Consider the following 72089-nt stretch of genomic DNA (forward strand, 5'->3'; position numbering starts at 1 on the left):
CTCTAGAGCTTCAAATGAGGTCAATAACAACGTTATGATGGCCATTCTCAGGTTTGATACAAACTTTTTCTCTACTTGATAATTCAATATTTTGATTTAATCTAATAAGCTAATAAGCTAATATTCATTTATTTTGATTAAATCTAATAAGCTAATATTCATTTATTTGTTGGTGCAGTATAGTTATCTCACGATTTGGTAGAGTCGTACAAAATCGTGCGTATATGTTGGATTCCCTCCTTTCTCCTATACTTAGCGATAGCAGAAAGACAATAGCCGATGTTTGTAAATTATTACAGCCTTTACATTTACATGGCGTGCGAGTCCTATTTATGGCATATCATGAGATGTAAGTATCATGGCAACCTTTATTTTCATCTTATACTGGCAACATTGTGTTAAATAATAATGGTTCTTAATTATTCGTGTAGGGAACATTGGAGTCTGGTGGTTTGGAACCTTGAAGACAACTATTGTTGGTTTGTTAACTCGATTGCAGGCTTTCATGGCTCAGTGCAAACGTAAGTATTCTATTAATCTGTTGTTACTTCTATATTATGTACCTTATGTGATAGATACACTAAGTTTTTTTAATATGTCACGATGAGCAGGTCGATTGAGAAGTTGGTATCTGCTATCAGAGAAACAGGACAGTAAAAAGACTCGGTAGACTTCCAAAAGCGTTTAGTAGTAGAGCAGGAAGATGGGCATAGTTGTGGGTGGAGAGTTGCCTACAACTGCATGTTGATTTTCAAAGAAATTTTCTCACTCAAGCCACAGATGTCATCGGAAGACTCTTTGGAGCTCAAATATTCAGAGGAGGATATACAATTATTTAGGGCTGAAATCATTCGAGACCTAATTGCTGCCATTAGAATACAATGTGCAACTGAAGCAATACCAGAGCTTCCCTTTAAGGAAGAGGAGACTGAGTCTACTATGAAAGCACTGCATACTACAGAAGAAGTAGAGACCCAATGTACACCTACAGCACCACAGCCTCCACTGGAAGCATCAGAAGAGTTGCCACCGCCTCCGCTTGCATTTTAAGGAAGAGGATACTGAGTCTACTCCGAAAGCACTACATACTACAAAAGAAGTAGAGACCGAGTGTACATCTACAGCACCACAGCCTCCATTGGAAGCATCCGAAGAGTTGCCAGAGTCTCCACTAGAAGCATCACAAGAGTTGTGATGCATGTATGATGTTGTGTTTGTAGTTTTTGTTGATTATACACCAATTTGTGACTTATTACTTAAGTGGCATAATCATGATATTTATATAATTTCTTTATGCACACAATTTTATGATATGAATGTGTGATGATGTGATTATTTGGAAATAAATCCTTGTGTGATGAGAATTTTGATATGAATATGTGATGATGTAATATTTGTAATATATTTATTTCATGCACACAATTTTATGATATGATTGTGTGATGATGTGATTATTTGAAAATAAATCCTTGTGTGATGAGAATTTTGATATGAATATGTGATGATGTAATATTTGTAATATATTTCTTCATGCACACAATTTTATGATATGAATGTGTGATGATGTGATTATTTGGAAATAAATCCTTGTGTGATGAGAATTTTATTCAGTTGGACAGTCTCCACTCACTTAAAGTAGAGCATTCGCAATGCTTCTCTCACTTTATTCCAACCCTTATCCTTATCATCTCCACTCACTTAAAGTAGAGCATTCAATCTCCACTCGCTTTATTCCAACCCTTATCATAGTGAACACATCGTGCCACTCACTTTATTCCAACCCTTATCCTTATCGTAGTGAACACATCGTGCCTTAGTGCACTTGTATTCTTCCATCCTAGTCCTTCCACAAACACTCTCTTATTTCTTACATCCTAGTCCTTCTGAGTAACTTGTATTCTTCTATCCTAGTCCTTCCGCAAACACTCTCAGAGTCTTCTTTCATCCATCTTGATAACCAAGTATTCTTCTATCCTAGTTCTTCCACAAACACTCTCTTCTTTCATCCATCCTAGTGCTTCTCATTAACTTGTATTCTTCTTGTATTCTTCTATTCTAGTCCTTCCGCAAACACTCTCAGAGTCTTCTTTCATCCATCCTGATAACCAAGTATTCTTCTATCCTAGTTCTTCCGCAGACACTCTCTTCTTTCTTGCATCCTAGTGCTTCTCATTAACTTGTATTCTTCTTGTATTCTTCTATCCTAGTCCTTCCGCAAACACTCTCAGAGTCTTCTTTCATCCATCTTGATAACCAAGTATTCTTCTATCCTAGTTCTTCCGCAGACACTCTCTTCTTTCTTGCATCGTAGTCCATCTCCCTTTCTTTATCATCTCCCCACCCATGGATGTCCTTGGCATTGTCGAAGACGTGGAGTTCGGAATTAACAATCTCAAAGAATGGATTGCTGACCAAGGAGCAAAGAGAGAGGCCAGAATTCGACAAGGTTCTCCTTTGACACACATGGAGAGAGAGGAATTTGCTGCACAAAGGCACGCAGAGAGGGAGGAGACTCTCAAGATAGCAGACAGTGAAAGACTTCTAAGACGTATGATAAAAGCACGACAAGATCTATTAGACTTCTTAAGTAACCTGCGTTATCGCAGCTCTCGTCATGGGCGATTTGATGCGGATGCTGAGAGAACAATAAGAGCCTCTCAGAGAAATTATAAAGAAACAATTTGTGATTGCTTAAACTTCTTCTTCACATGTAATTATGTTGAGGATACAACTGTGGGGGCAGTGAAGGATTGGGTTGTTGAGAAGATAAGAGAGACCAATGATGAGATCTTCTAGACTTAGATAAGAGAGACTGTATTAAGGTGTTTTTTGACACCATATGGCTTTGTATTAAGGTGTATTAAGGTGTTTTTTGACACCATATGGCTTTGAGTAATATGATCTACTTTGTACAAATGTGATGTTAAGATGATGTTAAGAGAGACTGTATTAAGGTATTTTTTGACACCATATGGCTTTGAGTAATATGATCTACTTCTTTACAAATGTGATGTGCTCTTTTTGAAATGTACTCTAGTTTTCATAACATGTCACTCCATTTTTTCTAATTTGATTTTTTAAAATCTTACTTTTTTGTCTCTTTTAACAATGTGATGTACTCTATTTTTAACATCTCACGTCATTTTTTCTAATTTGATTTTTTTAAATCTTCCTTTTTGACTCAATGTTTTGTTTTATAACAGCCTCTTTTTTTGAAATGTTTTATCCAGAATTATCTCACAAAATGAATTTGGACAGTGCAAGAGTCCAAAATTAATGAAATAGGTGTTAAGAAGTCAAGTGTGAGTGGCAACGACAGGCAAGCAGGTCAGGTCGGAGACTCAGATAGAAACTACTACCCGGGAAATGTCAATGATGTAGAGTAAGATCACACCATAGCGAAGAAGGCGAAGAGTGTAGCTAGTGGTCATGCGACACATGAGCAACAAAGGGACACCAGGTCTTGATAGGCACCGATGTACTATGGGTCTAGAGAAAAGGTTGCTTGGAAAGACAAATTCATAAGTTGTTTGAATATTCATCACATGCTAAACTCTAAGTATCCTATCCTAAATATTTATTTATTGATTTAGGCACACATTACCGGTTGGTGGCTGACCTGAGAGATAATGAAGTATCGGGAGTCCCACACGAAGTACAAAATATGAATGTGGCTCCTCGAAAATCATAACATATAAACTCAAGAGGAGTTCGACAGGACAATTAGAACTCTTCAACTATTAAATAACAAATTTGATTAGAAGTTTAATAAATTTTATTTAATGATCAAATAATTACTAATATGCTATTTGTTTTTGCAGAGCCAGAGAGGTGAAGGTGGCGACGGTTGGTAGCGATGATGAGGAGGATAATGATTAGCGTCATGTGCTTATTTGTAACTCTCCCTATGCATATAAGCCCACCTTTATTTTTGGGATTCTTTTGTAAACCTCTTCATGAATAATGAAATTGAAATTGGTGTCTATAATGTGCTTTTATTAAACTTAAAATGTAATATTATTAATAAATTAAAAGAGGGATGACCATCTGGATGGATCCTTCTAGGACCCAATCCAGATGATCATCCATTTCTTTAAAAAAAGCCGTGTAGATGGTAATAGTAGCGGGTATAATCGTAGTAATAGATGCGGGTATATATGTGATAATACAGGCGTGTTATGTCCATGACTATTACCGTGCATATTCTTCTCAATCGAGTACCACACCTATTATTGCATAAGCGCCTCATGCCCAGTCCCAAATTCCTGTGTACTTGGGCATCTATATTCGTGGTAAATGAGGCCTTCTACTATACTATTGTCTCGTGGATCCTCCCATAAGCCCCAGTCTTCCACATGTGCCACATACACGGGTCAAAAATGTGCGATGCCTCTTTTGCACCTCGTGCAAGGGCAAGGCAAGCGATTGCCCAACCATCAGTTGTGTTTTGGACGTTGCATTCTAGGCCCGCCCACGGTGCCTCATCGTCCCATTCATTTTGCATGCATGAACAAGGGTCAAAATAATTTCTGAAATAAATGTGATGAAAAAAGCATTGATACCTTGATTTTACAAAGAAAATGGTCATCTCAATATTTAGTTTATAATTAATATTTGATTTCTAAAAATATATAGAGATCTTCAAAGAATCTCCTAGTGTACATAGAATATTAGAATTATGTCTTATGTACACTTTGTAAGCAAGAATCATGTATGCCATACCAAAAGTAGATTTGTCAAGAGCAAAATATGGGTACGTGCATAGAATGGGTATATGTGTAATAATATCCACGATAATTTGTGCGGTAATACTCACCATAATACCCACGATAAAATGAATTTTAAATTCTTTTATATAAGAAGAGGGGCAAAGGTGGATGACCACCTTTTGTCCCTCTTCTTTTAAGTTTTGGCATAGCAGCAGCCTACGAAGAAGGAGATTCATCATCCTCCATAGCCACACTCCCCTCTCCTTTCTCTCTCTCTCTCTCTCTCTCTCTCTCTCTCTCTCTCTCTCTCTCTCCTTGTCTCTCTCTCTTTCTCTCTCTCTCTCGCTTTCTCCTCCCTTCACACTCTCATCATAAAGCATCATCTCCAAGCTCCAAGAAGCAATGTAAGTGCTCGATCCGCCTTTTATGCACACACACACACACATACACATACACACATGCATGCACACACAAATACACATGCACATGTACACACATGCACACACAAACACACATGCATATGCACACACACATGCATCATATACACACATACACACACCTAATGTGCATTTTGCATGCACACACACATACACACACTTGATGTGCATATTGCATGCACACACACATGCATTGCACACACACACACACACATATGCACACATGGATTGCACATTCAAATGCATCACACATTCCAATGTGCACTTAATAGTGCACGTTGGAATGCTTGAAGCATTCCAATGTGCACATGCATACACCTAATGTGCATCTTGCATGCACACATATGCATTGCACACACACATACACACTCATTAATGTGCATCTTACAGTGCACATTGGAATGCTTAATGCATTCCAATGTGCACTCCAAGATGCAGATTACACTCCAATGTGCACTCCAAGATGCAGATTACACATTGAAATGCATGATGCATTCCAATGTGCACTCCAAGATGCAGATTACACATTGAAATGCATGACGCATTCCAATGTGCACTTAATGTGCACATTGGAATGCATACACATTGGAATGCATCAAGCATTCCAATGTGCAATATGCATTACAATAATTTCTCTCTTCCTCTCTTTCTCTACCTCAATGTGCACTCCAATGTGCATATTGGGTGTGCATGTGCACATTGGAGTGCACATACACACCCAATGTGCCCATTGAGTGTGTTTAACGCTCTTTCCCTCCCAATCAATGTGCTCATTGGGCACATTGATCCCTGTCCCCTTTCCTCTCCACCCCTCAATGTGCACTCCAATGTGCACATTGAGTGTGTATGTGCACATACACATTCAATGTGCCCATTGGCTGGTGTGCACATTGTGCCTTTGACCCCTTTTCCACTCTCTCTTCTTTCCTTTCTCTCTCAGTGTGCACTCCAATGTGTGCATTGAGTGTGTATGTGCACATACACACCAAATGTACCCATTGAGTGTGTTTAACAGTCTCTCTCTGTCAATTAATGTGCATATTGGGCACATTAATCCTCTCCCCCTTCCTCTACTCCTCTCAACCCTCTCTCAATGTGCACTCCAATGGACACATTGAGTGTATATGTGCAAATTAACGTGTACATACACACTCAATGTGCACATTGGGTGTGCACATTGAGCTATTGACCCCTCTTTCTCTTTCTCTCATACTAAGAAGTGTGAGAGCACTTACCTCCATATGTGAGACCAAGTAGAAAGGAGTTGAAGACGCCTCTAAAAGACTTCACTTAGGCTCCAATAGATGATTGCAACAATGATGCCGATTGAGAATTAGTGGGAGATTAGAAAGCTTTGATGAGAAAAATAGAGAGATTAGTAAAGATTAGTGAGAGATTAGAGAGCTTAGGTGAGAGATATAGAGAGCTTAAGTAAAATTATGCCTCTCTTTTATAGAAGAGAGACACCCGTGCATAAGATCCCCTTTAGACATAGGATTCTCCTCCTCTTAGGATTCTCTCACATAGGATTTCTCTTTGACATAGGATTCCCTCCTCACATAGAATTTCACACACCGAAGGTTTACACACATATACACTAGGCTCCATATTTAAAAAATAGGTTCACTAATGAAAAGTTAAGATAGACTTTTCAAATTTACAAAAATAAAATAAACTCTTCATATTGAAATAGGCTCCTCCAATGTGCTTCCCTCTTTCCCTCTCTCTTCCTCTCTTCAATGTGCACTCCAAAGTACACATTGAAATGCACAATGATCCCTTCCAATGTGCACTCCAATGTGCACTTTGGAGTGCTCATTGAAATGCTTAGTGCATTTCAATGTGCTTCTTTCCTTTCCCCCCTCTATCTTTCTCTCTTATATGTGCACTCCAAAGTGTACATTCATCCCTCTCAATGTACACTCCAATGTGCACTTTGGAATGCTTAGTGCATTCTAATGTGCTTCTTTCCTCCCCCCTCTCTCTTCCTCTTTTCAATGTGCACTCCAAAGTGCACATTGAAATGCACATTGATCCCTCTCAATGTGCACTTTGGAGTGCACATTGGAATACTTAGTGCATTCCAATAGGCTTTTTCCTTTAACCCCTCTTTTTTCTCTCTTCAACGTGCATTCCAAAGTGCACATTGAAATGCTAGTTAGGCCCTCTCAATGTGCACTCCAATGTGCATCTTGGAGTGCACATTAGAATGTTTAGTGCATTCCAATGTGCTCTCCAAAGTGTACATTGTACATTGCATCATCTACTTGTTCTTCTCTTCCTCTCACTCTCCATCTTCAATGTGCATTTCAATCTGCACATTGGAGTACTAGTTAAGCTCTTGTTTTAGAAATTAGATTGATATTTCAGATTATGTCTTCATCTTCTTTGAATCGTTTTCATAGTATTATTTATTTTGTAGCCGATGGGTTATCATATGGGGGGGCTCAGGCCACATATATGCCTAGTTCTCCTAGTCGAGATTGAGCTACTAAGCATGGCCAGTTCAGTTGATATCCAGGCTGCTTTGCGTGTACGGGTTGAGTTCGAGTGGCTTACGGCCTTCCCATTTGGGCGATATATGCCCGAATAGCTCAGTGGCTATAGAATTTATTCCACACCTCCATATACCTCTCTATATGGGGGAACACCATTGGTTCAGAGTGTGTCGCCTACGGCACCGCCTTCTACAGTCCCCTCCTACCCACTCTCTCCGTTGCCGATACATGGTTCCTCTTCGTTTCTTTTGTATCGGATCTCTCTGTTGCCCTTACAGGCTCCCTCTCCACTTTCCTCGCATCGACCTTCTCATGCACGTGGAAACTCTTCAGAGGGTCGCTGTCGATCTTCAGGCAGTGGTAGACAGTTGCGCAGCTCTAGTGGATATTGCTGCTTTGGTGGAGGGGATATTGCCTCTCCTCTTGTTTCACCACTTCTCACTCTTGCAGAGGATGAGGACACAGATAGATTGATGCCTGACGGGTAGGGTCTATATTATCATACCCACCGAGGTGTGGAGGTGGATCTCAGTACTGCTGCTGGTAGCAGATTTCGCACACACTTAAATAATCTGATACATTTGATGTATCAAAATTATTTTATAAAATTTCACGATTAAGATGTAAGCCTCATTATGAATTACATCGAAACTTGCTTGCACATCCGGTATCCAAATCCATCGGATCATCAATTTTCACGGCAATGGCTTGAAGAGCATGTAAAGATCCTTCTAAAAAATGAGAAGTCCAGTATGCAACGACAGACTACAAGCAAGCAGGTCGAAGACTCAGATAGAAATTACCATCCGAAAAACGTGCATGATATAGAGTGGGATCACGCTATAGCGAAAAAGGTGGAGAGTGCAGCCGGTGGTCGTGCAATACCGCGATACATGAGCAGCAAAGGGATCCCAAATCTTGACAGGTGCCGATGCACTATGGATTTGCAAGAAAGGCCGCTTAGAAAGACAAATTCGTATATTCATCAAATGCTAAACTCTAAGTATCCTAGCCTAAACACTTTTTTATTGATTTAGGTACACATTACCGGTTGGTGATTGACCCGAGAGATGATGAAGTATCGAGAGACCCACACGAAGCACGAAACATGGTTATGGCTCCTTGAAAATCATAATATAACTCAAGAGGAGTTCGACATAGCAATTGGAATTCTTCAGTAGATACGTAACAAATTTGATTAGAAGTTTAATATTTTTTATTTAACAATCAAATAATTACTAATATACTATTTGTTTTTTGCAAAGCCGGAGAGGTGAAGGTGGTGACTATTGGCATCTGGTTGGTAGCGATGATGAAAAGGATGATCATTAGGACCATGTGCGTATTTTTTTGTAACTCCTTTCACACTCTCCCCTCTCTCTCTCTCTCTCTCTCCACACCCTCATCATCAAGCACCATCCCTCCTCTCCAATAAGGAATGTAAGTGCTCTCCCTCCCTTCTATGCACACACACACATATGCATTTGCACACACACATATACACACACAAATACACATGCACACAGTATAGTAGAAGGCCTCATTTATCGTGAATATAGACACCCAGGGATACAGGAGTGTGGGATTGGGCATTAGGTACCTATGCAGTAATAGGCACGGTACTCGACTAGCTGAAGCAATATGCGCGGTAATAGTGGAAAAAGATGTGTTCTCCTCCTTTGCGGGTTACTGCTTTGCCAAAACTTTCAAGAAGAGGGACAAAATGTGGTCACCCGCTTCTGCTCCTCTTCTTATATAAAAAATTTTGAATTTGATGTTATCGCAAAAATTATCGCATATTTACTATGGATATTGCTGCGTATATTGCCGCTCTATACATTGCTCATTGTGTGCCCGGATTTTGCTCTTTGCATATCTAGTTTTAGCATGTGTGGACATGCCATGCATTATTCATGCTTACAAAATGTACATAAAACATAGAATTGTAATATTCTATGTACACTTTGTAAGCATAAACTTAGGGTGATGAGATTCTTTGAAGTTTTTCACTTATTTTTAGGAATCAAATAATAATTATAAATTAAAAATTGAGATGACCATTTTTTTGTAAAATTAAGGTGTTAGTGTTATTTTTTGTCACATGTATTTCAAAAATTATTCTAACCCTTGTTCATAAGTGCTCTCCCTCCCTTCTATGCACACACATAGACACATATACACACACAAATACACATGCACACAGTATAGTAGAAGGCCTCATTTATCGTGAATATAGACACCCAGGGATACAGGAGTGTGGGATTGGGCATTAGGTACCTATGCGGTAATAGGCACGGTACTCGACTAGCTGAAGCAATATGCACGGTAATAGTGGAAAAAGATGTGTTCTCCTCCTTTGCGAGTTACTGCTTTGCCAAAACTTTCAAGAAGAGGGACAAAATGTGGTCACCCGCTTCTGCTCCTCTTCTTATATAAAAAATTTTGAATTTGATGTTATCGCAAAAATTATCGCATATTTACTATGGATATTGCCGCGTATATTGCCGCTCTATACATTGCTCATTGTGTGCCCAGATTTTGCTCTTTGCATATCTAGTTTTAGCATGTGTGGACATGCCATGCATTATTCATGCTTACAAAATGTACATAAAACATAGAATTGTAATATTCTATGTACACTTTGTAAGCATAAACTTAGGGTGATGAGATTCTTTGAAGTTTTTCACTTATTTTTAGGAATCAAATAATAATTATAAATTAAAAATTGAGATGACCATTTTTTTGTAAAATTAAGGTGTTAGTGTTATTTTTTGTCACATGTATTTCAAAAATTATTCTAACCCTTGTTCATATGTGTAGAATGAATGGGACGATAAGGAGCCGTGGGTGGGCCCAAAATGCCACTGATGGTCACTTGCCAATCTCTTGCACAAAGTGTAAAAGGGGCATCACACGTCTTCGATGTGTGTGTCTGAAGATTGGGGCTTATGGGAGGATTCATGGAAGCATGCACGAGAAGAGACGATGGACCTACAGACGTTGGCGGAGATTGACATTGCTCCACACTGGAGCATCATTGGTGGTGGAGCATAGAGAAGAAGGAAGGAGTGGCTATGGCAAGAGGCCGTCACAGGGGTTTCAACCCCCCAAGATCGGCACATCAAAAGGGGTTCATGATGGAGGTGCATCCATCGATGTTCTACCCCATGTGAGGGTTGAGGACACCATTTTGCATGAAATGATAGAGAATTTACTCCTTAATAATGCCAATAATGATTGTGAGGATGATTGCACGTGCGAGGAGACTAGACACTCTTCAGAAGAGTCCCTGCTTAAACCAATGTATGAGGGAAGTACTTACTCTATTTTGCAAGCCTTCCTCGAGATCTTGAATCTTCAGGCAATGTTTGGGTGGAGTAGTGTAAGTGTTGATGCAATTCTTAGGTAAGTATGCATATATATTTTAATGTCGTTAACACTACGTATTATACTTATTTTCTAATATTACTTTTTAATGATTTTTTGGTGTTTTAGATTGCTAGGAAAGTTGCTACCGGTAGATAATCAACTATCCGTCGATAGCCATCGAAGTGCTTGAGGTATTGTGACAAGTTTGAGGATTGACTATGCATACATGCATGCATGTGTCAATGATTGTGTGGTCTTTTGAGTGGGTGATGAGCATGCCTATGCAAATACATGTCCCAAATGTGGTGAGAACAGGTATAAAGATGGCATGCAAACCATCATAGTGCCTCGAAAGATTTTGAGACATTTTTCACTTATCCCTCATATCTAGCGTATGTTTACTAGCATATGTTTAAGAAAAAAAGGAGCAACACGCTAGTCGCATGGCATGCATCAAACCATAGTACGGATGGAGTCATGAGAGTACCAACCGATACACCGGCATGGGGTCACATTGAAGATACATGGTCGGAGTTTAGGGTGAAGCCTCGATACTTGAGGCTTGGCTTGGCTCTACTGATGGAGTGAATGCTAGTTAGGCCCTCTCAATGTGCACTCCAATGTGCATCTTGGAGTGCACATTAGAATGTTTAGTGCATTCCAATGTGCTCTCCAAAGTGTACATTGTACATTGCATCATCTACTTGTTCTTCTCTTCCTCTCACTCTCCATCTTCAATGTGCATTTCAATCTGCACATTGGAGTACTAGTTAAGCTCTTGTTTTAGAAATTAGATTGATATTTCAGATTATGTCTTCATCTTCTTTGAATCATTTTCATAGTATTATTTATTTTGTAGCCGATGGGTTATCATATGGGGGGGCTCAGGCCACATATATGCCTAGTTCTCCTAGTCGAGATTGAGCTACTAAGCATGGCCAGTTCAGTTGATATCCAGGCTGCTTTGCGTGTACGGGTTGAGTTCGAGTGGCTTACGGCCTTCCTATTTGGGCGATATATGCCCGAATAGCTCAGTGGCTATAGAATTTATTCCACACCTCCATATACCTCTCTATATGGGGGAACGCCATTGGTTCAGAGTGTGTCGCCTACGGCACCGCCTTCTACTGTCCCCTCCTACCCACTCTCTCCGTTGCCGATACATGGTTCCTCTTCGTTTCTTTTTTATCGGATCTCTCTGTTGCCCTTACAGGCTCCCTCTCCACTTTCCTCGCATCGACCTTCTCGTGCACGTGGAAACTCTTCAGAGGGTCGCTGTCGATCTTCAGGCAGTGGTAGACGGTTGCGCAGCTCTAGTGGATATTGCTGCTTTGGTGGAGGGGATATTGCCTCTCCTCTTGTTTCACCACTTCTCACTCTTGCAGAGGATGAGGACACAAATAGATTGATGCCTGACGGGTAGGGTCTATATTATCATACCCACCGAGGTGTGGAGGTGGATCTCAGTACTGTTGCTGGTAGGAGATTTCACACACACTTAAATAATCTGATACATTTGATGTATCAGAATTATTTTATAAAATTTCACGATTAAGATGTAAGCCTCATTATGAATTACATCGAAACTTGCTTGCACATCCGGTATCCAAATCCATCGGATCATCAATTTTCACGGCAATGGCTTGAAGAGCATGTAAAGATCCTTCTAAAAAATGAGAAGTCCAGTATGCAACGACAGACTACAAGCAAGCAGGTCGAAGACTCATATAGAAATTATCGTCCGAAAAACGTGCATGATATAGAGTGGGATCACGCTATAGCGAAAAAGGTGGAGAGTGCAGCCGGTGGTCGTGCGATACCGCGATACATGAGCAGCAAAGGGATCCCAAATCTTGACAGGTGCCGATGCACTATGGATTTGCAAGGAAGGCTGCTTAGAAAGACAAATTCGTATATTCATCAAATGCTAAACTCTAAGTATCCTAGCCTAAACACTTTTTTATTGATTTAGGTACACATTACCGGTTGGTGATTGACCCGAGAGATGATGAAGTATCGAGAGACCCACACGAAGCACGAAACATGGTTATGGCTCCTTGAAAATCATAATATAACTCAAGAGGAGTTCGACATAGCAATTGGAATTCTTCAGTAGATACGTAACAAATTTGATTAGAAGTTTAATATTTTTTATTTAACAATCAAATAATTACTAATATACTATTTGTTTTTTGCAAAGCCAGAGAGGTGAAGGTGGTGACTATTGGCATCTGGTTGGTAGCGATGATGAAAAGGATGATCATTAGGATCATGTGCGTATTTTTTTGTAACTCCTTTCACACTCTCCCCTCTCTCTCTCTCTCTCTCTCCACACCCTCATCATCAAGCACCATCCCTCCTCTCCAATAAGGAATGTAAGTGCTCTCCCTCCCTTCTATGCACACACATAGACACATATACACACACAAATACACATGCACACAGTATAGTAGAAGGCCTCATTTATCGTGAATATAGACACCCAGGGATACAGGAGTGTGGGATTGGGCATTAGGTACCTATGCGGTAATAGGCACGGTACTCGACTAGCTGAAGCAATATGCACGGTAATAGTGGAAAAAGATGTGTTCTCCTCCTTTGCGAGTTACTGCTTTGCCAAAACTTTCAAGAAGAGGGACAAAATGTGGTCACCCGCTTCTGCTCCTCTTCTTATATAAAAAATTTTGAATTTGATGTTATCGCAAAAATTATCGCATATTTACTATGGATATTGCCGCGTATATTGCCGCTCTATACATTGCTCATTGTGTGCCCAGATTTTGCTCTTTGCATATCTAGTTTTAGCATGTGTGGACATGCCATGCATTATTCATGCTTACAAAATGTACATAAAACATAGAATTGTAATATTCTATGTACACTTTGTAAGCATAAACTTAGGGTGATGAGATTCTTTGAAGTTTTTCACTTATTTTTAGGAATCAAATAATAATTATAAATTAAAAATTGAGATGACCATTTTTTTGTAAAATTAAGGTGTTAGTGTTATTTTTTGTCACATGTATTTCAAAAATTATTCTAACCCTTGTTCATATGTGTAGAATGAATGGGACGATAAGGAGCCGTGGGTGGGCCCAAAATGCCACTGATGGTCACTTGCCAATCTCTTGCACAAAGTGTAAAAGGGGCATCACACGTCTTCGATGTGTGTGTCTGAAGATTGGGGCTTATGGGAGGATTCATGGAAGCATGCACGAGAAGAGACGATGGACCTACAGACGTTGGCGGAGATTGACATTGCTCCACACTGGAGCATCATTGGTGGTGGAGCATAGAGAAGAAGGAAGGAGTGGCTATGGCAAGAGGCCGTCACAGGGGTTTCAACCCCCCAAGATCGGCACATCAAAAGGGGTTCATGATGGAGGTGCATCCATCGATGTTCTACCCCATGTGAGGGTTGAGGACACCATATTGCATGAAATGATAGAGAATTTACTCCTTAATAATGCCAATAATGATTGTGAGGATGATTGCACGTGCGAGGACACTAGACACTCTTCAGAAGAGTCCTTGCTTAAACCAATGTATGAGGGAAGTACTTACTCTATTTTGCAAGCCTTCCTCGAGATCTTGAATCTTCAGGCAATGTTTGGGTGGAGTAGTGTAAGTGTTGATGCAATTCTTAGGTAAGTATGCATATATATTTTAATGTCGTTAACACTACGTATTATACTTATTTTCTAATATTACTTTTTAATGATTTTTTGGTGTTTTAGATTGCTAGGAAAGTTGCTACCGGTAGATAATCAACTATCCATCGATAGCCATCGAAGTGCTTGAGGTATTGTGACAAGTTTGAGGATTGACTATGCATACATACATGCATGTGTCAATGATTGTGTGCTCTTTTAAGTGGGTGATGAGCATGCTTATGCAAATACATGTCCCAAATGTGGTGAGAACAGGTATAAAGATGGCATGCAAAGATGGCATGCAAACCACCATAGTGCCTCACAAGATTTTGAGACATTTTTCACTTATCCCTCATATCCAGCATATGTTTAAGAAAAAAAGGAGCAACACGCTAGTCGCATGGCATGCATCAAACCATAGTACGGATGGAGTCATGAGAGTACCAACCGATACACCGGCATGGGGTCACATTGAAGATACATGGCCGGAGTTTAGGGTGAAGCCTCGATACTTGAGGCTTGGCTTGGCTCTACTGATGGACTGAATCTCTTCGACGAACGCTCCACTACTTGGAATACTTGGTCGGTTGTGCTTGCAAAAAAACTACAACATTCCACCATGGGAGACAACCAAAAAAGGCAACATCTTTCTCTCTCTTCTCATCCTAGGCAAGCATAAGGTTAAAAACATCGATGTTTACCTAGAGCCTCTTATTGAGGATCTCCAGGAGTTGTGGAGAGGCATCAAGGTGATGGATGTTTCTAGGCCCTCTCGAGATTGACATGTTTTGGTGAAGGGCATCCTCCACAATTTTTGGTGAAGGGCATCCTCTTGTGGAGGATGCATGACTTTTCAAGATTTAGAGAGATTTCTGGTATGCCCATATCCTATCTTTGAGTGTTATGTATATATCAAAGTGTATTGAAAAATGTGATCACCCTTCTTATTTGTACCTATGCTTTAGGTTTATCCACCTCCAAATAGTGCATGTCCAATTTGTGGTCCCCATCATTGGTGACAGAGAGGCCCGTGCTCCTAAACAAGGTGATATATCCTAATAACCATCGGTTCTTACCTACATCGCATCCCAAGCATGTACCTTCTACCAATGCGATGGTGACATTCCAATGGAACGTGCAAGATTGGGAGGAGCATCATGTGGAATCCCCTCCTCCTACTAATGGACAATTGAGAGGTATGTCATGACATTCGATCTTGTTTAGCCTCCCCTATTGGTCAAAATTGAAGATCCAACATCTTTTGGATCCCATGAACATGTTCAAAAATGTGGAACAAGCCATATGGGATCATGTAACGGGTAAGAGGGATTCACTTGGTGCTAGGGAAGACATGCAAGCCCTTCGGTGTCTCCCTACCTCGACTGCACCTTGCATAGGATCTCGTGGAAAGATTATCCTTCTCAAGGCACGTTGGATTATGTCCAAAGTAGAGCAAGAGAAAATGAGGCAAGTCATTACCTCCATCCGCACTCCCACTGGCTAGATGTAGTCCCTCAAGGGTACATTCATAAAAAGCAAGAAGGGAGGCTCTGCTCAACTCTGTGGACTCAAGAGTTATAATTGGCATAGGATGCTTCAGATTAAACACTAATATTTATGTCTTTATTTACATGTACTTATGTCCTTAATGCAATAATCACACGTATGCTCTTGTTTTATAGTTTGTCATTCCAAAAGGCATAAGTGGATATGGAGACGCAAAGGTGAAAAGAGCAATCTTCAAGGTTGAAGAGGTGGTGAGGTAATGTACAATAACTCTTCTTCCATTATTAGATTCTCTCTCTCTCTCAATCACGTGGCTAAATACTTCTAGTACTTGTAGATTTGTCAGCTTTAAAGAGATAGAAATCTCATCCATCCCTGTAGCTTGCCTTCTTGCAATGGAGGCCGTTTGTGCTCTCAAGGATGCTTTTTCATGATCCATTCTTATTAGTCAAGTGCACATACTACTCCATTTAGTTGATGAGATTGCCATTTGTGGTGTTATGTACTCTAGGTGGAAAGTATGGCAAAAGGATGGATAGTACAAGAGTCTTTTGTCTATGTCTCTCAATATCTCTCCACCATTGATACATCCCACCATTGATCCATCATTGTCTTCATCTATGGATCAAACAGGAGGACCCGAAGATGCACTCCAACATTCCTAGTGGAAAAGGGACCTTTCTCATTATGGATAGAGATTTTTTAGCTATGGTTAATAATTACACTCTACTCAATGCTCCCGTGATGACAAAATGCGTAAATATGTTCGTGGAGGCACGTGCAACAAGTCATAGAGAGAGAGATGCATGGAAGAGGGCACATGGAGAAAGGAGAGCATCTCCATTTCCTAAAGAGCTTGCGAAATTTGTCGCTCTCATTGATGTGGAATGGATACATGCTATGATGACCAAAGCTAAGGCACAAGGAGAGCAAATCAGCCCTAGGGAATGGGAGTATGCAAGATGTTGCATGCCAAAGGTAATGAAAAAATAGTCCATATGTGGATTTGTTTGTGTATATATCTTTCTGTATATGTGTTTGAGTATATGCAATTAAAATCTATTGATTTTGCAGAGCCTTACTTTCAACTCTATGTGGTCTCAAGGGCATCATTTTCGTACCCGAAGGGTGGATAGGAGCAAAACCACTAGCAATAATGGAGTCATGGGCAACTTCGATATTACAAGCAAAGATATGAGGTATTGTGGAACCATAGAAAGAATAATCAAAGTAGATTTCAGAACATTTCACTCCTTTCTCTTTGAGTGTCGATGGTTTGCGAGTGCAGTGATGAAACATGAGAGTGGTCTACATATGATGGATTCCGCCAAGTTTCATCATGGAAAACCTATATCTTGGTGTGGTGCACCCTACTAGTTGTGAGCATGTAAAGACATGCAAGAACTTATAATTAAATATATAGAATTCAAGTGGTCATTGCTTAACCTACTTTTTTTGAATTTTTTTATTGATAGGTCTTCTATGTGCCTTCCCTACATCAAAAAAGGCTATGGTATGTGATGTTAGTCACATCACGGATCTATGTTTGTAGAGACAGATGTAGAGCATGTTATTGACCCTAATATAGCACGCCATGAAGATGCAGAGGAGGATACTATTGAGGTTGAAGAAATGCAACTTCTCTCCAATACGCACCATAGTGGGAAAGATGGAGATGGAAAAGATGACAACAACTCGATAGAAGATGCTTCAAATGAAGAATAAATGAGTTTATTTATCGATCTAGCCACCATGGGCTTAGATATGTATACTAATGCTTGTAGAGACCTCTTGTAAGACAAAAATTGATATCCATTTGTATTTGTGTTTGTGATTGTCTTATAATTATGCTTCTATTTTTGTTACTTTTTTTATATTTGTCATGTGGTCATTGTCATTGAATCCATAGGAATTCTCTCAATATTGAACATATCTCCTTAGAATTTGATTGTGTGGTATATAATTAGAATATGTCCAATCTCCTTAAGATCTATACATATATACACACATTTACACATACACACATATATATTATAATTGATTAAAAATTTAAATGGTATATAATTAGAATATGTCCAATCTCCTTAAGATCTATACATATATACACACATTTACACATACACACATATATATTATAATTGATTAAAAATTTAAATGTTTATGTGAAAGAGAGAGAGATGATGAGAGATATAGAGAAAGAGAAAACAAACATAATATATAAGTGAGTTAAAATCCATATATTTGTGAAATACATACATATATACATACTTGTCTAATTATAATAGAAGGCATTGTTTACCACCGCGAATATAATCGTGTAAATACAGAGGGTAGTGGGACTTAGCATTAGGCACCAGTTCGGCAATATTACCGGCAATAGGCGTAGCAATGGTCCAGGAGCAATAGGCGCAGTAATACTCGCGGGTATATCGCGCCTCTATTACCGTGCTTGTTGTCGGGACTATTACCGCGATAATATCTGTGCTTATTACCACTAACTGGTTTTTTCAAAAAAAAAGGGATGACCATTTGGATTGGGTCCTAAAAAGACCCATCCAGATGGTCATCCCTTTTTGTTTAATAAATAAATTTTAAATATAATTAAAATCAAACACCTCAAAGATAACAATTTCAAAATTTATTTTTTTATTATTCATGAAGAGTTTTACAAAAGAAGCCCAAAATAAAGACGAGCTTATATACATAGGGGGATTTACAAAATATAATTAAAACTAGTCATTATCTTCTTCATCATCATCGCTAGCGGGACGCCATTCACCACCTTCACCTCTTTGGCTCTGAAAAAACACATAGAATATTAGTAACTATTTGATCATTAAATTAAAAAATATTAAACTTTAAATCAAATATATTACTTACCTGTTGAAGAGTCCCAATTGCCTTATTGAACTCATCTTGAGTTATGTTACGATTTTCAAGGAGCCATAGCCATGTTTCATACTCTGTGTGAGCCTCTCAATACTTCACTATCTCTCGTGTCGGCCGCCAACCAGTAATGTGTGCCTAAATCAATTAAAAGATATTTAGAATACGATACTTAGTGGTAGGGGTTTGATGGTTTATATTTAAAATTATTAAAAAAACTTACAATTTTATCTTTCCAAGCAGCCTTTCCTCTAGACCCGTAGTGTGTAGGCACCTCTGGCGTCTCGCTGCTGCTCAGCCACCAGCTGTGCTCTCCACCTTTTTGGCTATGGCATAATCCCACTCTGCATTCTGCCACTTACTTGCCTGCTGCCCATCGGATACTAGACTTTTTGTTTTTTAGGAAGAGCTTTACATGCTCTTCAAGCCATTCCCATGAAAACTGGTGTTCTGGTGGATTTGGATACCGGATGTGCGTACAAGTTTCTATGTAGTTTAGGAGACTCACATCTTGATCCCAAAATTTTATAAAACAATTCTGATACGTCGAATGTATCAGATTGTTTAAGTGAGTCCGTAAACTCCTACCAGCAGCAGTACCAAGATTCACATCTCCACCTCGGTGGGTATGGTAATATAGGGCGTCGGTCTATCTGTGTCCTCATCCTCTACAGGAGTGGGAAGTGGTGAAACAGGAGGAGAGTCAACATCTCCTCCACCAAAGCAACATGATCCACTGGAGCAACGTGAGCATCTACCGCTACCAGAAGATCGACGACAACCCTCTGAGGAGCCTCCATGTGCAGGAGAAGGTCGATGTGAGGGAAGTGGAGAGGGAGCCTGTGAAGGTAACAGAGAGGGCTGTGAAGGTAATGGAGAGGGCCGATGCGAGGGAAATGGGGAGGGAGCCTATGATGGCAACGGAGAGGGTCGGTAAGAGGGAAGTGTAGAAGATGGTGCCGTAGGTGGCACACTCTGGACTAGTGGCATGCCCCCATATGTAGAAGTATATGGAGGCATAGAGTAAATGCCATAAGCACTGAGCTGTTCGAGCGTACAGCGAGGCCATAAGCTGCTCTTACTCTGCAAGTGCCCGCAAAGTGGCCTGGATATCACTTGGGCTAGCTACGCCTAAGAGACTAGATTCTGACTCTTTGAACTGGGCATCATATGCGGCCTGAGCTTCCGCATATGATAGCCCATCATTTATATAATCGCCTATACTATGAAAGCGGTTCGAGGAAGATGATGCCATAATCTGCAAGAGCAAAATAAATATTTTAATAATATACTCTCTCTCTCTCTCAATATAATTTTTAACTAGCGTCTAATTAGAGCATATTAAAGGGAGTGAGAGAGAGAGAGAGACAGAGAGAGAAAAAGAAGAGAGAAAATATGCACATTAAGAAGGGGGAGAGAGAAAATGTGCACATGGGGGTGCACATTGAAAATGAAAGAAAAAGAGTGTGTATATATATGCACATTAATGTGTACATACACACTCAATGTGCACATCCAAGTGCACATTGAAGGGGGGAAGAGAGAGATCAATGTGCCATCTAAGGCACTGAGATGGGAAGGAGAGAGGGAGAGTGCACATTGAGAAGGGAAGAGAGAGAGTGTGTGTGAAGAATGAAGAGGGAGCAAAGGAGGTAAAACAGAAGAAACATGAGGTGAAAGAAAAGAAGCGAGAAGAAAGCGACATTAAATACTTGTAGAAACTTGATCTCGATAATATTCTGCAAACTTGTATACATCAAAACTTGATCTTGGCTTTTGACCTAGCTTGGGCTTTTGCAATGCTTCCAAACCTCGAGGATACTGAATCGGATGACACCTGTAATGTTTCTACAAGTTTTTAATGTCGCTTTTCTCTCGCTTTTTTTTTGCTACCTCATGTTTCTTCTCTTCTACCTTCATTGCATCGCTCTTTGACCCTATCTAGAACAATCTCCTTCTAATTTCTTCTTTATATGTAAATATCTCCCAACTCTCTTATTCCTCTCTAAATATCTCTCTATATATATCTCTCTTTAACTCTCTAGATCTATCTCTATCTCATCTCTTATTCCTCTCTAAATCTCTCTCTTTATATATATCTCTACACGTTGAGAAGGAGAGAGGGAGAGTGCACATTGAGAAGGGAAGAGAGTGTGTGTGTGTGTGTATATGTGCACATATGGGAAGGAGAGAGGGAGAGTGCACATTGAGAAGGGAAGAGAGTGTGTGTGTGTGTGTATATATGTGCACATTAATGTGCACATACACATTCAATATAAATATCTATTTTTTTTATAAATATAAAAAATTTATTTTTTATAAATATAAACCGTGTATATGTGTGTGAATCTTAGGTGTGTCAAATCCTATGTGAGAAAAAAATCCTAGGTGGGAGAATCCTATGTGAGGTGGAGAATCATATGTGAGGGGGAATCCTATGTGAAGAGGGGAATCCTATGTCTAAAGGGGATCCTATGTGGGTGCCTCTCTTCTATAAAAGAGAGGCATGCCTTCACTTAAGCTCTCTGCATCTCTCATCTAGGCTCTCTATATGTCTCATCTAAGCTCTCAACTTCTCTCATCTAAGCTCTCTAATCTCTCTACTTCTCTCATCTCAACTGGAGCCTAAGTGGAGTGCCTAAGTGGAGTCTATTGGTGCTTCTTCTATTGGTGCCTCTTCTATTCGATCTCACATATGGAGGTAAGCGCTCTCACCCTTCTTGAGAGAGAAGAGAGAGAGGGTGAGTGTGTATGTGCACATTGATGTGCACATATACACTCAATGTGCACAAAGGAGTGCACATTAAAGGGAGGGTACACACTCAATGTGCACATTGGAGTGCACATTGAGGGAGGAGAGAGAGAGGGTGAGTGTGTATGTGCACATTGATGTGCACATACAGACTCAATGTGCACAAAGGAGTGCACATTGAAGGGAGGGTACAAACTCAATGTGCACATTGAGGGGGGAGAGAGAGAGGGTGAGAGTGTATGTGCACATTGATGTGCACATACACACTCAATGTGCACTTTGAAGGGAAGAGAAAGAGGCAATGTGCACATTAGAGTGCACATTGAGGGAGGAGAGAGAGAGGGTGAGTGTGTATGTGCACATTGATGTGCACATACACACTCAATGTACACAAAAGAGTGCACATTGAAGGGTGGAGAGAGGCAATGTGCACATTGGAGTGCACATTGAGGGAGGAGAGAGAGAGAGAGTGTGAGTGTGTATGTGCACATTGATGTGCACATACACACTCAATGTGCACAAAGGAGTGCACATTGAGGGGAGAGAGAGAGATCAATATGCACATTGGAGTGCACATTGAAGGAGGAGAATTCATTCCAATGAGTGTGTATGTGCACATTGATGTGCACATACACACTCAATGTGCACAAAGGAGTGCACATTGAGGGGAGAGAGAGAGATCAATATGCACATTGGAGTGCACATTGAAGGAGGAGAATTCATTCCAATGTTCAATGTGCACATTGGAATGCAATAAGCATTTCAATGTGCACTCTAATGTACACATTGAAAGAGAGAAAAAAAAAAGCACATTGAAATGCAATAAGCATTTCAATGTGCACATCTAATGTGCACATTGGAATGCTTATTGCATTCCAATGTGTTAGATGTGCACATTGGAATGCTTCTTGCATTCCAATGTGCAATGTGCATTTTAGAGTGCACATTGGAATGCTTGAAGCATTCCAATGTGCACTCTAATGTGCACATTAAAAGAGGGAGAAAAAAAAAAGGCACATTGGAATGCAAGAAGCATTCCAATGTGCACATCTAATGTGCACATTGGAATGCTTATTGCATTCCAACGTGTTAGATGTGCACATTGGAATGCTTCTTGCATTCCAATGTGCAATGTGCATTTTAGAGTGCACATTGGAATGCTTGAGGCACTCCAATGTGCACATTAATGTGTGTGTATGTGTGTTTGCAATGTGTGTGTGTGTATATGCAACATGCACATCAACGCATGCACGTGTGTGTGCATGCAAAATGCACATTAGGTGTGTGCATATGTGTGTATGATGCTTGTGTGTGTGTGTGTGTGTGTGTGTGTGTGTGTGTGTGTGTGTGTGCATGTGCATGTGTATGTGTGCATATGTGTGTGTGTGCATGTGTGTGTGTATGTGTGTGCATGTGCAGGTGCATGTGGGTGTGTGGGTGTGTTCCTGTGTGTGTGTGTGCATAGAGGGAGAGAGAGAAGCACTTACATCGCTTCTTGAAGACGGGAAGATGGCGCTTGATGTCGAGGGTGTGGAGGAGAAGAGAGAGTATGAGAGAGAGAGAGAGAGAGAGGGATATGGCTATGGTGAGGAAGCAAGAAGCTCCGCGCTGCTGCTGCAGGTAGACTGTTTTCTTCAAAAAGAGGGACAAACGGGCATCGCCCGCCTCTGCCCCTCTAATTATATAAAAAAATTTAAAATTAATTTTACCGCGGATATTATCGTGTCAGGTACCGCGCTTATTGCCGCTCTGTGCAAAAGCCATGGCGTGCCTGGATTTTCTTCTTGGCATCTATCTTTTTGTCATGTGTGTACATGACATGCTAGATTCTTGCTTACAAAGGTACCTACTAGGTCATAGGAATGTACACTTTGTCAGCATAGAATTAGGATGAGGAGAATCAAATAATTTTTATAAATTCAATATAAGAATGCACATTTACTTTTGTAAAATCATGATTTTTTTTTGTCACAAGTATTTCAAAAATTATCATAAATCCTTGTTCATGTGTGTAGAACGAATGGGACAATGAGGGGCTGCGGGCGCCCGGAACGCACTCGATGGTTGGCCGATCACTTGCCATGCTCTTGCATAAGGTGTAAAAGGGGCATTGCATGTCTTCGATACGTATTCTTGGTGCATGTTGAAGATTGGGGCTTATGGGAGGATCCACGGAAGCATACACGAGAAGAGACGATGGATCCACGAACGACGGCGGAGATTGACATTGCTCCACATTGGAGTGTCATTGGTGGCAGAGCACAAAGGAGAAGGGAGGAGAGGATACGTCAAGAGGCTGTCACAAGAGTTTCAACCCTCCCTCCCCCTGAGGTCGGCACATCAAGAGGAGTTCATGATGAAGGTGCATGTGTATCCGCCAATACACTACCCCATGTGAGAGTTGAGGATACCATTTTACATGAAATGGTGAAAGATTTACTCCTCAATGAAGCTAATAATGATTGTGATGATGATTGCACATGCAAGGAGGTCAGGCAATCTTCAGAGGAGTCCTTACTTGAAGTAGCCCACAAACCGGTGTATGAGGGAAGTACTTACTCTATTTTGCGAGCTTCTCTCGAGATCTTGAATCTTCAGGCGATGTTTGGATGGAGTAGTGCAAGTGTCAATGCACTTCTTAGGTAAGTATCTTTATATTTTTTAATATCGTTAACATCATGTATTATACTTATTTTCTAATATTATTTTTTTTCATGATTTTTTGGTATGTTTTAGATTGCTGGGGAAGTTGTTACCGGTAGGTAATCAATTGCCCAATAGACATCGAAGTGCTCGAGGTATTGTGATGAGCTTAGGGATGGACTATGTGCACATACATGCATGTGTCAATGATTGTATGCTATTTCGTGGTGAGCATGCCTATGCAGATACATGTCCCAAATGTGGAGAGAAGAGGTATAAAGATGGCATGCAAACCACCACAGTGCCTTGCAAGGTGTTGAGGCATTTTCCACTTATCCCTCATGTCCAACATATGTTTAGAAGCAAAGGGAGTAGCACACTAGTCACTTGGCATGCATCAAATCGTAGTACAGATGGAGTCATGACAGTGCCAACGGATACACCGGCATGGAGTCACATTGAAAATACATGGCCAGAGTTTAGGGTGGAGCCTCGACACTTGAGGCTTGGTTTGGCTACTGGTGAAGTGAACCCCTTCAGCGAACGTTCCACTACTTGGAGTACTTGGCCAGTTGTAGTTGTGAACTACAACATTCCACCATGAGAGACAACAAAAAAAGGCAACATCTTTCTCTCTCTTCTCATCCCAGGAAAGCATAAGTTTAAACACATGGATGTTTACCTAAAGCCTCTTGTGAAGGAGCTCCAGGAGTTGTGGAGAGGCATCAAGGTAATGGATGTTTCTAGGCCCCTTTGAGATCGACATGCTTTGGTGAAGGGCATCCTCTTGTGGACGATGCATGACTTTCTAGGCTTTGGAGAGATCTCTGGTATACTCATATCTTTTCTTTGAATGCTATGTATATATCAAAATGTATTGAAAAATGTGCTCATCCTTCTTGTTTGTATGTATGTTGCAGGTTTATCCATATCCGGGCATATAGCATGTCCAATTTGTGGTCCATCATTGGTGACAGAGAGGCCCATGCTCCTAAACAAGGTGATATATCCCAACAACCATAGATTCTTGCCTACATCGTATCCCAAGTATGTACCTTCCACCAATGGGATGGAGCCATTTCAATGGAACATGCAAGATTGGGCAAAGCATTGGGAGGAGCATCATGCACAATCTCCTCCTCCTAATGGATCACCGAGAGGTATGTCACGATATTCGATCTTGTTTAGTCTCCCCTATTGGTCAAAATTGAAGATCCAACACCTTTTGGATCCCATGCACATGTTTAAGAATGTGGGATAAGCCATATGGGATCATTTACGGGTAAAAGGGATTCACTTAGTGCTAGGGAAGACATGCAAGCCCTTCGGCGTCTCCCTCCCTCAACTACACCTCGCATGGGGCCTCACGGGAGGATTATCCTTCCTAAGGCACCTTGGATTATGTCCAAAATAGAGCAATAGTAAATGAAGCAATTCATTACTTCCATCCGCACCCCCACCGACTACATGCGATCTCTCAAGGGTACATTCACAAAAAGCAAGAAGGGAGGTTCGGCTCAACTCTATGGACTCAAGAGGCATGATTGGCATAAGATGCTTCAGGTTAAATACTAATATTTTTTTCTCTCCTTATATGTACTTATATCTTCGATGTAATAATCACATGTATGCTCTTGTTTTATAGTTTGTCATTCCAAAAGGAATAAGTGGATATGGAGATGCAAAGGTGAAGAGAGCAATATTCAAGGTTGGAGAGGTAGTGAGGTAATGTACAATAACTCCTATTCTAATCATGAATCTCTCTCTTTCTCAATCATGTGACTAAATACTTGTATTACTTGTAGGTTTGTGAGCTCCAAAGAGATAGAAATCTCTTCCATTCTTATAGCTCGCCTTCTTGTAGTGGAGGCCGTTTGTGCTCTCGAAGATGCTTTTTCACGATCCGTTCTTGTTAGTCAAGTGCACTTACTACTCCATTTAGTTGATGAGATTGCCATTTGTGGTGTGGTGCACTCTAGGTGGATGTTCTTTTTGGAGAGATTCCTCAAGACACTAAAAGATTTTGTCAAATTATGAGCTCAACCGGAAGCAAGTATGACAGAAGGGTGGATAGTGCAAGAGGCTTTTGTCTATGTTTCTCAATATCTCTCCACCATTGATCCATCATTGCCTTGTCTATGGACCGAAGAGGAGGACCCGAAGATGCATTCCAACATCCCTAGTGAAAAAGGGACCTTGCTCGTTATGGATAGAGATTTGCGGGCTATGGTAAATAACTACTCCCTACTTAATGCTCCCGTGATGACAAAATGGGTGGATATGTTCGTGGAAGCCCGTGCAACAAGAGACAAAGAAAGAGATGCATGGAAGAGGGCACATGGAGGAAGGAGAGCACCTCTTTTTCCTAAAGAGCTTGCAAACTTTTTCGCTCTCATTGATGTGGATTGGATACATGCTACGATGACCAAAGCTAAGGCACAAGGAGAGCGAATTAGCCCTAGAGAATGGGAGTACGCAAGAGGGTGCATGCCAAAGGTAACAAGAAAATAGTTTATATATGAATTTGCTTATGCATATGTCTTTGTGTTTATTTGTTTGAGTATATGCATTTAAAATCTATTGATTTTGCAGGGTCTTACTTTCAACTCTATGTGGTCTCAAGGGCGTCATTTTCGTACCCGCCGAAGGGTGGATGAAAGCAGAACCACAAGCGATAGCGGAGTGATGGGCAACTTTGACACTACAAGTGAAGAGGTGAGGTATTGTGGAACCATAGAAAGAATAATCAAAGTGGATTTCAGAACATTTCACTCATTTCTCTTCGAGTGTCGATGGTTTGCGGGTGCGGTGATGAAACATGAGAGTGGTCTATATATGGTGGATTCCACCAAGTTTCATCATGGAAAAACTGATATCTTGGTACACCCTACTAGTTGCGAGCAGGTAAAGAGATGCAAGAAATGATAATTAAATTTATAAAATTCAAGTGATCATTGCCTAACCTTGTTGTTTTGAATTTTTTTCTTGATAGGTATTTTATGTGCCTTCCCTACATCAAAGAAGACTATGGTATGTGATTCCAGTCACACCACAGAGTAGGTAGATCTTTGCAGAGACAGATGTAGAGCATGTTATCGACCCTCCTATAGCACATCATGAAGATGCGGAGGAGGATGCCACTAAGGTTGATGAAATACAACCTCTCTCCAATGCGCACCATAGTGGGGAAGATGAAGATGGGGAAGATGACAACGACTCAATGGAAGATGCTTCGGATGAAGAAGAAATGAGTTTATTTATTGATCTAGCCACCATGGGCTTAGATATGGATACTAATGCTTGTAGAGATCTCTTGGTAGATGAAAATTGATATCCATGTTCTTGATATTTATATCTTGTATTGTGTTTGTCATTGTCTTATATTTGTGCTTCTATTTTTGTCACTTTTTTTATATTTATCATTGTAATCCTTGCCGTTAAATCCATAGGAATTTTTTCAATATTGAACATATCTCTTCAGAATATATTAGGTGATATGTAAATTAGATGTCCAATCTCCTTATGATCTATACATATATACATATATACACACATTTCCACTTACACACATATATATTATAAATGATTAAAAATTTAAATGTTTATAAGAAAGAGTGGAACAGAGAGAGATGATGAGAGAGAGAGAGAGAGAGAGAGAGAGAGAGAAAATAAAAACAAACATAATATATAAGTGAGTTAAAATCTATATCTTTGTGAAATATATACATACATACTTATCCAAAATACATACATACATACATATATATATATATATATATATATATATATATATATATATACATACATACATACATTTACACATGCATACATATATATTATAATTGATTTAAAAATGTATATATTTATGAGAAAGAGTGAAATAGAGAGAGATAATAGAAAAGAAAAAAAAGAGAAAACAAAAAATAGACAATTAAACATAACATATAATTAAGTGAGTTAAAATTCAAATATTTATGAAGAGAAGGGGAAGAAAAAAGAATGGAAGAGAGATGATGGGAGAGAGAGAGAGAGAGAGACTGGGAGAGGGAGAGAGATGATGGTAGGAGAGAGAGAGAGAGGGAAAGAGATGATGAGAGGGAGGGAGGGAGAGAGAGAGAGAGAGAGAGAGAGAGAGAGAGAGAGAGAGAGAGCCGGCACACTCCAAAAAGACAGGAGTGAGAAATTCGGTTTGTGCTGTAATAGTCACGGTAATAACCACGGTAATACATGCAGTAATAGCGCGCTAGTTACCCGCCCTCCAGCCCCTCCTCACTCTCTCTCTTTTCTTTTCCATTCTCTCTCCAAGGTCACAGTAATAACCTGCTGCAAACACCCTATTCTCCTATAGTGTAAAATATATACATACATATATACACACATTTACACATATACACATATATATTATAATTCATGATTTAAAAATTTATATGTTTATGAGAAAGAGTAAAAGAGAGAGAGATCATGGGAGAGAGAGAGAAATAGAGAAAACGAAAACAAACATAATATATAAGTGAGTTAAAATCCAAATATCTGTGAAAGAGAGTGGAAGAAAAATAGAATGGGAGAGAGATGATAGAGGAGAGAGAGAAAGTGAGAGAGAAAGAGAGATGATAGGGAGAGAGAGAGAGAGAGAGAGAGAGAGAGAGAGAGAGAGAGATGATGATGATGAGAAAGAGAGAGACAAAAAGTGAGAACAAACGAAACAAGCGAGAGTTTGAAAAAAAACTATAGCGATAATAAACATAGTAATAATCGCAATAATATCTGTGGTAATACCCGCGATAATAGCATGCTAGATGTCCTCTCTCCACCCCCACTCTCTCTCTTCTTTTTCTCATTCTCTATCCGGAGCCACAGTAATAACCCATTGCAAACACCTGATTCTCTCATAGTGTGAAAACTAATGATACTTAAAATCTAATGATATACATGAGTATGTGTATATGAGTGTGTGTGCATATGTGTGTATGAGTGTGTGTGCGTATGTGTGTTTATGAGTGTGTGTATGTGAGAGAGTTTGTGTGTGAGACAGACATAGAGAGTGTGTGTGAATGTGTATATGCATGTGTGTGTGTGTGTGTATGTGTGTGTGTGTGTATGAATGTTTGTGTATATGTTTATATATGAAATTTTTTTTTGTGACCAGTGCTCTCTCTCTCTCTCTCTCTCTCTCTATCTATCTATCTATCTATCTTAAAATGGCCGTGAAGCGGTTGGAAAAAGAACAGGACCAACCAGCCGATAGGGCGACCTAGAATGCTAGTAGTACACCAATAGGGCTACCTTTAGACCATTCCAACTCACTGCTTTATGCTATCAGTAAGTTCCTCAAGTCTTCTCCATAATACATCTTTAGACCATTCCAACTCATTACTCAACCCTTTCGTTGTCATCAAAGCTTTAGTAAAACAAATTTTAGTAAAGCGGTGGTCTTTTCCTACAGTCCAATCCTAGTCAGTCCAACATCGATTGTACTTTTCTTTTCTTCGTTTGCTAATAAAGAATTTCTACTCCCTATTGGGGGGAGTTTGGCCCAAAAAAAAAAATTTATGTAATCAAGCTGAAAATGAGGTGTGCACGAATGTGTTTGTGTGCGTGTGTATGAGAGAGAGATACGGAGAGATGGGGTGGAGGGTGAGAGAATATGTGAGAAAAAGAGAGTTTCTTAGTATGTAGGTGGATTTATGTGTGTTTCAAAGCATGTATATATTGTGTGTGTGTCTTGTGTTTAGTGGCCTTTTTTTTAAAAAAGCCATACTCCCCCCAACAGGGAGTATAGATCTTTTCTATTTATCAAAGAAAAAGTACAAATATAAGTACAATGGAGTGGGTGGGATTGGACCGTTGGGCTACAATCGCAGAGCTTAAGGGAGCTGCCCCCCATAGGGTATCTCAAACCTCTCCCTAAAGATCATGGGAATCACCCACCTCTACCGACAAATCAATTTGAGTGGCAAATCCATGTTTCTCATTACAAGTTAATGGCTAAAAGTTCTTATTAGATGTGGATCACTCTCACAGCTTCTCAGAACTGATGCCATGCTTCACTTTGGTCCAGTTTGCTCCGAAGTTCTAGGAAAGAAGTGGCACAGGCGTTCAAGATTTCTTTGAGTGTGGGGGTGGAATTGCCCCCTTGAAACAGCCTCTGGTTCCTCGCCTGCCAAATTCTTTTCAAGAAACATGAGCTAGCTGTTAAAAACATAGTTTCTACTGTTTCATTATTTAGGTTGATATTCCTAAGGGCTAGATGCAGTTTGGAAACTTTGAATCCCCACGTTGAGAACATCCATCTCCTGAATTTGAACACCACTCTTGATATGATAGGGCACTCAAGAAAGAGGTGGGAAAGCGACTCCCACTATAATAGAAGCAGGGTATTACCGCGTATATAGACACCAAAATACATTGGGGAGTGGGATTGCGCAACAGGGCTTGTGCGGCAATATCCGCGGTAATGGTCGCGGTACTCGACCAGAAGCAATAAACACGGTAATAGGTGCGGGTATATGGCGCCCATATACCCGTGAGTATTACCGCGTCTATACCCGCAAATATACCCGCTGACATTACCACTTAACGGTTTTTTAAAAAAAAAGGGATGACCACCTGGATTGGGTCCCTAAAAGACCCATCCAGGTGGTCATCCCTTTTTTTTATCAATAATTAAATTTTAATTATAATTAAAATCAAGTACCACATAAACACCAATTTCAAAAATTGTTTTTTCATTGATCATAAAGAGTTTTACAAAAAAAGCCCAAAACAAAGAGGGGCTTATATACATAGGAGGAGTTACAAAAAAAAAACAAGGCTAATCCTCCTCATCGTCGTCGCTAGCAGGCCGCCACTCATCACCGCCTCTTTGGCTCTGCAAAAACACATAGGATATTAGTAATTATTTGATCATGAAATTTAAAGCATTAAACTTCTAATAAAATCTATTACTTACTTGTTGAAGAGTCCCAACTGCCCTGTCGAACTCATTTTGAGTGATGTCATTATTTTCGAGAAGCCATAGCCATGTTTCGTACTTCGTGTGGGCCTCCCGATACTTCACTATCTCTCATGTCAGCCGCCAACCAGTAATGTGCGCCTAAATCAATAAAAAAATATTTAGGATATGATACTTAGAGTTTAATGATTTGTATTTAAAAATAATCAAACGACTTACAAATTTATCTTTCCAAGTAGCCTTCCCACCAGACCCATAGTGCGTCGGCGCTCGTCGAGACCTGGCATCCCTCTGCTGTCCATGTGCCGGCTTGACCACCAGCTTGGCTCTCCACCTTTTCGGCTATGGCGTAATCCCACTTAGCATCATGGGCGTTTCCCGGACGATAGTTTCTATCTGCTTCTACCACTTGCTTGCTTGCCGCCCGTCGGATACTAGATTTTTTATTTTTTAGGAAGAGCTTTACATGCTCTTCAAGCCATTGCCGAGAAAACTGTTGATCCGGTGGATTTGGGTACCGGATGTGCATGCAAGTTTCTATATAATTCAAGAGACTCACATCTTGATCTCAAAATTTCACAAAACAATTCTGATACGTCGCATGTATCAGATTGTTTAAGTGAGTCCGTAATCTCCTACTAGCAGCAGTGCCGAGATCCACATCTCCACCTCGGTGGATATGATAATATAGACCCTGCCCGTCAGACAGGCGTCGGTCTATCTGTGTCTTCATCCTCTGCAGGAGTGGGAAGTGGTGAAACAGGAGGAGAGTCAACATCCCCTCCTCCAAAGCAACATGATCCACTGGAGCGGTGTGAGCGTCTACCACTACCAGTAGATCGACGAGACCCTCTGAAGAGCCACCACGTGCAGGAGAAGGAGCCTGTGAGGGCAACGGAGAGGGCCGATGTGAGGGAAGCGGGGAGGGACCCTGTGACGGCAATGGAGAGGGTCGGTAAGAAGGAACTGTAGAAGGCAGTGCTGTAGGTGGCACACTCTGAACCACTGGTGTAACCCCTTATGGAGAGGTATATGGAGGCATAGAGTAAATTCCATAAGAACCGAGCTGTTCGGGCGTATATCACCCAAACAGCGAGGCTGAAAGCTGCTCCCACTCTGCACGTGCCCGCAAAGTGGCCTGATGGACTAGCCACGCCTAAGTGACTAGATTCTGCCCCTCTAAACTGGGCATCATATGCAGCATGAGCCTCCGCATATGATAGCCCATCGGATATAAAATCGCTAACACTACGAAAATGATTCGAAGAAGATGAAGCCATAATTTGAGAAAAAAACAAAATATATATTTTAATAATATGCTCTCTCTTTCTCTCTCTCTCTCTCTCTCTCTCAATATAAATTAGAGCACTCTAATGTGCACATATATATGCCTATATATATGTACACATACACAGTCAATGTGCATTTTAGATATGCACATTGAAGAGGGAGAGAGGGAATGTACATATTAGATATACACATCTATTTTATCAATATAAATATCTAATTTACTTTTATAAATAGAAAATAATTTACTTTTATATTAAAGATCTTACTTTAATATTATAAAATATAGCGTATACGTGTGTGAAATTCTATGTGAAAGAGAAATACTATGTGAGGGGAGAATCCTAGGTGTGGGAAGAATCCTATGTGATGGGGGAATCCTAGGTGGGGGGAGAATCCTAGGTGAGAGAATCGGCCTATGTGAAAAGGGGAATCCTATGTATAGAAGGAATCCTATGTAGGTGCCTCTCTTCTATAAAAGAGAGGCATACCTTCACTTAAACTCTCTACATCTCTCATCTAACCTCTCTAGTTCTATCTACTAATCTCTCTACTTCTCTCATCTAGGATCTCTAATCTCTCTACTAAACTTCAACCGGTCAATAGGTGGAGTCTATTGGAGCCCACCCCTACGTGGAGTCTCTTGTGGAGCCTACGCCTATGTGCCTCTTCTATTCGGTCTCACATATGGATGTAAGTGCTCTCACCCTTCTTAGTATGAGAGAGGGAATATGCACATGAGGTGCACATTGAGGGAGTGCACATTGAGAGTGAGAATGTGCACATGGGGGAGTGCACATTGAGAGGGGGGAGAATGAGAATGTGCACATGGGGTGCACATTGAGAGAGGGAGAGAGAGAAAATGAGCTATCAATGTGCCATCCAAGGCACATTGAGTGTGTATGTGCACACATACACACTCAATGTGCACATTGGAGTGCACATTGAGAGGGCGGAGAGCGAGAATGTGCACATGGGGTGCACATTGAGAGAGGGAGAGAGAGAAAATGAGCTATCAATGTGTCATCCAAGGCACATTGAGTGTGTATGTGCACACATACACACTCAATGTGCACATTGGAGTGCACATTGAGAGGGGGGAGAGTGAGAATGTGCACATGGGGTGCACATTGAGAGAGGGAGAGAGAGAAAATTAGCTATCAATGTGCCATCCAAGGCACATTGAGTGTGTATGTGCACACATACACACTCAATGTGCACATTGGAGTGCACATTGAGAGGGGGGAGAAAGGAAATGTGCACATGGGGTGCACATTGAGAGAGGGAGAGAGAAAAAATGAGCTATCAATGTGCCATCCAAGGCACATTGAGTGTGTATGTGCACACATACACACTCAATGTGCACATTGGAGTGCACATTGAGAGGGGGAGAAAGGAAATGTGCACTCTATTGTGCACATTGAAAAAGAAAAAAAAAGGCACATCGGAATGCTTCAAGCATTCCGATGTGCAATGTGCACATTGGAGTGCACATTGGAATGCAATAGGCATTCCAATGTGCACTCTAATGTGCACATTGAGATAGGAAAAAAAAGCACATTGGAATGCCTATTGCATTCCAATGTGTATACTTAAATGCACATTGGAGTGCATTAAGCACTCTAATGTGTGTGTGTGTGTGCATATGCATGTGTGTGTGTACATATGTGTGTGTATGCATATGCATGTGTGTGTGTGCATATGCACATGTGTATGTGTGCATATGCACATGTGTATGTGTGCATATGTGTGTGTGCATATGCATATGTGTGTGTGCATATGCACATGTGTATGTGTGCATGTGTGTGTGTGCATATGCATATGTGTGTGTGTATATGCATGTGTGTGTGTGTGTGATGTGCATATGCATATGTGTGTGTGTGCATATGTGTATGTGTGTGTGTGCATATGCATGTGTGTGTGTATGCATATGCATATGTGTGTGTGTGTGCATATGCATGTGTGAGTGCATGTGTGTGTGTGTGCATATGCATATGTGTATATATGTGCATGTGTATGTGCATATGTGTGTGTATGTGCATATATGTGTGTGTGTGTGCATAGAGGGAGAGAGAGAAGCACTTACATGATAGCTTCTTGAAGAGGGGGAGATGGCTTGGTGATGAGGATATGGAGGGGAAGAGAGAGTGCAAGAGAGATAGAGAGATAGAGAGGGGGAGAGTGGCTATGGAGGAGGCTGCTGTTGCTGCTTCAAGAAGAGGGGCCAAACGCGGTCGCCCGCCGTTGCCCCTCTCTTTATATAAAAAAATTTAAAAATCGTTTTACCGTGGATATTACCGCGCTCCTTACCGGTGAGATTACCGCGCACATTACTACGCTTATTGACGCTCTGGGGAAAGTAGCACAAAACATGGCCCGAGAGCGGATTCTCCTCCTAGATTCAAGGTTTGTTGTCATCTATGTATGTCCTATTGCTAGATTCTCAATTGCAAAGTTAGAAAAACGAATCTAGGTACACTTTGTAAGCATAAAGTTAGGAGAAAGAGAATCAAATTTTATTTTTTTTGGATTCAATATTGAAGTGATCATTTTATGTTGTAAAATGCTCTTATTAGTTTTTTTTTTTGTCATGAGAATTTTAGAAATCATCCTAAATTTAATCCTTGTTCATATGTGCAGAACGAATGGGACAGGGAGGGGCCGCGAGCAGGTCCGGAACGCAATCGGTGGTTGGCGGATCGTTTGCCATGTCCTTGCACAAGGTGTAAAAATGGCATTGCGCATCTTCGACGCATATGTTTGGCACACGTTGAGGATTGGGGCTTATGGGAGGATCCACGGAAGCCCACACGAGAAGAAACGATGGATCCACGAACGTTGGCGGAGATCGACATTGCTCCACATTGGAGCGTCATTGGTGGTGGAGCACAAAGGAGAAAGGAGGAGCGGATACGACAAGAAGCGAAGATAGGAGTTTCAACCTGCCCTGAGGTCGGTACATCGAGAAGTGCTCATGACGAAGGTGCATCCGTCGATGTTCTACCCCATGTGAGGGTTGAGGACACAATTTTACATGAAATGTTGGAAGATTTACTTCTCAATGAAGCCAATAATGATTGTGAGGATGATTGCGCGTGCGAGGAGGCCATGCAATCTTTAGAGGAGTCCTTGCTCGAAGCAGCCCGTAAACCGGTGTATGAGGGATCTACATACTCTATTTTGTGAGCCTCCCTCGAGATCTTGAATCTTCAATCGATGTTTGGATGGAGTAGTGCAAGTGTCGATGCGCTTCTTAAGTAAGTATCTTTCTAATATCACTGTGTATTATACTTAGTAATATCATTTTTTTCATGAATTTTTGGTATGTTTTAGATTGCTAGGGAAGTTGTTACCGGTAGGTAATCAACTACCTAGTACCCATCAAAGTGCTCAAGGTATTATGACGAGCTTGGGGATGGACTATGTGCGCATACATGCATGTGTCAATGACTGCATGTTATTTTGTGGTGAGCATGCCTATGCAGATACATGTCCCAACTGTGGGGAGAAGAGGTATAAAGATGGCATGCAAACGTCCACAGTGCCTCGCAAGGTGTTGAGGCATTTTCCACTTATCCCTCGTATCCAACATATGTTTAGGAGCAAAGGGAGTAGCACACTAGTCACTTGGCATGCATCAAATCGAAGTATGGATGGAGTCATGCGAGTGCCAGCGGATACACCGGCATGGGGTCACATTGAAGATACATGGCCAGAGTTTAGGATGGAGCCTCGACACTTGAGGCTTGGTTTGGCTACTGATGGAGTGAACCCCTTCGGTGAACGTTCCACCACTTGGAGTACTTGGCCGGTTGTAGTCGTGAACTACAACATTCCACCATGGGAGACAACAAAAAAAGGCAATATCTTTCTATCTCTTCTTATCCCAGGAAAGCATAAGGTTAAGAACATGGATGTTTACTTGGAGCCTCTTATTGAGGATCTCCAGGAGTTGTGGAGAGGCATCGAGGTGATGGATGTTTCCAGGCCCCCTCGAGATCGACATGATTTGGTGAAGGGCATCCTCTTATGGACGATGCATGACTTTCCAGGCTTTGGAGAAATCTCTGGTATGCTCATATCTTATCTTTAAATGTTATGTATATATCGAAGTGTATTAAAAAATGTGCTCATTCTTCTTGTTTGTATGTATGTTATAGGTTTATCCACATCCGGACATAGAGCATGTCCAATTTGTGGTCCATCATTGGTGACAGAGAGGCCCGTGCTACTAAACAAGGTGATATATCCCAACAACCATAGATTCTTGCCTACATCGCATGCCAAGTATGTACCTTCCACCAATGGGATGGAGCCATTTCAATGGAATATGCAAGATTGGGCAAAGCATTGGGAGGACCATCATGCGCAATCTCCTCCTCCCAATGGACCATCGAGAGGTATGTCACGATACTCCATCTTGCTTAGCCTCCCCTATTGGTCAAAGTTGAAGATCCAACACCTTTTGGATCCCATGCACGTGTTCAAGAATGGGGGACAAGCCATATGGGATCATGTAATGGGTAAGAGAGATTCACTTGGTGCTAGGGAAGAGATGCAAGCCCTTCGATGTCTCCCTCCCTCAGGTACACCTCGCATGGGGCCTCATGGGAAGATTATCCTTCCCAAGGCACCGTGGATTATGTCCAGAATGGAACAAGAGCAAATGAGGCAAGTCATTACCTCCATCCGCACCCCCACCGGATACATGCGATCTCTCAAGGGTACATTCACAAAAAGCAAGAAGGGAGGTTCAACTCAACTCTATGGACTCAAGAGTCATGATTGGCATAAAATGCTTCAGGTTAAAGATTAATCTTTTTTTTCTTTATTTACATATACTTATGTTCTAGAGGGAATGATCACATGTTTGCTCTTGTTTTATAGTTTGTCATTCCAATAGGTATAAGTGGTTATGGAGATGCAAAAGTGAAGAGAGCAATCTTCAAGGTTGGAGAAGTGGTGAGGTAATATACAGTAACTCTTATTTCAATCATGATTCTCTTTTTTTTTTCAATTATGTGACTAAATACTTGTATTGATTGTAGGTTTGTGAGCTCCAAAGAGATAGAAATCTCTTCCATTCCTGTAGCTCGTCTTCTGGCAGTGGAGGCCGTTTGTGCTCTCGAGGATGCTTTTCCATGATCCATTCTTGTTAGTCAAGTGCACCTACTACTCCATTTAGTTGATGAGATTGCCATTTGTGGAGCGGTGCACTCTAGGTGGATGTTCTTCCCGGAGAGATTCCTCAAGACACTAAAGGATTTTGTCAGATTACGAGCTCAACCGGAGGCAAGTATAGTAGAAGGGTGGATAGTGCAAGAGTCATTTGTCTATGTCTCTCAATATCTCTCTACCATTGATCCATCATTGCCTCGTCTATGGATTGAAGAGGAGGACCCGAAGATGCATTCAAACATTCCTAGTGGGAAAGGAAGCTTGCTCATCATGGATAGAGATTTTCGAGCTATGGTAAATAACTACTCTCTACTCAATGCTCCCGTGACGTCAAAATGGGTGGATATGTTCGTGGAAGCACGTGCAACAAGAGATAGAGAGAGAGATGCATGGAAGAGGGCACATGGGGGAAGGAGAGCACCTCCTTTTCCTAGAGAGCTTGCAAAATTTTCTGCTCTCATTGATGTGGAATGGATACATGCTACGATGACCAAAGCTAAAGCACAAGGAGAGCAAATTAGCCCTAGAGAATGGGAGTATGCAAGAGGGTGCATGCCAAAGGTAACGAAAAATTAGTTCATATGTGAATTTGTTTGTGTATATAACTTTGTGTTTTCTTGTTTGAGTATATGCATTTAAAATCTATTGGTTTTGCAGGGTCTTACCTTCAACTCTATGTGGTCTCAAGGGCATCATTTTCGTACCCGAAGGGTGGATGAGAGTAGAACCACAAGCGATAGCGGAGTCATGGGTAACTTTGACACTACAAGCGAAGAGGTGAGATATTGTGGAACTATAGAAAGAATAATCAAGGTGGATTTTAGAACATTTCACTCATTTCTCTTCGAGTGTCGATGGTTTACGGGTGCGGTGATGAGACATGAAAATGGTCTATATATGGTGGATTCCACCAAGTTTCATCATGGAAAAACCGATATCTTGATCCACCCTACTAGTTGCGAGCATGTAAAGATATGTAATAAGTTATAGTTAAATTTATAAAATTTAAGTGATCATTGTCTAATCTACTTGTTTTATTTTATTTTTTTAGGTCTTTTATGTGCCTTCCATACATCAAAGAAGACTATGGTATGTGATTCCAGTCACACCGCGGAGTAGGTCTACCTTTGCAGAGAGAGATGTAGAGCATGTTATCGATCCTTGTATAGCACATCATGAAGATGCGGAGGAGGATACCACTGAGGTTGATGAAATACAACCTCTCTCTGACGTGCACCATAGTGGAGAAGATGACGATGCAGAACATGACAACGACTCAATGGAAGATGCTTCGGATGAAGAAGAAATGAGTTTATTTATTGATCTAGCCACCATGGGCTTAGATATGGATGCCAATGCTTGTAGAGACCTCTTAGCGGATGAAAATTAATATCCATCTTCTTGAGATTGATCTTTTGTATTGTGTTTGTCATTGTCTTATATGTGCCATCGTGATCCTTGTCGTTAAATCCATAGGAAGTCTCTCAATATTAAACATGTCTCTTTAAATTTTTAATGGGTGGTATGTAAAATAGATGTCCAATCTCCTTAATTAATATCTATACATATATACATATATACATACATTTACACTTACACATATATATATTATAATTGATTAAAAATTTAAATGTTTATGAGAAAGTAAAAAAGAGAGAGAAGATGAGAGAAACAGAAAGATATAGAAAAAATAAAAACAAATATAATATATAAGTAAGTAATTAATATATATATATATATATATTGAAATTTACACATACATACTTGTCCAAAATAAATACATACATATATACACATACATACATCTATATTATAATTGATTTCAATATATATATATATATATATATATATATATATATATAAAAGAGTGGAAGAGAAAGAGATGATGGAGAGAATGAAAAATAGAAAAAACAAAAAATAAACAAACATAATATGTAGGTCACCTAAAATTTAAATATTTATGAAGAGAGAGGGACTAAAAAATGGGGGAGAGAGAGAGAGAGAGAGAGAGAAAGAGAGAGAGGGAGAGAGAGAGAGGTGATAGTAATGGGGAGAGAGAGAGAGGGGGAGAGATGATGAGAGAAAGAGAGAGTGAAAAGAAACCGGTATAAGCGAAAAGGGTGGGAGTTTCATTCGATTTTTTGACGGTAATAAGCGCGGTAATAATTAACGCGGTAATATCCATGGTAATACGCGCGGTAATAGCGTGCTAGATGTCCTCTCTCCACCTCCCCCTGCTCTCTCTTGTTTTGCCCATTCTCTCTCTAATAGCGCGGTAATAATCCGCAGCAAGCACCCCATTCTCTCATAGTGTCCCCTTTGGCTCCGCATCTAGAGCAGATGTCCTGACCTAATCCCCTGACTACTGCCTTTGAACCTATCGGGAGAGCCCGTATCAAGACCTTCCATTTGAATAGTTTAGTGTTTTCTTGGCAGTTAGACTTCCACAGTTTCCCTATAATCCAATGCCATTTTTCAGGTAGCCACTCCTTGTTCCAGGCTTTGTTAAAGGATTTGGACCAATCCGAGGGGGCATTGAGTTGAAGGTATAGTTCTTTTGTTATAGAGGTTTGTTGAACGGCCTGTTGCGAGGCCAGTTCCAAGCTTTCCAATCCTGAGCTGATGTGCATGGTGGGTGGGAGCCTTTTTGAAGGGCTGTTATGAGGCGGCCCACCAAAATGCTCTCATATGTTGAACCGTGCCATCATTGTTGCGCCTGTCCTGGGTCTATCCATCGGTGGCGAGAGGAGTCCCAGACATCCTTCAGATGGGTCAATCCTTTGTTGTTAAGTTTTCGTGCCGCTTCTATCCAAATCGGGGAATCAAGTTTGAGACCTAGTTTAGAGAACCAGGGAGACCAATGGGATGATGAATTAGTGAAATATCTTGGTTGTTCATGCCATTCTAGGAATGTGGCTGCTTTCATACAGTTTCATTCCCGTAATGCCTTTAACCAGAAGGGACGACCATTGCAGGGTGTGTAATTTGTCAGCCACTTGGAGTCTTCTCCAGGAACCTCCTTGCGACTTGAGAGTTGCCTGGTCAATACAGAAGTTGGCCATAATTGCCCATGCTTGCTTATTGTCTGTGAGAGTCACAAAGAGTTTAGCTGACATGGCTTGTGCATGAACCATTGGGTTGATTATTCCCAACCCTCCATATTCCTTTGGTGTGGTCACCCGTTCCCAGCTACACCAATGCCAAGGTCTGCTTGATTTCGTATTGTTTCTCCATAGGAAATTCTTAATGGGTTTCAAGAACTCTTTCCAATGGATCTTTGCCATTTTCAGTAGGGGGGAGTTGAACGATATTAAGGGGGTCAGGAATGCATTAATGACTCTAGCCCTAGCATGAAATGGCAAAAGAACGAATTCCCACCTTTTCATTTTCTTTTGAATTTTCTCTAGAACCCACCTAGCTCTTTGATTGTGCAATATTAGCACACCCAACGGGGTACCCAAGTGACGAAAAACCTCACCTTTTTTAGTGACTTTTCCAACCCAACATGCAGGGTCGAAGTTGTTATCTTCTGAAAGTGAAATTAGTCTGGACTTCTCGATATTAGATTTTGAACCTGAAGCAGTGGAGAAGACCTGGAAAATCTCCAAGGCTTTCCTTAAGAACCCTTCTTCAACTTTCAAGAACATTAGAGCATCATCGGCAAATAATTTGACCAGAAGTTGCTCATTATTGGGGAGTTCTAAGCCACAAATTTCCCCTTTGGCTGCTTCGGATTCAAGTGTTGTTATTAGTGGGTGGGTACAGATTGCAAAGAACAAGGGGGCCACTGGGCAACCTTGTTTGATGGCCCTTTGACCTAAGAAGGATCCAACAATCCTGTCATTGAACAGTAGCTCTGAGAACCCTCCGCATCCTAAGCTCTTTGCTGCTTTACTCATACATGGCCCAAATCCTAATGCCTCCATCACTTGCTGAATAAATGACCATAGAACGCGATCGTAACCTTTATCGAGATCCAGTTGCAGCAAGATGCACTTTTGGTCAGCCAGCTTGGCATATTCAATTCCAACCAATGTCGCCAAAATATTATCCAAATTTGAAGCCATGCTGATGTTATGTAATTGTGTTGTTGAGGACTGGGCTAAGTCTTCTTGCTAGAACTTTCCCAATTATTTTGTACATGACTGTCATCATTGTAATGGGTCGCCAGTCTTTAAGGGAGGAGCATGAGATTTGCTTAGGGATTGGTTTAATTAGCCCTTTTGAAATTGCTGGTTCAAGCTGACCTTGTTGAAAGGCTCTGTTCGCTATGATGGTGGTTGAATCCTGGAGCTCCTCCCAGAACTCCTCGAAGAATTCAACTGTTAGACCATCCCATCCTGGTAATGGCCTTTTATGTGTATGTGCATATGTAATCACCTTTATATAAGTGGTTGTCTGGATGTACTAAGTGATAGATGTGAGAGAAGATTATATTTGAGCATCTTACTTATTGCTGCTACCCGTGCGTCGTGTGTATCCATATCTACTATGCACCACAAACATACACACATATGCATTTGCATTCCATTAACATGAGTACACATTTTGTAGGTCTCTTTATATTATGCATACTTAAATACACATTTAAAGTTATAGACGTAACTTGTTTAATTTTACATACATGCATATATATTTATCTCTTTATAAATATGTATTGTGTGTGTATGCATATGTATGTATGTATTTATGTATGTGTGTGTGTATGTATATATATATCCTTTTTTTTTTTTGCAATTCCCTCCCCAACAAATGGCAGACCATACCTCCGGGGGTTGAACCTGGGTCCCTTTTTTTTTTTTAGAAAAGTAGAATTTGCAAATTAAAGAGAAATAAAAAGATACAATGAGTCCTCAGACACTTGAAAGTGTTGGGGAGGGCCCTCCCCTTGACTTACAAACTGTTTAGAAATTGAATCATCATCCTTCTAGCCTTATTATCCTTTTTATACTTATCCTTCTCCCAAGAGGACCAGCAGTATAGGTTGTTCTGCTTGTACAACCTCCGAACCGAGGATTTTAACACCTCCTGGATACTACATACATATAAGTTTTCCTGCTGCATAAACTGTGCTTTACACCAATTAGCCCAGAACTCCCACAACACATTCCCCCTCCAAATATGCCAAAGAAGCAAGTCCCAATTCTTCCCTTCTCCCAGTATGAGGTGAGTAGGCTGCATTGGTTGCTTAGTAACAAATAAGGACATCAAATCAACAAATGCTATGATACTGCTATTCGCTTTGCAATAAAAATGAACCTGGGTCCTTACTCACCCACCCATTCACTTTAACCACTAGGCCACGCCTTCTTTGGTGTATGTATGTATGTATGTATCCTTGTATGTGTATGTGTATGTCTGTATGATAATATACATGTCTAATAAGCTTCTGATTGGTGTGAAGGGCACGCAATCATTAGCTTTATTGACACCCCTCACCATCGCAGTCTGTATGAGAGAGAAAGAAAGAGGGAAAGAGAGATACAGAAACGGTGCATCCTTCTCCCTCTTTCTTTCTCTCTCTCTTTCTTTCACTCTCTATGTCTCTCTCTCGACGTCAAAATATCAATCAATCACTCTCTTTCTCTTAGGACGATAATAGATATCTTTTAAAAAAATAAAAATAAAAAATTAGACTTACCTTTCCAACAAAGCGTAAAAATTAACACGTTACGCAATGTAGTCGATGCTTTCGAACCCACAACACAACCTAAGAATGATGACATGGAAGCTTTTCTGCTTAAGCTATAGCCTTGAAGATATGGACGGTAAATATGTAAATACATCAATCAATCTTCGTCTCTTTCGCTCCCTGGGGACGATAAATATGTAAATACATCAATCAATCTCTCTCATTATCGTCCTGACTCAGGACGATAATAGACATCTTCGTCTCTTTCGCTCCCTCAGGACGATAAATACGGAAATACATTAATCAATCTCTCTCTTTCTCTCAGGACGATAATAGACATCTTCGTTAATCGTCTATTTCTCTCTCTCGACGTAAATACGTCAATCAATCTCTGTCCTTCCATGAGGGCGATTAAACACGACAATCTGTCTGTCTCTCTCCGGACAATAATACACCTGAGTGTCTGCACGTGGCTAAAGTCGATCTCTCAGAGTCACGAGCTTCAAGAAAAACGTATACTCTCTCTCTCTCTCTCTCTCTCTCGCAAACAGCTTTCACTAATCATAGCTCTGCGTATAAAAGCCCATCGAGCACTGGTATCGTTCCAAAATAGCTGGTAGGGTTTCTCAGTTTGATGCGAGTGTAGCTGGAAGCTGTCTTAGTAGCACTGTTTGTGGAGGGAATCGAAGATGGCAACCAAGGGAGGAGTAGTTGTAGTGTGCTGGTTAATGATGGTGAGCGCCGTGTTTATGGGTTGCAGTACCGTGGCCCAGGATGATGAGACATGGCAGAATGTAGTGACAACAGATGGCCAGAACGTGGCGTTTGGGGCTAGCAACACCTACACCATTTGGGCTCGGGACAGTGGAATCGGGTATGTCTTTAGGTTCTTCTTCGGGCTGGGGTATCCGGGAGATCAGGTGCTGACGGACACCGCCGTCACGTTGGGCGCTTATGGAGATGCATCACAGATCTACGCTTGCGTCGACGGCCTACTGCAGCGGGTGGCCGTCGACCCCAGTGGCACGCCGCAGAATGCCATCATTCGCGTGCGCTACAACAGCACCGACAACAACTACCGGCTGCAGATCACAGAGAACTACCCTGCCGTCTACGTTCAGTTCACGTTACTCTCCCTAGGCGGCATTCTTTGCACCCCCGAGGTCGCAGGCACCCCCATCCGCTTCGCCTCTTTCTCCTCCTCTTCCCATGATCATCTTCATGAGCCGGCCACTGTTGTCCTGCGTGAGGTGGTTGACGCCTGATCATGCCACCTAGCCGGCTGCCTCAACTTCTCTCGTTGTGAAAGACCGTGCTCCTAGTGGAGAGTGTTTGCTCTCTCCCGATATTAAATAAAGCAGCTACGGTGTGCCTTTAAAAAATAAAAAAAAAGCTTGATAACATGGGAAACAGTTTGGGTCCTAAAATCATATTGTCCTCAAGTCTCTCATCTGTTGCCATCGTCACTCAATAAGTGGTGGATGTTGCGTGTAGTTTTACGCACACTCGATTCTGTTGCATGTGGACGTTTCTTCGCCTTCAAAATGGATATTTGATAGAAGTCGTCGAAATAGGTGCCGGTAAAAATGCCAAAAATAGTGTTAAAAATACCATATAAGCACTCAATATAGTTGTCGAAAACATAGTTTCTCTGACTTGCTAATATCAGGCACTTCTCATCTCTTTTTTTTACACAAACTCCCCCCAACAGGGAGTAAACCTTTGCATTAGAAGAACAGTAAAGAAACAAACAGAAAAATACAACGCGAGCTTACGGGAGCCATCTCTTACAATAGCCTTCTACCAGAGGAGTGGCATCACTAACAGTTTACCACACGAATGATGAACTTTACATGATTTTGGGTAAACGTTTTTAGCTGATGTGGTTTCCTCCCACAGCGTCCCAGAACTGATTCCATTCTACACTTTGCTCCAGACAAGTTCGTAGATCTAGGAAAGAGGTGGCACAGTCACTCAGGATATCTTTGAGTGTGGGATTGGTATCTTCCCCTTTAAATAGTCTGTGGTTCCTTGCATGCCACACTCTTTTCAAGAAGCATGAGCTTGCTGTTAAGAACACTGTTTCTGCTGATTCAGAACTTAGGTTGATGTTCCCAAGGGCAAGATGAATTTTGGCGACTTTGAATCCCTAGGTTGAGAATAGCCATCTCTTGAATTTGAACGCTACTCTTGAGATGGTGGGACACTCGAGGAAGGTGTGGGAGAGCGTCTCCCCGTTGGCCCCATAGCCAGAACATATGTTTGGACCCAATCCCCTTACTACCGCTTTTGAGCCTGTTGGGAGAGCTCCAACCAGGACCTTCCACTTGAAAAGTTTGATTTTCTCTTGACACTTAGAACTCCATAGATTTCCTAAGATCCAATGCCACTTGTCGGGGGCCCAATCTTTGTTCCAGGCTTTGTTAAGGGGATATGCCCAATCTAAAGGAGTGATTAGGTGATGGTACAGCTCTTTTATCTGGGGATTACTAAATGGTCTGTTACGAGGCCAGTTCCATGATTTCCAATCTTGAACAAAGGTGCATGATGGATGGGAGCCTTTATGCAAGGCTGCCAAGAGCCGACCCAACAGAATGCTCTCTAATGTTGATCAGTGCCACCGTTGTTGAACCTCCTCGGGGAGTAGCCAACGGAATTGGCAGGGATGCCAGATGTCCTCTAGGTGGCCAAGTCCTTTGTTGTTGAGCTTACGTGCCGTTTCTATCAAGCTTGGAGAGTCGAGAGGGATCCCTATTTTGGAGAGCCACGGAGACCAGTGGACCGAGGAGTTGGTGAAGTACCTTGACCTTTTTTGCCATTCTAGGGCTGAGGCTGCTGCTACACAGTTCCTTACCACCATTCCCGTGAGACCTTTAATCTACAAGGAAGACCACTGAGAGCAGTTTGTCGGCTACTCGGAGTCCTTTCCAAGAATCCCCTTGTGACTTGAGAGCTCCCTGGTCATTACAGAAGTTTGCCATAACTGCCCAAGCCTGCTTGTTGTCTGTGAGAGACACAAAGAGTTTTGCTGACATGGCCAGTGCATGAAACCTTGGGTTGATTATCCCCAACCCTCCATATTCTTTTGGCGAAGATACCCTTTCCTAGCTACACCATTGCCATGGTCTATTTGCTTTCATACTGTTTCTCCAAAGGAAGTTTGATGGGTTTCAGGAACTCTTTCCAATGGATTTTAGCCATTTTTAGCAGGGGGAATTGAACGAGATTAGGGGGATCAGGAAAGCGTTGATGACTCTGGCCCTAGCATGCATGGGTAGAAGAATGAACTCCCACCTTTTCAATTTCTTGTGGATTTTCTCTAAAACCCACCTAGCTCGTTGATTGTGAGAGACTAGCACTCCCAATGGGGTGCCCAAGTGACGAAATATCTCGCCTTTTTTTGTTGTCTTTCCCACCCAGCAAGAAGGGTCAAAATTGTTCTCTTTTGTCAGTGATATAAGCCTGGATTTCTCAATGTTGCATTTTGAACCTAAAGCTATTGAGAAATCCTGGATAATCTCTAAAGCTTTTCTCAAGAACTGTTCCTCCGCTTTCAGAAACATGAGGGCATCATCAGCAAATAATTTGGCCAGCAGCTGTTCATTATTGGGGAGTTCTAGACCACAAATTTTTCCTTTGGCTGCTTCGGACTCGAGTGTAGAAATGAGCGGATGGGTACAGACTGCAAAGAACAGAGGGGCCACTGGGCATTCTTGTTTGATGGACCATTGTCCCAGAAACGAGCGCACTAGCCTATCATTGAAGAGCAGTTCTGAGATCCCTCCACATCCCAAGCTCTTTACTGCTTTACCCAAAACCTAGTGCCTCCATTACTTCCTGAACATAGGACCAAAGGATCCTGTCGTACGCTTTGTCCAAATCCAATTACAGTAATATGCACTTTTGATCAGCAAGTTTGGCATATTCAATTCCTATCATGGCCATCAAAATATTATCCATTATGGACCTACCTTTGATGAAGCCATGTTGGTGAGGCATAATCGTGATGTTGAGCACAGGGCCAAGTCTTCTTTCTAGCACTTTCCCGATTATTTTGTACATCACTGTCATCATTGTAATCGGTCGCCAGTCCTTAAGGGAGGAGTAGGAGATTTGTTTAGGGATGGGTTTGACTAGACCTCGCGAGATGGCTGGTTCTAGTTGACCTTGTTTGAAGGCTCTGTTTGCTATGAGGGTGATTGGATCTTGGAGCTCTTCCCAGAACTCTTTGAAGAATTCTACCGTTAATCCATCCCATCCAGTCAACTCCCATCGAGAACAGGGCTTCTTTGCACTCCTCAGCAGAAATGCACCGGTCGAGTTAACAGCTTTGTTCCTGGGAGACTGACTTTTTAATTGTGCTAAGTATTCTTGCCCGCACCTCTCTTACTACTTGTGAGTTAGTTTCCGGTTGCCCCATAATTTGGGCCAAGTGGTTGAGCATAGTTTTTGCCATTACATCAGGGTCCGAGCTGGTGACTCCTTGCTCATCTTGGAGCTTGGAGACTAGGTTTTGCTTCTTTCTGATTTTAAGCGCTCTTAGGAAGTAGCTGAGATCGGCTTCTTCTTTCCTTAGCATCTGATCTTTGGAGAGGATTCGAATTTTTTCAAGTTCTGCAGCATGCAGTTTGGCGAGGACTTTTCTTGCGTCCAGCCATTGGGCGTGGTCTTGTTCGGAGGCCTTACCTTATAGCTTGAGATTGTTGATCCGGAGGATTGACTCATTACCTTTCACGCTTAACTCTGAATGTTTTCTTGCCAGTTTTGGTCCTACTATTTTAATGATCACTTGAATTTTCTTGACAAAGCACTTCCAAGAGTTCGAGGACCCTCTTTTTATCTTTTTTTGGAGTTCTTCAATCGCAGATTTTGTAAGTGCCCGGAATGCCGGGTCCTTGAACAGGTGGGACTTGGTTAACAATAGCTTTTTCTTCCCTTTAGGGATGAGGTTGGCATCATTACGGCTTAGGTTGAGGACTACTAGATAGTGGTCAGAAAGAAGTTGGAGGAGTCGACTTTCATTTCCAGTGAGTGAGGGATCCAATCTGCCTGATGAGAGCAGTACCATCTATCCAGTCTTGCAAGTGTTGATGCATGTTGTAGGCTTGCATAGGTGAATACGGGGTCATCTCTCCAGGGGCCTGCCCTCCATAGGTCCGAGAGGGCCCATTTGGAAGCCAACTAACTCCATTTGTTAAGCTCGGAGCCTGAGAGAATGGAGGCTCATCCTGTTCTGTCACACCTGGACTCAACCATGTTGAAGTCGCCTGTGATGCACCACTCTCCATCAATTTGGAGATCGGCGAGGTCCGACCATAGTTTCCCTCTAGCTTTTGCCTCATTGGGAGCATAAACATTCATAATAGTAAAGGACTGGTCATACCATCTAATGCGGATTCCGAGAGCTCGTCCTGACCTGTGATTGAAAACTACTTGGGGTTCCAATTCTCTATCAACAATAGAGAGAACCCCGCTGCTTCCTTCAGCTCCTTCTCTGTAGAAAACTAGTTTCTTGCAAAGAACTATTTCTTGGGGCTTCTTGCATCCAGGTGATGTTCTTGAATTGGCCAGAACTTCACTTGATCTATTTTAACTTCAGACCAGAAAAGGGTTTTTTTAACCTTTGACTTGATACCTTTGACATTCCAGGACCTTAATTCAATCTGTTTCATGAGCTAGAGAGGGGGATGAACTCTTCTATCTCTGCTTCCGACATGATCTCTATATTTTCCTGGGGAGAATTGAGAGACTGAGGAAGAAGGCTTTCATTGGGGATGACAATGCAAGGGATGTTTGGGGCCTCTGTCATGTGCTCTTCCTCAGGCACGCTTGGGTCTCCCCCGCTCGATGACCCTGCTAGTGCTTCGAAGAAATTTTGGTGGCACAGGGATCCTTTGGGAGCGCCTATGGGGGGGTTGGGCTTTTCTCTTGCTAGGGCTTTGCATTTCTTGAGAGAAAGTGGAGGAATTGTCGACCACTCAATGTTGGCATTATGCTGAGGGATTTCTACTAGCCCTACCTTTTGGATCGGGTGAGTCTTCTTTTTGGAGATTGGGGCTTTAAAAGGCCAGTCTTTAGTGGCTACTAGGCACTTCTCATCTTTAGAGGCTCTCCCCTATCTCTTGAAGTTCTCTAGTGACTTCTATAACAAAATATCATACAATAGAAAAAGAAGTTAGTATTATTAGAAGAGCCCTTATTTTTAGAAAAATGTAAATTAATTACTGGATGCACAATGGAACCATAAGCTCTATCATGGACAAGACCATACATCCAAAACTAAAAAGACACGCGAGGTAACCCAAGGGGGCTAGCTTAGTTGAAAGAGGGCCAAGGTGGTGGGTTCAACCCCCAATAAGCACCCTTGGAAGTATGTACGAATTCTGCCCTCTATTGGGGAGGGCATTGCAAAAAAAAAAAGACGCGAGGCAAGGTGCATATATGTTTTTCATTACTATGAGTCTATACAAGCCATCAAAGGTTATTGATGACTTTACGAAGCCATTATCATTGTGTGTCCACAAAGGGAGAGGTGGTCGCTTTGATCAAAGTCCTCCACTTTGATATCCATGATCTGTAAGAGAAAATGACTTACGATCAATTACCTCCATAACATCATCTTCAAAATACACACCAAAACCTTTTGAAGTTACTCTAGAGATAGAAAACATATTGGTAGATAGGTGTGGAACATGTTGAGCATCGTCTAGAGAAGCATCTCTAAAAGTAAGATCACCCACTCCTCGAATGGATAAAGAAGAATCATCACCAATAGGTACTTGCGAGGATGAACCTCTATAGCTCTCCATTTGAGAGGATTAATGTGTCAGATGGACTGATGCTCCACTATCCTCAACCCACTCTTCTTTGGAATGTTTCTCAAGCTCTTTTGAGATAGGAAAAGAGATAAGAATATGAGAACAATCAATAGAAGAAGATGAACTACATGATATATAGCAACATAATTCACATTTGCTTTGGATTCATACTTCTTGTCCTTATGTCATTAAAAGAACTCGAGTGTGAAGTAGAGGTAGATTTGGATTTTGCTAACTTCGATGCTCGTTTCTTTGTAAAATTACTACTACATAAACGTAAGATACCGGCAAAAAAATAGGCGCGAACACGCGGCAAACGAGCAAGGATCTTAAAAAATTCAAAAAACTACAGAATGCTAGAAATATCGACGCAAATTTTGAAAACGTCGGTATTATCAGCGCAGATTAAAAAAGTGCCAATAATATCAGCACCTTAAGGAAAAAAATAGACGCTGATACTACCAGCATTAGTTTTTTGAGATAAACATAGATAATATCGGCATTTTAAGTTGAAAAATAAATGCCAATAATACCGACATCAACTTTTTGAGCTAAACGTTGGTACCATCGGTGTTTTAAGTTTAAAAATGAATGCTGATACTACCGACATGAATTTTTTCAAAAAAACGTTGGTACTATCGGCGTTTTTTACATAATGCTGGTAGTATCGGCGTTTTATATTTCTTTCAATTAACAAATCATTTATTTGTTCATCCATGATAATTTCAATATACGATAATGACGATAGATTATTATCATCTAATTTAAGAAGAGGACAGCCAAAGCATAGAAGAATCAGTGTGTCAACATAGGAATGGAAGAGGATCTGAACAACATCGTCTTGTGTGGATGTGTTCGTTGCAAGTTTCAAACACATCGACAGCATCAAATTGCAGAAGATCATGTGAGAAGATATGGGGCTGAAGATATCAGACAATATACATCATGGTTTGAGTCTCAGGTACAAGGAATAAGTACAAGTCAATCACACTTGGATATGAGACCAAATCCACCTGCTACATCAGTGCATCATAGGGATGCTAGACAACAAGCTATGGCAGGTGTTGCGAGTACATCTTCTGACCCCTTGACTGAGGCAGAGATTGGAATAGAGGACATTGAAGAAGATCTGGGACTTGAGACAGGAATACAAGATATGCTCAACAATTTCTTTTGTGGTATTTTATCCCAAGAGGAAGCAAAGAAAAGACAGGAAACGTGAGGCCGAAATAAAAGATCAATGCAATGAACTATTGTATGAAGGGGCGAAAATATCAAAGTTACGCATGCTGTTCGATCTTCTCAATCTTCAAACTATATATGGTTGGTCCGTAGTGTAACAACTTTGTTTCAACTATTGCAAAAAATTCTCCCTGAAGGAAATTGTATGCCAGAGTCACATAATGAAGCAAAGAAGACGTTAGCCACTCTTGGTCTTGACTATGAGGCTATACATGCTTGTCCCAATGATCATGTATTGTTCAAGAAAGATCTAGCAAATGAATTGCAATGTCCTCGGTGTGGTGCATCACGTTATCAAGAAGATTTTCAAGGAAACAAAGTGCCAAGTATGATTTTGAGACATTTTTCACTCATTCCACGCATCTCAGATACCAAGAAAATTACAAGTCTTATGTCATGGCATGCAGAAAACAGATCTACATATGGCATAATGCGAACACCATCAGACAGTCCTGCATGGAAACATATAGAGAGGAAGTGGCCTATGCTTGGAACCATGCCATTTGACATTGGGACTTGGAACGGATGGTATGAATCCCTTTGGTCTCCGTTCACCAAAATGGTCTACTTGGCTAGTAGTTCTTGTGAATTACAACATTCTTCCATGGATGTTAATTAAGAAAGGGCATCTTATATTATGTTTACTTATACCAGGGAAGAGAAAGGTGAAGGACATGTCAGTTTATTTAGCTCCATTGATCGATGAGCTACAAGATCTTTGCAATGGAATAGTAGTGGTTGACAGTTCAAAGAGAAAGCATCGTAAAATGTTCAATTTGAGAGCTATCTTGATGTGGACTATGCATGATTATCCAGGGTATGGGGATGTAAGCAAATATAGTGTCCAAGGATATCATGCATGCCCTATATGTGGTCCAGAATTGCAAGCTCGTTATAGTGGACATCTTAAGAAGATGATTTATAAGGGGCACACTAGGTTCCTTCCTATGGACCATCCTATGCAAGAACGAGATCAAAAGCTAGTTCCAAGTAGAATGACAGTGAGTGTCTGGAAACAAGCGTGGGATGATGGTAAATAATTCTCTCGACAAGGGATGAAAGGATTGAATGCTTTCTATGCATTACCATATTGGAAAGAACTTCTAATCAATTACCTTTTAGATCCTCTCCATTGTTTCAAGAATGTTGCAGTTGTTGTATGGCAGCACATATGTGGACAGAAAGATAATTACAATAGTAGGGCATATCTAAAGGAAGCGAACATGTTGCGAAGGTATTGGCCTCATGAGAATGGACAACTTTCAAATGCACCTTGGATTCTTAGTAAAGAAGAGAGAAGTTTATTGAAAAAGGTAATTGAAACTCTACGTACACCCATAGGGACCATGCATAGATTGAAAGGTGCCTTCACTAGTGCCAAAGAAAAAGAGTTAAGTGGTTTCAAGACTCATGATTGGCACAAAATGTTGCATGTATATATACACCTTGATAATTGTTTAATGTTTCTCATTTCAAACTGCTTACTAACTTGTTATATGTTTGCCTTGTAGTTCATTCTTCCAATAGCAATATCTGGTGTTTGTACAATTGGAGTGTGAAAATGTATATACAACTTGTCTTCACTTGTAAGATTGGTATTTGATGAGACATTTAGAATTAGATAGTGTGTATGGATATCTTTCTTTATTTTGCCCTTTTTGTGTAGGTGGATATCTTGCCAAGAGATTGATCATACATCCATTTTACAGGATGAGAATCTTAGCAATCGAGACTGTGTGCATGATAGAAAACACATTTCCAACAACGAGCATTTTGATGATACAGGTTCACATACTCGTACATTTGGTTGATGAAGTAGGTATGGTAGGGATTATGAACACACAATGGATGTTTTACCTCGAACGTTTCATTAAGATCTTAAAAGTTTTTGTTCATCAAAAGGCCAAACCTGAGGGAAGCATGGCAGAGGGTTGGTTGGTGCAAGAATCTTGTGTCTGGATATCTGAATATCTTGGATGTGTAGATAGAACCATGCCAATGCTATGGAGTACTAAGGATGATGACAAATTGACTAATGAAGTGCATCAAGGAAAGGGCTTATGCTTTCACTTGACGGATGAGACAAGGGAGAAGATACAATCATATTGTATTGCAAATACCGTCGTCATGGAGAAATGGTGTGACCGATATGTGGAGGTAAGAAATAGTGATTGTAGTTTACCTATTATGCTCATGCAATCATGGAACCTTGAGACCATGCTAGCAGCAAAGAGCAACGGTGAGACGGTTAGCACCAAGGAGGTTGACTATGCTTACGGTTGTGATTGGCATGTGAGTAAAAAATTAACTTTTTTTTGCTAAGTTGTAGAAAACCACATATAATTAAAGCTCATGTCTTTTTCTTGCTAAGTTGTAGAAAACCACATATAATTAAAGCTCACATCTTTTTTTGTTTTATTGAAGGCTTATAAGTTGGGTGCAATATGGTCTCGAGGATGCCATTTTTGTGTACAACATCGATCAGAACCGTACCGTATATGATAGCAGTGTGTTTGTCACATTCGATCAAGAAACCAGTGCAGGGAGTGGAAAAATTAAAAAAATTCACATACTATGGACACATCAGAGAAATCATCGGAGTCTCATTTCGATATTTTTGAAATATATATTTTAGAAGTGACATGGTACGAAGCTGTGAAGGGGGGCCATCGACCTTCCATAAAAGTGGCCCAAAATGGTTTTGTCGTGGTGGACAACAAACGATTGTGGACCAATTGTACTGATACTTTCGTTTTTCTTGACCAGTGTGATCAAGTTGTGATCAAGTACATGTACATAGATGTATCTCATAACTTAGTCTCCAAGTATGTTTAATTTGTGATTTTCATGTATTGCTATTTTAATATTTAAAGGTATTTTACTATCCCATGTTGCACCTTGTACACATCGGGCACTTCAAGACATGCAACATCTATCCTCCATTAATGAAATAAATAGAATCTTGGATGATACTGACGGACTTCTGAGGGTGGATCGTCTACAGAAGAGGAGATCACCTATTACAGTTCTAGATCAATAACTGGATCTTCAACAACTGATTTTGGTTTTGAAAGTACTTTCACAAATACAGAGGATTTCATTGATGACATCAATACTGTCTCACAATAATACAACTGGACTAAACCTAGAGATTATTCTATAAATAGATCATGATGATCTTTACACAGATGTTACATCTACTCCATTGTAATGCTAGCATTGATCTATCTCTAAAAAAGGGATCTTGATGTATATTCTGTCTTTAAAATTTGAGAGATTTGTTGACGGTTTGTCTTGCTTTTTGATCTCCAAGTGCAATTTGGCAGTGATTCAATCTGAATATTATACACATATATAGATGTGTATGTGTATATATATATGTATATATGTGTATGTGTATATATACACACACACACACACATTGATATTATACACATATATTGATGTGTATGTACACACACATATAGATGTATATGTACATGTGTGTGTGTGCGTGTGTGTGTGTGTGTGTGTGTGTGTGTGTGTGTGTGTGTGTATATATATATATATCCATACATACATACATACGTATATATATATATATATATATATGTATGTATGTATGTATGTATGTATGTATGTATATATATATACATGTATATATATATATATATATATATACACACACACACACACACACACACACACACACGCACGCACACACACACACACACACACACATACACACACACACACACACACACACACATATATATATACATATACATATATATATACATATATATATATATATATATACATATATATATATATATACATATATATATACATATATATATACATATACATATATATATACATATATACATATATACATATATATATACATATACATACATATATATATATATATATATATGCTCTGCTAGCGTCGATATTACTGACGATTAATGCCGATACTATCATCGTTATTAATTGATGCTGATATTATCAGTATTTACACAGCCGTACACACAGCCGGTACTACTGGCGTGAGCAGGAAATTTTAGCGCCGATACTACTAGTGCGAGTAGGAATGTTAAAAACATCGATATTACCGGCGCGAGCAGGCATATTTTGAAACCCGAGAGCTTCTCTTTGGTTCATTTTCAAAATTCTTCTGTGAAGAGCGCGCGGAAAGGTGGTGGTGGTGTAATGGTGATCCAAAGCAACCAACACAATCGTGCTCCATGGACATAACTATTTCAACCATCGTGCTCCTGGATAAGAAAACATAACTTGTTTTTGCTTTCTTCTTCTCGTGCATGCATATCCATGAACAATTACCAAGTTAGCAGGTTTTGATGTACGTATACTTTGCTAGTTCCTATGCTTACAATGAGCACCCATTCTTGATCAAGTTCACGAGACATCAGGAGATCAAGACGTATCTCCCAATATTTAGATGAAGAGCTCATGGAAGAGATATGATGTCGTGGGCTCCAGTCCATCATCAAAAGCCGTCGACATGATGAGGACATTCCTCTAGCGGTAGACAATCGCCTGAGGACATAGGAGGGTGTGGAGGATGTTGTGGTGTCGATGGTTCTTCAAAGCCGAGTACGTCATTAAGGCCACCAAAGTACCCATCAAGAAGGGCTCCTCGAAGTTCACTTCATCCTTCAAATCAACCTTCACAGTAGACGATGCCAGTGAAGACACCTTCGTGGGGAACATCCCCCGACTTCACACTGGTTAATATGCCCAGGATGTATGTTTTTTTAACTATATTTATCTTCAATATTAATGTTTTTTGGCACATGAACACATCCACACCTTCATTGGTTGCTTTCAAAAGACATACTATGATCTTGACGAAGATGGATGGATCCTCTCTGATAGTAGAGGGAATTTGGTTCTATCAGATCTCAAAGGTCTGATAGATGTGTATATGATGAAGCATATATTTACAAATTAGAGAAGAGTGTCCACCACAGAAAAAGCGATCATTTAGATTATATTACACGAGAGGTACGTTAAGTGTAATTGCATGTTTTGTTTTTCATCTCTATTTTGCTTACACTTTGTACATGTTGGTTTTTGGTTTGTATGGCGCAGGTTTCCAAATCCAGAAGGCATGGTTGTGAGAGAAGAGCTTATGTTCTCTCACATGGGTAAGATCTTGCATTCAAAGCATGCAGATCTTGTGAAAGCAATAAAAAATAATTACAAGAAACCTTCTTGTTGTACGAAGGCGGTATGGGAGGAGGGAAAGGAGTGGTGAAGTGGTCCCAACAGCGCGAGGCACAGCGAGTGCATATGGACTCTCAAGGCACTCACAGGCTAGGAAGTGGATGTACATCGCGCTTCAAGGCATATTTTGTAAGTGTACTACTTCTTGCATCATGGAAGTGTGCAGCCTTAACATTGTATGTGCACTTATGTCATATTCTTTGTGTTGCATATATGCAGAAAGAAGCTGTTGGTCGCTTCCCTACAAATGAGCAGATTGCGAGAGCGAGAGAGATAGGAACAAGTGTCTTTCTCAAAAAGCTTGCATCTGAAGGCACCCAATTAGACACAGTGGATATTCATCAACTGGTAAATATATATTCTTTTAATATTTTTACAAAGTTTGTAATCATTTAGTCGCTCTCTAGAATACTATTTTGTGGTACATTGTAGGTGAATGATCTCATACTTGTGTACATCTTCTCCACTATTTTTGATTTGATGCAAGCTGATTATAGTTACAATGAAAGTGTTGATGCAATTACCTACATGGTAAGGTAGAGCAGAGAGTAAAAAAACGTATAGAGAGCTTTCGTGCATATGTATGGTGCATGGTGCATGTATTAGTGTATGATGTATGTTGTATTATCTCTTAACTATTCTTTTGTTTACTTGCAGGGTCCACCTCTTCTCTCGCAGACATGCAAGTATCCAGGTGAGTCTTCTTCTCAGCCCATGCAGCTATTTGATGACGAAGATGAGGATGAGGATGAAGACTACGAGCCCATGGATAGTGATGAGGATTAGACAATGTTAGGTTGTAAATTTAGACATGTAATCTGTTAGCAAACTTTGGACATGTAATTCGATATGTAATCATTTGGGCATGTAATTTTTTGTATATGGTCTTTTGTATATGCCGAAGACAATAGTATTTTGTTACTATAGATGAAATTGGTCAAATGTGAGACTGTTCTTTTTGTTAATGATTGCTTGCGCCGATAATATCAGCGTTAATATTTTGCTCGCACCGGTAATCTGGTATCAAAAATTTTGCTCGCGCTGATAATATCGACGTTTAATATTTCTACAAGTGTTGATGTTATCGGCGTCCTGCTGGTTATGCTGGTATTATCGGCTGTGTGCATGCCGATAATATTAGCATTTCGTGATTATTTTTTTATTTCTAATACGTAGATAATATCGATGGAATAAACGCCAATATTATTGGGGTTAATAAAATGCCATTATCATCAACGCTTTGCACTGTACCAGAGTTACCACAAAAAATATGAACGACAATACTACCAGTGCTTAGCATCGGTATTACCGGCACTAGACGGTTACAGCGCAAATACCAGCACCCATAACTTCTTTTTTTTTCAATGATTGTGTATTATTACCGGCGCTTGAAACGCCGGTATTCATTGAAATTATTGTAGTGAATACCTTTTTTTGGAATGATTTCTTTGGCCACAAAATAAACACTTAAGTGACTTCTTAGATTGAGAAGTTTTGTTATCTTCTGATGATGATGAGTCCTTTATCGTTGGCTTTTCTTTACCCTTTTGCTTATTGCCTTTGAAATAAAAGTAGCATCTTGCTCCATCGTCTTTTGCAATAAGAGTTTGTCATTAAAAAGACCTAGGATTTTCAGCTCGAAAGAATTCAATGGTATGCAAAGATATATAGTGTCCTTGAATGACTCAAAAGAAGAAGGTAACTTCCCAAGAAGTTTGTGGATTGGATTTCCTACCAAAGTTCTAAGTTCCTCCAACCGATGTTTGATTCAAATAAACTCTCAAAGCTTGTCTAATCATATCATCAAACTCTGAAATCATTAGTTTATCCAGATCCTCTTCTAATCAGCTAGCATTTGTACATTGTGCCAAAGGCTTTGGACTAAGATCCCTTGAAATAAATATTATGGAACAAGAGAAGGAGACATATCATGAATGAGAAGGGTGGGTTTTGGCACCTGCATCCATAATGATCTACAAGAGGGATCCACCAATAAGGGAATGGCAATTACTTATTGCCATCCATCCGGACTCTCTAACAAAAGTTACATAAAATTAATATAACTAGGATAATTCTTGGGAGTAAGATTTTGGATGTTAGATAGAGAGGGTAAGGTCAAGAATTTAAAGAAAGAAGGTTATGGAAGAAAAAAAGCTGATACAAAGGGATGAGAATAGAGAGACTATGGTGGAAAAGCTGTTTCAAGAAATGACAAAAATGTAGGCAGAGTATGATAAATGTATCGAGGATGGAGAGGATTATCAAGAGGTGGGAGGGACATAGATGTTGTGGTTGATATAAGGACATACCTCTCGGTGATACTATGAGAGAATGGGGTGCTTCCATGGATTATTAGCACACCCCCAGAGAGACAATCAGTAAAAAAAGAGAGAGTGTGGGGGAAGGTGGAGAGAGGAGATATAGTACGTTATTACCACATGCATTATTGTGCTTATTTACATGCTTATTATCGCTTTCATCTTTTTTCAAAAGGCCCCCTGTTCCATTTGTTCTTGTTTTCTCTCTCTCTCTCTCTCTCTCTCTCTCTCTCTCTCCCCCATCATCTCTCTCCCATTTTGTTTTCCTTCCACTCTCTTTCATAAATATTTGGATTTTAACTCACTTATATATATGTGTGTGTGTGTGTGTGTGTATTATCTCTTTAACTTTTTTTTAAAGAAATCTTGATGTTATATTTGTTTCTCTCTCTCTCTCTCTCTCTCTCTCTCTCTCTCTCTCTCTTCCATCATTTCTCTCTCTTTCACTCTCTTTCACAAACATTTAAAATTTTAATCACTTATAATAAATATATGTGTGTGTGTGTGTGGATGTATATATATATATATATATTTATATATATATATATGTATATATGTATATATTTTTGGCATTGTTCTCTCTAATATACTAGAAAATGAAAGATCTCAAGGAGATTGGACATCTAATTTAGGTTACACACAATAAAATTCTAAGGAGATATGTTTGATATAATAAGAATTCCTATAAATTCAACGGTAAAAACCACGATAATAAATATAAAACAATGATAAAAATAGAAGCATAATTATAAAACAATGACGTAAAAACAACAAAGAAAACTAATCTCAAGATGGATGTCAAATTTTGTCTGCCAAGAGGTCTCTATAAACATTAGTATCCATGTCTAAGTTCATAGTGGCTAAGATCAACACTATGAGAGAATGGGGTATTTGCAGCGGGTTATTATTGCGATCTGGGAGTTGCGATCTTGGAGAGAGAGTGGAGAGAGAATGAAGAGAGCTAGAGCGACATAGAGAGAGGATATCTAGTGCACTATTATCACGAGTATTACCATGGATATTACTGTGAATATTATCGCTAAAGATTAATTTTTAAAATTTCACCTGTTTAGTTTGTTTTTGCTTTTTGTCTCTCTCTCTCTCTCTCTTTCTCTCTCTCTCTCTCTTCTTCATCATCTCTCTCTCTCCCATCATCTCTATGCCTCTCTCTCTCCCCCTATCATCTCTCCCTCCCAGTTTCTCACTTATATATTAGGTTTGTTCTCATTTTCTCAATTTCTCTCTCTCTCCCATCATCTCTCTCTCTTCCACTCTTTCTCATAAACATTTAAATTTTTAAATCAATTATAATATATACGTGTGTATGTGTAATGTGTTTATACATGTATGTATATATTTTCGAAACATATATATGTATGTATTTTATAAACTTTTGGATTTTAACTCACTTTAATATTATGTTTGGCTTTGTTTTCTCTATATATATCTCTCTCTCCCATTATCTCTCTCCCTCTTTCACTCTTTCTCATAAACATTTAAATTTTTAATCAATTATAATGTATATATGTATATGTATAAATGTGTGTGTGTGTGTGTGTGTGTGTGTGTGTGTGTGTGTGTGTGTGTGTGTGTGTGTATGAAGGAGATTGGACATCTAATTTACATTGCACATAATAAAATTACAAGGAAATATGTTTAATATTGAGAGAATTCCTATGGACTCAATAGCAATAACCATGATGACAAATATTAAAAAAATGACAAAAATAAAAGCATAATTATAAGACAATGACAAACACAATATAAAAGATCAATCTCAAGATGGATATCAATTTTCATCTGCCAAGAGGTCTCTACAAGCATTAACATCCATATCTAAGCCCATGGACGTGGCTAGATCAATAAATAAACTCATTTCTTCATCATCCGAAGCATCTTCCATCAAGTCGTTATCTTTTCCATCTTCATATTTCCCACTATGGTGTACGTTGGAGAGAGGTTGCATTTCATCAACCTTAGTGGCATCCTCCTCTCTGCATGTGCATCCTGATGGCATCACTATGGGAGAATAGGGTGTTTGCAGCGGGTTATTACCACGACTTTGGAGAGAGAATGAGAAGGAGAAGAGAGAAGATGGGGAGGTGGAAAGAGGATATCAAGTGCCCTATTACCGCAGTTATTACCGCGCCTATTACCGCGATTATTACAATTTAGAACGAATTTTGAACTCCTATCTTTTTTGATTGTGCCGGCTCTCTCTCTCTCTCTTCTACTATTATCTCTCCCCCTCTCTCACTTTCTCTCTCTCTCTCTCCCCCATCATCTCTCTTCCATTCTATTTTCCTCTCCCTCTCTTCATAAATATTTGAATTTTAACTCACTTATAATATATTATGTTTGTCTATTTTTTGTTTTCTCTTTTTCTCTCTTTTTCATCATCTTTCTCTATTTCACACTTTCTCATAAATATATACATTTAAATAAATTATAATATATATATGTGTGTGTGTGTGTGTGTGTGTGTGTGTGTGTGTAAATGTATGTATATATGTATGTATGTATTTTGGACAAGTATGTATGTATATATTTCATAAAGATATAGATTTTAACTCACTTATATATTATGTTTGTTTTTATTTTCTCTATATATATATATCTCTCTCTCCTATCATCTCTCTCTATTCTACTCTTTCTCATAAACATTTAAATTTTTAATCATTTATAATATATAGGTGTGTGTAAGTGTAAGTGTGTGTATATATGTATATATGTATAGATCTTAAGGAGATTGGACATCTAATTTACGTACTACCTAATAAATTCTAAAGAGATTTGTTCAATATTGAGAAAATTCCTATGGATTTAATGGCAAGGATTACGATGATAAATTTAAAAAAAGTGACAAAAATAGAAGCATAAATATAAGACAATGGCAAACACAATACAAAAGATCAATCTCAAAAAGATGGATATCAATTTTCGTCTGCCAAGAGGTCTCTACAAGCATTAGCATCCATATCTAAGCCCATGGTGGCTAGATCAATAAATAAACTCATTTCTTCTTCATTCGAAGCATCTTCCATTGAGTCGTTGTCATCTTCCTCATCTTCATGTTTCCCACTATGGTGCGTGTTGGAGAGAGGTTGTATTTCATCAACCTCAGTGGCATCCTCCTCTGCATCTTCATGATGTGCTATATTAGGGTCGATAACATGCTCTACATCTATCTCTGCAAAGATGTCTCTGCAAAGATTGACCTACTTTATGGTGTGACTAGAATCACATACCATAGTCTTCTTTGATGTAGGGAAGGCACATAGAAGACCTATCAATAAAAAAATTAAAAACAAGAAGGTTAGGCAATGATCACTTGAATTCTATAAATTTAATTATAATTTATTGCATCTCTTTACCTGCTCGCAACTAGTAGGGTGTACCAAGATATCGGTTTTTCCATGATGAAACTTGGTGGAATCCACTATATGTAGACCACTCTCATGTTTCATCACTGCACCCACAAACCATCGACACTCAAAGAGAAATAAATGAAATGTTATGACATCCACCTTGATTATTCTTTCTATGGTTTCATAATACCTTACCTCCTCGCTTATAGTATCAAAGTTGCCCCCATCACTCCGCTCTCGCTTGTGGCTCTGCTCTCATCCACCCTTCGGGTAAGAAAATGATGTCCTTGAGACCACATAGAGTTGAAAGTAAGACCTTGCAAAATTGTAAGATCCCAAAAATTTCGAGGTACAAAAAAAATTCTTTTTGTGCTCTTGTTCTCTCTCTCCTTCTAATTCTCTCCTTCTCTCTCTCTCTCTCTCCCTGCGGGCGAATGACCGCTTACTCTCTCTCTCTCTCTTTCTCTCTTCTTCTCTTTCTCTCTTTCTTTCTCTCTCTTTCTCTCTTTCTCTTCTCTCTTTCTCTCCTTCTCTCTCCCTCTCCTTCTCCTCTCTCTTCCGCCCTCCTCATGGCGGCGCAGCTGTTGACCACCAAAATTTTTTTTTTAATCAATTTTTTTTAAAAATTAAATTGGGCGGCTGCCTTGCGGCCGCTGCCATGCGCAACCATGCAAGGGGGGGGTCTCGACCCACCCTTCCGCCCTCACCTTATAAAACAGGCACCCGCGTGCAGAGCAGGGAGCACAACACACAGAGCAGACCGAGCCAGGCAGACTGTAGCTACGCACGCACACCCGCGCACTCACGCACACACACCCGCACATACACTCACACGCACACACACACTCACACACACACACACGCACGCACGACACCTACACACACACACTCATGCGCACTCACACACACACACACACTCACGCGCACTCTCACACACACACTCACTCACGCGCACTCTCACTCACATACTCACACACACACACACATATACACACACACACACACACTCACACTCACATACACTCTCACACACACACACCGCACAACACACGCACACGACACACACACGCACATACACTCACACCCACACACACGACTCACACACACACACATTCACATACACACACTTGCACACACACTCACACACACACACACCGACACTTTCACACATACACACACATATACACACTCTCACACACTGACACATACACACTCACACACACACACACACTCTCACACACACTCACTCGCTCTTACACACACATACACCCATGCACACACACGGGCACACGCACATGCAGGACACACACACACACACCCTATATATATATCTATACGGAACCTGTCGCACACTCAGACGCACACATACAGCCTCGTCAGCCATAGAACGACAAGCGGACACGGACGGTCGACACGCCAGGATCAACACGGAGTATAACGAAGGGCGATGAACGGGTTAATGTGCCAACAGAGCAGAACCCACCCCGGCAGCAGAACGGAGGCCACAAACGTTGACTGGGCAAACGCATCGTTTCAACCCGCTGTCTTACGACAGAGTTGTCCATCCTCGAGCTAAGGGTAAGTCTTTCTCGCATAATATCGGTTCATTGCACGCTTAGATGCAACGCTCACCGCTTCTCTCCTCCACTTCCTCATCGCCGCTACATCGTTCTCGCGCTCACTGACGTGTTCTCGTCCTCGCCTCTAGGATTGATTGCTATTCTCGGGATACTAAACCTATCTTCTTTGAATTTTGGGAGTACTTTCTGAGCAGAAAAATATTTAATTACGTAAGGGTTAATCTCGTTGCAGGACGACCAAGAGATCAGTGTGGATAAGTTGTTGCCATGGTATAATGTTGTTTCTCTTGCAGGTAGTGTTATATGGGCTCAGGATCCCCGGCTAGAAACGGAGGGTCGATTTGGGTCAATTTACTAATCAAGGAGTATGTGCGTTTTTGTTATTTTTTTTGTGGATAATGTGTGGTGACGACCTCTGATGGTTAAAGTGTGTTGTAAGATGATGAAGTCTCATAAAATGTGAAAGTGATTGTATATTGTTTGAAAAGTGAAGGCCAATTATGACCAGGGACCAAGTGGATATGGTATCGGTTACCCTGGGGGTCGTATCGGAGGCTCCTACAAAGGTAGGGTCCTAACAAGCGATGGGTGCTTAAGCCAACCTGCCTGCTCTGACCTGGCAGCAAGAAGGCAAGGGTCCTTTCGGGGCTCGGTGAGAGATCCCCAACCCGTCCCAACTTCCTGACCAAACTAGTCTGGGAATCAGGCTGGCAGACCTCCGCGTCCTATCGGTATGGCCAGGATTCCCCTAGCCCCGATGGACTGACTTAGAGGCGTCCTACCCTCGAAGGACCGCCCCCAAGTGGTGGTGCGGTGGAGAGAGAGAGAGAAAGAGAGAGAGAGAGAGAGAGAGTATCATCTTGCATGGCTGAGAGAGAGAGAGAGAGCATCATCTTGCATGGCTGAGAGAGAGGGAGAGAGTGCCCCTTGTATGAGTGTGAGGGAGAGAGAGAGAGAATATCTCTTTGCACGGCTGAGAGTGAGGGAGAGAGAGAATCATCTTGCTTGGCTGAGAGAGAGAGAGAGAGAGAGAGAGAGAGAAGAGATTAACTTCTTGTATGAGCGAGAGAGAGAGAGAGAGAGACTAACTTCTTGCATGAAAGAGAGAGAGAGAGAGAATGCTAACAGACTGGCGATATGCTCATACGGTGCAATCAATCTGATAAAAATTATCCAATCATGTACATCACTAACGAGACTGACAATTCAATCCCTCACAGGCGAGGGTTTCCCTACGACAACCAATTAGCAATTAACAACTAGAAATTTTGAAAGAGCTGCCAGGCAGCCTAGCCTTCAAGTTCGCCTGCAACAAGATTGTTCATTAGGGCCTCATGACATCTCAAAAAAAAAATCATCACTTAACAATCCACTTGAATAATAACACAATTAAAAAGATGAATTAACAAAGAAAGATCACAGCACATGGTTGAAGCCCCAGACCCTTATGGGTTCGACCGGGCCACCCATCCTCCCGCTCCAACTACGGACGAGGAGAAACTCGCTTCTTCACAACAGGGATCTGATACCACCACCACTTCGATGGCCGTCCCTCGTCCTCGGCGAGCCAGAGCCCCGAAAGGACCCTTGCCTTCCTCCTGCCAGGTCAGAGTGCCAGGTCAGAGCACGCAGGTTGGCTTAAGCACCACTCGCTTGTTAGGACCCTACCTTTGTAGGCGCCCCCGATACGACCCCCAGGGTAAGCGGTACTAAACCCACTTGGTCCCTGGTCATAAGTCGCCTTCACGACCCCCAGGGTAAGCGACACCATGTTCACTTGGTCCCTGGTCATAAGTCGTCTTCACTTTTAAACAATATACAATTCATCACAAATAATCACTTTCACAACGTATGAGACTTTATCAACACACTTAAAACCATCATAGGTCATCACCACACATTATTCACAGCAAAATATCAACAACGCACATACTTCTCGAATAGTAAATCGACCCAAATCGATCCTCCGTTTCTAGCCGGGGATCCTGAGCCCATAAGACACTACCTGCAAGAAAAACAACATCATACCAAGGCAACACAACCCTGCTCTCTTGGTCGTCCTGCAGCGAAATTAATCTTTACGAAATTAAATATTTCCCTGCTCTGAAAGTATTCCCAAAATCAAAGATGACAGGTTTAGTATCCGAGATTAATAATCGAACCTAGATTAGAAGAGGTGAAGATGAGTCTCGTCCGTGAGTGCGAGAGTGAGGTAGCGGAGAGAGAAGTGGTGCACGTTGCATCTAAGCGCGCGAAGTTATGTGAGAAAAACTTACCCTTAGGTCGGAGATGAATAATTCCGTCGTGAGACTACGGTTGGGATGATGTGTCGGTCCCGTCGACGTTCGTGATCTCCGTTCGGCTGCTGATAGTGGGTCCTGGCGCGTGAACTCGGCTCCGTCCGTGCTGGTCCCGACGTGTTGATTGTCGACGTCCGCTTCTCGCTGGATTGTTGTTGTAATCGTATCTCGCGCCCGAGTATGTGGTAGATGCCGTATCTGGGACCTATATATATATATATATATATATATATATGTAAATATATATATATATATGTATAAATATATATATATATATATATGCAGGTGTGTGTGTCAAAGTGTGTGTGTGTGCGTGAAAGAGTATGTGTGCGAAGTGTCGATGAGTGTGTGTGTGTATATGTGCGAGTGTGTGAGTATGTGGGTAGTGTATGTGTGTGTGTGAGTGTGTGTGCGAGAGTGCGTGAGAATGTATGTGTGTGTGTGTGTGTGCGGATGTGTGTGTGTGAATATGGGTGGATGTGTGTGTGAGTCGGGTGTGTGTGTGTGTGTGTGTGGGTATGAGGGTGCGTGAGAGTGTATGTGTGTGTGTGTGAGTGCTTTGTGTGAGGGTGTGCGTGAGTGTGGGTGTGTGTCGCGCGCGTGAAGGTGTGCAGCACTAGGCTCGCTGTTGGGCGCCTGAAGGTGTGCAGCACTAGGCTCGCTGCTGGGTGCGCCTGGTTGCTGCTACCCCGCTCGCTGGTGTCTTCCTCCCCCGCTGCTGCACTGCTGATGGCTCGTCCCCCTGCGCGCGTCCCCTCCCGGTCCTCTTATAGGCGAGGAGGCGGGCCCCCCTCCCTTCGCGCGCATGCATGGCGGCAGCCGCCTAAAAATTAAAAAAAAGCTTACTATAATTAACTTGGTGGTCACCCTCAACGCCGCCGTGAGGCGGTTCAAACCGAGAGAGAAAGAGAGAGAGAGAGAGAGAGAGAGAGAGAGAGAGAGAGAGAGAGAGAGGAAGAGAAAGAGAGAAAAAATGAGAGAGAGAGAGAGAGAGAGAGAGAGAGAGAAAGAGAGAGGGAGAGAGAGGAAGAGAAAGAGAGGAAGAGAGAGAGAAGAGAGAGAGAGAAAGAGAAGGGAAGAGAAGGAGAGAGAAGGGAGAGAGAAGGGAGAGAAAGAGAAAGAGAGAGAGGAAGAGAGAGAGAGGGAGAAGAAGAGAAAGAGGGAGAGTTCTGCTCGTCGAGAGAGAGAGAGAAGAAGAGAGAGAGGAAGAGAGAGAGAGAGAGAGAGAGTGAGGTTAACTCCTTACATGCAGGAGAGAGAGAGAAGAGAGATAAACGATCGCTTGCCCGCAGGGAAAGAGCGAGAGAAGAAAGAGAATTAGAAGCTGAGAAAAAAAAAATTTACCTTCAGAATTTTGGGAATCTTACATCCTCCCCAAGTAGAAGAAATCAAGGTGTCCTCACCTTGACATAAACTCCGGGTAAGAAGTTAGAAGGGTGTCCTTGCGTTCCCAGGAGGCGTCTTCTTCCGGGTAGCCTGTCCACTTGACGAGGTGCTCGGTGAAGATCCGGTTGCGAAGATACGTTGTCGAATCTGAAGAATTCTCTCGGGGTGGATATCAAAGGTACCATCGGTTGTAACAAGCGCTTCCTCATCTCTCAAAATGTGATGGTCATCTAGAACATACCTCTTGAGAAGATTGACGTGAAAAACATTGTGCACCTTGATATGAGGTGGTAGTAGAGAGGCATAGGCTTGGTCGTTAATTTTCTTGGTGATGACGTATGGTCCACAGTAGCGTGCGCTTAGTTACTTGAATTTGCCAAGCGAGAGAGAGCTTCGTTTAGGCTTTACCCTCAGAAAAACCATATCTCCTTCATTGAATTGGCGTTCCGTGCGATGCGTGTCAGCGTAAGCCTTCTGTCTATCCTGAGCGGCCTTTATGTCGAATCTGATGAGGTCGTCCAGCATGTCTTTGGAGGCTTGTACTCGAATCATAGGGTCTGTCCACTTAAGAGGTGTTAAGCAGTCTTGACCATAAAGCGCCTTGAAAGGAGACATACCTATGGAGCGTTGGTCTGAAGCGTTGTAAGCAAACTCCACCAAATAGAGGTATCGGGTCCATTTTTCTGGTTCTCGCATGCAGTAAGCTCGTAACATATCCTCTATTATTTGGTTGACTCTTTCCGTCTGACCATCGGTTTGTGGATGATAGGCTGTACTGAAGGATAGCTGTGTACCTGTGGCTTCGAAGACAGCTCGCCAAAAATTGGATGTGAACTTGGGATCCCTATCAGATATGATTCTTCGAGGAATACCATGGTAGACGAAAACGCCCTTCATAAAGACTTGAGCTATCTCTCTGGCTGAGGCATCCTTTCGAACTGGGAAGAGATGAGCCACTTTCGTGAGTAAGTCTACAAGTACAAAAATAGAATCATACCCTTTTGAACGAGGTAGACCCGTGATGAAGTCCATGGAGATGGTCTCCCACTTCATTAGGGGTATGTCGCTGGGTTGCAGCTTGCCTGGGTACTTAATCCGCTCAGCCTTGATCTTCTGGCAAGTTAAGCAACGGCTAACATAAGATAAGACATCCCTTTTTAGTCCTTTCCACCAGAAACTTTTACGGAGGGCATTGTAGGTCTTGATATATCCAGGGTGAGCTGCGATGGGAATATCGTGAGCTTCTGCTAAAATCTGGAGTTTGATGTCATTTCTAGGGGGAACGTACAGGCGGTCCTTGTAATAAAGGGTGTCGTCAACCAGGTGAAAGCCTTCCGCTATTCTACGCTGCTTCTGTGATCTGGACTGGGCACGAAGGGCTGTCGTGACCTTCTGGAAGAATGGATCCTCGAGACAAGCTTGGCGTATAATATCTGCGATGGATGAGCGAAGCACTGAGATGGTTGCTAGAGCGCTTTTGCGACTCAAGGCGTCAGCTACCAGGTTCCCTTTCCCAGCTTGGTACTCTATGGTGAAGTCGTACTCGTTGAGTAACTCGAGCCAGCGTCGTTGACGTAAGTTGAGGTCTGTCTATGTACAAATCCACTTAAGACTTTTGTGGTCAGTCTTAATTGTAAAAGTCTTACCCAAGAGGTAGTGTCGCCAAAGTTTCAAAGCGTGGACGACGGCTAGCAGCTCCAAGTCATGAGTGGGGTAATTTAGCTCATGCGGCCTGAGTTTCCTTGATTCGTAAGCAATAGGTCGACCTTCCTGGGATAGGACTCCTCCTATGGCAGTGCCGCTTGCGTTCGTGGTCACCAGAAAGGGCTTGGAGAAGTTGGGCAGCGCGAGAATGGGGTCTGAGATAAGGGCTGTCTTTAGTTGGTTGAACGCTTCTTCAGCAGCTGGGGTCCAGACAAAGGGTTTTGCTTTCTTTAAAAGAGAGGTGATGGGGGAAGCTACCTTTGCATAGGATTTGATGAAGATCCGATACCAGCCTGTAAGCCCTAAAAAGCTACGGACCTCACGAACATTCTTTGGGATGGCCAGGTCTTTATGGCTTCAACCTTGGCGGGGTCGGTGGAGACTCCTTCCTTTGAAATAATAAATCCCAAGTACTCGACCCTCTCTGTGCAAAAGATGCACTTGCTTTTCTTCGCAAATAGCTGGTTTTGTCGTAGGATTTTGAGAGCTTGTCGGACATGGTGCTCGTGCTCCTCAGGGTTCTTGGAATACACGAGGATATCATCGAAGAAGACAAGGACAAAATGGTCTAAGTAGTCGCGAAAGATATCTGACATTAGCCGGTTGTTGAAGGTGGCAGGGGCATTGGTTAGTCCAAATGGAATTACTGTGAACTCATAATGCCCATACCTGGTGTTTAATGCCGTTTTTGGTGTGTCGCCCTCTTTGATGCGGATTTGGTAATAGCCGGTCGATCTTGGTGTAGATACATGAACCGTGGAGGCGATCGAGTAGCTCATCGATCCGGGGTATGGGATACTTGTTTTTGATGGTACATTGGTTGAGTCCACGGTAGTCGATACAGAGTCGTAAGGTACCATCTTTCTTCCGAACAAATACGACAGGTGCACCCCAAGGTGAGACACTAGGTTTTATGAACCCTTGGTCCAGCAGCTGAGTGAGCTGCTCCTTAAGTTCGATTGCTTCTGGTAAGGACATTTTGTAGGGTCTCCTGGCAATCGGTTGAGCTCCTGGTACGAGGTCAATGGCATGGTCTACCTCTCTAGATGGAGGTAGATGGGTGAGTTCTTCCGGGAAGACATCTGCATACTCAGCTAGCCATTTTGGTTCGTTCGGCGGCTGGGGTTTGTCTATGGGGTTTAGCTTAACTGCATAAACCGTTGCATGCTTACGGTAGGTCTTCAATAGTTTGGAAGCAGAGAAGACTAATTGCAGTTTTGGGTCTCCTCTGGTCCCAGCTATGGTTACTTCTTCCCCTAATACAGAAGTAAAAGATAATTTGCGTGCTTGGCATTCCAAGGTAGCATTGTTTAAGGTTAGCCAATCCATACCTAGTATCCCATCATAAATCCCCAATGGCAAGACCCTAAAAGAAGCCTGAGTCGGGTGGTCCCCTAATCTGAACTTAAGGTTTTTTAAAGATGTTGAAGAGTGGGTAACCCTTCCGGTCGCTAACTCCACTGAGAGCTTGGTATCCTCCTGAGGTGTTAATTTCAATTTTCTGACAGCAGAGGGTGCAATAAAAGAATGTGTTGCTCCAGAGTCTATAAGTAATTTGAAAGGTATACCTTCATATTCTGCAGGAGTCTGCAGAACAGAAAACTGCCTGTTGGGCCCTTGGTGCTCGATGGCCGCATTGAGGTGGCCGACTTCTGGTGTGTCTTTTGGGGCTGCTTGCAAGTGATGAACTTGCACCCTTGGTGGTGGGTTCCGAGGATTAAGATTGGCGGTTGGCGGCTTGGGGTTCCTCTAATTCTGCGGTGGGCGGGGCGGGTTCTGATAATTTGTTCCTTGGGCACCTCTTATGTTGGTCCCGATCCCTCTTTGTTCATAGTTCCTGGGTCCAGTAACTGGAGTGATGTTCGGATTTAACTGTAAGGAGACTGTAAGATTGGCCCGGCATTGTTCCGACTAGGAAATGCTGCATTAGGCTGGTATGTGGGCCTCGGGGAATACCTGACATAAGGACAATTCCTTATGTGGTGGCTTGGGTCCATGCATCCCAAGCATAGGCACTCCCTTCTGGCTTTGTCGATCAAGTGTGGTGGTAGCCTTGAGTCCTGACTCCGAGGGGGTAAGCCCTCAGCTCCTGTCTTCTTATTGGGCAATTCACGCGTTGTATTCTCCTTTGGGGCTTTGGCGTCCTTTGCAAGCTTAACTAACTCCTGTTCAACAGGTCTCCCTGCATCTAGCACTGCTGCAAAAGTAGTAAGCCTCAGGGACTGCAGGCGTGTATCTAAAGGAGAGTTTAGCTTGGACATGAATCTGGCAACTTTGGTCTCTTGGTCCATTCCGGCTGGTGCATACTTCAAAAGCTTCAGGAATCTCTGGTAGAATATATCTAGGGTGTCCGTGCCCTGCACGCAGTCCAAGAACTCATTTAGTTTGTCCACACGATAGGTGCAGCTCTGATAATTCCTGGTGAGTTGTGTGCTGAGGTAATCCCACGTAACATCCACGGGGTTCAAGGCGTTTTCCTTGCAGTGGTCCTTCCACCAGAGTTTGGCTGACTTCTCAAGTTTGAAACGCCCCATCATGGCTTTATTGACTTCTGAGGAGTGGGCAAGATCAAAATAGTTTTCCATCTTTTCGAACCACTCCTCGAGTTGTTCGCCAATGTTGTCCCCTTCTCCGCTAAA

General features: G+C 41.3%; 3 protein-coding genes and 6 pseudogenes across 3 annotated transcripts; 8 read left to right on the forward strand and 1 right to left on the reverse strand.

The window, feature by feature from the left end:
• Positions 1-10612: 10612 nt before the first annotated feature.
• Positions 10613-11601, forward strand: LOC147880848 (uncharacterized; annotated as a pseudogene).
• A 2622-nt stretch (positions 11602-14223) lies between these two features.
• LOC147880849 (uncharacterized) lies at positions 14224-16278 on the forward strand (annotated as a pseudogene).
• A 581-nt stretch (positions 16279-16859) lies between these two features.
• LOC147880850 (uncharacterized) lies at positions 16860-17897 on the forward strand (annotated as a pseudogene).
• Positions 17898-24234: 6337 nt separating this feature from the next.
• On the forward strand, positions 24235-26182 carry LOC147880851 (uncharacterized; annotated as a pseudogene).
• On the forward strand, positions 26144-27784 carry LOC147880852 (uncharacterized; annotated as a pseudogene).
• Positions 27785-35731: 7947 nt separating this feature from the next.
• Positions 35732-37837, forward strand: LOC147880853 (uncharacterized; annotated as a pseudogene).
• LOC147880854 (uncharacterized) lies at positions 36878-39260 on the forward strand. Its single transcript, XM_087371204.1, has 5 exons — positions 36878-36979; positions 37580-37659; positions 37741-38431; positions 38528-38836; positions 38922-39260. Exons 3-5 carry the CDS (start codon positions 37919-37921, stop codon positions 39258-39260), a joined length of 1161 nt encoding a protein of 386 aa, XP_087227330.1. The 5' UTR covers positions 36878-36979; positions 37580-37659; positions 37741-37918.
• A 4857-nt stretch (positions 39261-44117) lies between these two features.
• Positions 44118-44892, forward strand: LOC147880855 (uncharacterized). The gene has a single exon (XM_087371277.1). It carries the CDS (start codon positions 44192-44194, stop codon positions 44765-44767), a length of 576 nt encoding a protein of 191 aa, XP_087227403.1. The 5' UTR covers positions 44118-44191; the 3' UTR covers positions 44768-44892.
• A 17153-nt stretch (positions 44893-62045) lies between these two features.
• On the reverse strand, positions 62046-72035 carry LOC147880856 (uncharacterized). Its single transcript, XM_087370675.1, has 4 exons — positions 71516-72035; positions 70120-71027; positions 68114-69336; positions 62046-62316 (listed from the first exon to the last, which is right to left on the reverse strand). The coding sequence occupies exons 1-4, from the start codon at positions 72033-72035 to the stop codon at positions 62046-62048; spliced, it is 2922 nt and encodes a 973-aa protein (XP_087226801.1).
• Positions 72036-72089: the final 54 nt, after the last annotated feature.

The sequence above is a fragment of the Dipteris shenzhenensis genome, chromosome 32 (genome assembly GCF_047967505.1).
Source record: "Dipteris shenzhenensis isolate YYH24624 ecotype China chromosome 32, Dip_SZ_1.0, whole genome shotgun sequence".
In the NCBI taxonomy this organism is placed as follows: Eukaryota; Viridiplantae; Streptophyta; class Polypodiopsida; order Gleicheniales; family Dipteridaceae; genus Dipteris; species Dipteris shenzhenensis.

Coding starts and splice junctions, on each gene's coding strand:
- LOC147880854 (XM_087371204.1), top strand. CDS start 37,919: ATGTTCTTCCCGGAGAGATTCCTCAAGACACTAAAGGATTTTGTCAGA. Junction 38,432..38,527: donor CAAGAGGGTGCATGCCAAAG/GTAACGAAAAAT, acceptor TTGGTTTTGCAG/GGTCTTACCTTCAACTCTAT. Junction 38,837..38,921: donor ACCCTACTAGTTGCGAGCAT/GTAAAGATATGT, acceptor TTATTTTTTTAG/GTCTTTTATGTGCCTTCCAT.
- LOC147880855 (XM_087371277.1), top strand. CDS start 44,192: ATGGCAACCAAGGGAGGAGTAGTTGTAGTGTGCTGGTTAATGATGGTG.
- LOC147880856 (XM_087370675.1), bottom strand. CDS start 72,035: ATGGAAAACTATTTTGATCTTGCCCACTCCTCAGAAGTCAATAAAGCC. Junction 69,337..70,119: donor AAAACGGCATTAAACACCAG/GTATGGGCATTA, acceptor ATTTGTACATAG/ACAGACCTCAACTTACGTCA. Junction 62,317..68,113: donor CTCTCGCTTGGCAAATTCAA/GTAACTAAGCGC, acceptor CAATCTTTGCAG/AGACATCTTTGCAGAGATAG.